Raw genomic sequence first — 71,773 nt, forward strand, 5'->3', positions numbered from 1 at the left:
CCAACTCTAAATTCATCCTCACAGACTCTCGCGGAGCCTGTCGTAACTTTGAGTTCGGTTGGATCACTCCACTCGCTCAAGAAATCTTACACCGCAGTACTCGCGACGGCGATCCAACTCATCGCTCAATCATATGGGTCCCCGGCCACCAATGCATGCCAGGTAACGAAGCTGCCCATGAGGCAGCCCGCGCACTCACTCACCGGGCACCAGGCGTCCCTTGGGAGGAGCTTAACTCAGATCACAGCCCTCTCCTTTCTTTTAAAGAAATTACTGAGCACTATCGTGCCGAACACCGGCGATACCCAGTTCCTATGAATGGACTGGGTAAAGCTGGCGAACGAATTCTCCTCAGGCTCTTTACAAACACCCTGCTGTGCCCGGCGGTTCTCAAGCACTTTCATCCTTCTTTTGACGGCCGCTGCTCATTCTGTGGGGAGGTGGCCGACACCTTCCACATGGTTTGGGCATGCAGAAAAAATCCTTCTCTCCCCCAATCACCCCTTCCCCTACCCGAGAGGACTGGGAGGCGGCCCTGCTCAGCTGCCAGGAACTATCGGCCCAACAGGCCCTGGTTCGGCGGACTTGTGTAGCGGTCTCGACCAACGGGATCCCGGAATGAGGGACTCCGCCTAGTATTGTAAGGGGGAGACCCATTAGGGGCCTCTCCCCGAGCACCTCTCGGTAAATTACTAAATAAATGCTCTTCACCACCACCACCCTTTGAACGCAACGCTTTTTGAGGAAAGGAAATGGCGCAGCAATTCTCTGTCATGTAGGTGGACACCTGAACCACACCGTACATTAAGAGAGGAAGTAGGATTGAAAGAAGGAAGAGAAAGAGGGGCCGTAATGAAGAAAATGAAAATTGTATTTGAGGCAAGGAATTTCCGCAGTAGCTGTCTCGCATGTCTCGGTGGACACGCGACAAAAGCGAGACACCTCTGCTGACAAGCTTCTGTTGACAGCCTTCTGGCGACAACGATGCGGCATTAGTGTTGAATCAGATTAGAGAGCGAAAGCAGTGGTGTATCGGGGAACTAGAAGCGGCTTGGTGTCCGTGACGTTGAGTGCGTTGGGGACACTGGATAGACACACGCCGTAAGGAAGGTAAGAAGGTGGGAGTGAAAGATGAAAGAGAGAAAGAGGTGCCGTAGTAGAGGTCTCCGGAAAAGTCTCGACCACCTGGGCATCTTTAACGTGCACTGACATCGCATAGCACACGGGCGCCTCTCGCGTTTCGCGTGCATTGAAACGCGGCTGGTTAATTGGTTAAATGGTTTTTGAGGAAAGGAAATGGCGCAGTAGCTGTCTCGCATATCTCGGCGGACACCTGAACCGCGCCGTAAGGGAACGGAGGAAGATGGAAGTGAAAGAAGAGAGAGAGAAATAGGTGCCGTAGTGGAGGTCTCCGGAATAATTCCGACCACCTGGGGATCTTTAAGGTGCACTGACATCGCATAGCACACGGGCGACTCTTGTGTGTCGCCTCCATCGAAACGCGGCCGCCGTGGTCGGGTTCGAACCCGGGTATTCCGGCTCGGTAGACGGGCGCCTTACCACTGAGCAACCGCGGCGGGTGAAACGCGGCTGCCACTCATTTTATTTTAGGAAGAGAGACGCGGTTGTCATGATTTCTACTGAAGACTTTGAATGTGACCTTTGTTAGCTAGAAACAAAATTTAGATCGATGATCATTTATTCGAGGCTTTCGACGAATTTCTAGGCATCTGAAAGGAAAGAAAAGAAAAGCAATGATGGGTAAGAAGCAAGCACCTTTTCAGTTCAAATTGCAGTTGTAGCGTCTTGAATTATCTGCAAACGTAGGCACGGAAAACAAATTGACACCTGCGAAATATTCCGCACACTAAAGGGGTGCCAGATTTGTAGCTTGAGCAATGCAGTGACAGTAAAAAACGGCGCGTGATAGCAAAGGCCAACAAATATATAATGAGGTGCATTAGCGCGATAGCGTTGGGGGTCTCTTGCAGCGGAGAAAGCACCATAGTTGCTGACCTTGGCATGTCGAGTAAGTATGTCAAGGCCCGTTGTGCCATCGTGTTCTTTCTCGTCCCGTGTTTCTGCGCTGTTATTTAATTCTTATGTCGAGTAAATGAGTTGATCAAGACGGTGCTGATGCCACAACACGCGATATCGCGCGGTTAATTCAAACGCCCCACAACGATCATAAGGTACAACAGTAATGATGTCACAACATAATTCTTCAGTGTTAAAAAGGGCTTTGCGATCATTCAGCCACCATTACGCAGTGCTCATGAAGAAATAAAATTAATGAAAAGAAAAAGGTGCGCTCAAAAGAAAAAAAAAAGATCTAGCCGGCCCTCGAACTGTAGCCACTTGGGCTGTCAGCCGGGCGCGCCACTACTCGACCTCAGAAACATAACGTCCATTTGGTTAAAGGGAGGTCTTGAGTGTCTTGCGGTTAACGAAAATAAAATGAAATCGAAATATAAAAAACGAAGACAACAAAGATAAAATGTAAAATATTATAAACAATTAAAATGAAACAACATAAAGAGCAGTGTCTGTGTCTGCGAAGGGGTAAGCAAAGTCCCCAGGCCACCTAAGGGCCCATTAACGCCATTGTGTCATCCTTAAGGCGAAGCTTAGGTGTGGCCTGAATATTTTCAAATAAGTCGGCTTGGGTTGCCTTTCTTTACTCCGCGGACTGATAACTCACGTTCACCATATTACGTTTCAATGCCTAGGTGACTCTGGTAACTTACCTCATTGTTCGTCCAAATGTTCGGCTTCAAGCTGCCCAACTCCATGCTCTTCAGGATCTGGTCACCCTGCGACGCGTTTTGGGCGTCATTCCTGTGAGCCCTGAGTACTGAACCAAGAGCACCCACAGATGGAGTGGGAACGTCCTGCAAGCTAAGTCCCGTCGACTTCGTTCTATACTTGGGCAAGCCAGTGGTAGCTCCTGGCCCGCCAAAAGAATCCGCAGATTGTCTCCGACTAGGTTGTACTTTAGCAGCGTACATGTCGTCTTCATCGACGTAAGACGAACTGTCACCACCAGGCTGGCCCGGTGGTTCTCGCACCTGTATCACAGAACCCAGCCTGCCACCGCCACGAGAGCCCTTGAGGTTGCGCCTCATGGTGACCACGTGTTCGGCACCCTGCAAGTGGTCGTGCTTCCGGTCCAGTTCCAAGTAGATGTCGTCCGCTACAAGATGGCCTGAGTTGACGACGGGTTCTTCGGCGCTTTCAGCCTTGTTGGTCTTGTCAGCTATGAGGAACGCAATTGCAGTGATGAGAACCCCAGCCATAAGGAAAGCCACGGCAAGTAGAATGAGATAGCGTAGATCTGCTGGTCTCCAGCGACGCTTGCCGTCAGTCGGGTCTTCCTCTTCCAGCGTGGAGTAGGGAGCCTCCGCGGGGCTGTCCCTTGTTCTTGGAAATCCGTGCATGATGGATGCCTGCTTGTTTCAATGGCACAGAATGGGAAAGCTGTCGCGGTCCGCAAGCCTAGCGGGAGCAAGAACAGCGCGTGGGATCTGCGTGCGAGACAGCGTTGTTGGCTACGGCCAGCCAAATTTGGATTTTTATTTGGAGCCAAGTTCAGCAGTTTGATGACGTTGATGTTCGATTTTCATGACGCAATGGCAGCAGAAGCAAAATAGCGCAAGGGACAAAATTTGGAAGGCCTTGTCGTGGATTTGAGGATGGTGGATTAAGGACGTGGCTAAAAAAAGAAGTTTTATGGCACCCTTTCGGAAAGAGCTGTGGTTTCGTTTTCTTCAACCCATAGAGACGGTGAGGAGAGGACATTTCTAAAAATACTGCATAAAAGAAATTGGTGCTCAAGTAACAGTGCGGCTGATGCATAGGTGCTCACAAGGCTTCACTATATTTCTTATTCAAGCAATATCGATGAGGCTCGTGACGTCGTCATCATCATCTTCAGCCTAACTATGTCCTTGGCAGGACACTGCTTCGGTGCTAGCTCCAGAGATTTTGTATTGCATCAAATTTTGCGAATACCCCCACAATTACATAATAGCTAACGGCAGATTCTCTTGCTAATGGTATCCAAAATTTCCGCCTTTATAAAAAGACCTTTCAGAAATTCTTATGTATTAAATTCTCCAATCTTCTTGCCCGTTTATTTTTATTACTATTATTTTGCAAGTTTTACCTCTATAATTTTTTTGATTTTGTAGCAAAAGCAAAACCATAAGCTTGACACCAATCCACCCTCTTTTGCCTCTCCTCACTGAACCCTCGCCTATCCCTCGTCGTCGGTATGTGCCATGTGACTAAAGCAACAACACCAAGGACAAAGGCTGTTTCCCCTATTCGTCCAAATATCCCTGGCTTCTGCCAGATGCGGCCGTTTTATCCCCGCAAACTGTGTAATCTCACCTGCCACTTCACTCTCAGATGCCCTCTGCCATATTTTCACACTCTTGAAGTGCATTCCGCGATCCTATAGGACCATCGGTTGGTTATCTTGCCTTCGCATTACAAGCCCTACTCATCGCCATTTTCTCTTCTGGATTTCGACTTGAATTGCATTAGCCAGCATTTATTCTTTGATTCGCTCTGCTCTCTCCCTTTCTCTCAGCGTTACACCTGTTATTTTCATTTCTATAACTCGCGTGCTGTCTCGAACTAAATTTGAAGCTCTTTCTTTAGCCTCCACGCTTCGGCCACATTTGTCAATACTGGTACGATACACCTGATATAGGCTTTCCTCTCGATGGATATTGCTAAACCTCTACTGCGGACATTGCTAAAGAGTGCCCGCCAAATGAAATGCATCACATTCTTATTCTCACGGGATTGAGATGCCTCCTGGAGACAGGGCTGCTCGTTGGAATGAGAAGCAAAAGTTGCGGCGTGCTACAGAGACTGATGAAGAGCGTGAAGAACGTCTAGCCAAGCGGCGTGCTCGATATGCAACTCGGCGACAATATGCTTCGCATCTGACTAGGCTTAACCTAAGCTAAGCCTCAGCCATTTTTTTTTGAAAAAAAGAAATGGCACAGTAATTCTTTGCCATCTCGGTGGACACCTGAACCGCACCGTACAGGAAGAGAGGAAGTCGGAGTGAAAGAAGAAAGAGAGCCGTAATGAAGAAAATGAAAATTGTATTTTAGGAAAGGAAATTACGCAGTAACTGTCTCAAACATCTCGGTGGACACCCGTCATCCGTTTGTACAGGAAGGGAGGAAGTGGGAGTGAACGAAGAAAGCGAAAGAGCGGCCGTAATGAAGAAAAAGATAATTGTATTTTAGGAAACGAAATTAGCAGTAACTGTCTCATATATCTCGGTGGACACCCGTCAAAAGCGTGACACATCTGCTAAGCTTGTGCTGGCAGCCTTCTGTCGACAACGATGAGGCATTAAAGGCTTTCGCCTTAAAATTGGCTGTGGTTTACCTCTGGTTAAACCTGGAGGATTGCGAAAGCAACATCTGCGTGTAGCCATATATTGTTGCGGGAGCTACATTGCCTACAGTCTCGCCGTCTCGCGTGCTCTTGCACGACCATACAGCGCATGCGCGAGGAGCAAGTGACGTCATTACGCGCAGCTTTCGTGCCTCACCGGGCGCGCTCGCCTTCCTTTCCTTAAAATGATCGGAGTGTAAAACGCGGTCAACGTCAACGAACACAATGAACGCCGACAGCCAATGGCTTCAGCGCCGCGTTTCTGGCACAACCTTGCCAATGCCTGCAGCCCACATCTCCCTCATCACCCCACGTACCTATGAGCATGATCCAGGCGTTGCGCATTTTGTTTCCTTAAAATGATCGGAGTGTAAAACGTGGTCAACGAACAAAATGAACGCCGACGGCCTATGGCTTCGGCGCAGTGTTGCACAACCTTGTAAATGCCTGCAGCTCGCTTCTCTCATCACCCCACGTACCTATGAGCACGATTCAGGCGCTGCGCATTTCCTTTCTTTAAAATGATCGGAGTGTAGCACGTGGTCAATGAACTTAATGAACGCCGATGGATAGGATAGGATAACTTTATTTAGCTCTATGGAGCTTTTATGCGGTCAGATGATTCCATTCGCAACGGTCGGTTGCCCGTATTCCAGGGCTCCGCTGGATGCTGCCGTCAGCTGAGCTCGCCGTATGAAACCGATCTGGTCATCGCGGCAGTCGCTGGTGGTGGTAATTTCTTTTATTACTCCCAAAACAGGGGACCAGTCTAAGGACCGGTTGCGCTGGCTTAGAGGAGGTCGGCGGGGATCCCTTGGGATGTCGCGGCCTCCACCGCGCACTGGATAAGCCAGCGTTGGTCTGCCGGCTCGGAAGTACGCAGGAGAGACTCCCACGTCTCTGGGGTGTTTGTGTTGTTTGTGTTGTAATGTGTACAAGTCCACACCATGTGTATGAGAGTGGCTGGAGTTGAGCAGTGTTTGCACATGGGGTCTATCTGTTGCGGAAAGATCTTGCTGTATAAGAGGGGCGCTGGAGAGCAGACCCTAACAATGCTCCGCACTTGGGTTTGGTATAATTGGGACTACGTCGACTTTTTGACATGCCCATGTCATGGGATACAGTGTAGGTTTTTCATGGCACCACGGACAGTTGTGTGCGTAAACTGTGGGGTGAATTTTAATTAGTGTGTTTAGATTTGGATATGACACCGTTTGAAGTTGTCTCCATGTGACAGCGTCTTCTTTAAGGATTTGTGCGGTGGTGGGTACCGCTTCCTGCTGCCTTTGTAGTTGTTGAGTATGGCCGAGTATTCCTGAGGTACTGGCAGGGATTCCTCAAGGTCGTTGACGTTGGATACTCGGTAGTTAGTATATCCTCGAGCTATCCTGTCCGCCTCTTGGTTTTCTGCCACCCCCGTGTGCCCCGGTACCAAGATGATCTTATTTTTGATCGGCTTGTGTGGTTTTGCATGTGTTTGTTGCGTCTTGCAGTCTACAGAGCGGAGTATGCGGAGCGCTCTGTGACCGACTCTGCCGCAAAGATAATGGTGGCAGGCTGCTTGTGAATCAGTAAGAATTCTCAGTGACCGCCCAGTCCGATAGCCCTCCGCTGCCGCTAGAGCGACGGCCGCTTCTTCAGCCTCAGCTATCGTGCAGTCTTGCAGTGAGGCGCTGGTAATATCGTGTAATTCCCAGTTGACTACAGGGGCCACTGCGTTGTTGGTGCCTTGTCCCCTTGTCATGGCGTATGTGGCAGCGTCCACATACACTGTGGTATCCTGGGATGCGTGTGTTTTCTGTAAGCGGTCGGCCCCTTCCTCTCTGCGGTCTTCGTGGAGGTTAGGGTCCATCTTTCTTGGTATTGGTGCAACCCTGAACGATGGCCTAAGGCTTCGGCGCCGCGTTTCTGGCACAACCTTGTCAATGCCTGCAGCTCACTTCTCTCATCACCCCACGAACCTATGAGCACGATCCAGGCGTTGCACATTTCCTTTCCTTAAAATGATCGGAGTGTAAAACGTGGTCAACTCCACCGCCAATGAACACAACGAACGTCCACGGCCTCTGGCTTCAGCGCGGCGTTTCTGGCACAACGTTGTCAACGCCAACGCATGGTCGTGTGACACTTTTATTGCGAAAGCAATATTGCTAGCACTTTTCTGTCGTCGGTGGAGGTCGTTCCTCCGCTGTCACGTGGCAGCGTGACGTCACGACCAGAGGAGAGCAGGGGCCCGAACTCGTCTCTTCGGCCGTAGTCGTTCCTTTGCTCGGCGCGGCGGCTACCACATGACGCCCTCCTCGGCGCGCCGCGTGAGGGCGCTCGCTAGGAGAGGATACACGGGGCGCCGCAGGCGCGCTCCGCTTAGTCATGTCTGAGGACTTGTGCAAGGCGTCGCTGCAGCGACGTGCTGCGCGCAAACGCCGGCGCCGTGCCGAGGAGACAGATGGAGAAAGGCAAGAGCGGTTCGCTAAGCAACGCGCCTATGCCGCAGAATGGCGAGCCCGGCGGCGTTCTACAAGTTCTCTTTCTCTCAGTCGCAACAAGGCATCGCGCCGAACGGGTGGTGGCGTTCCTCCCTTCCTTTACGGTGCGGTTAGGGTGTCCACAGAGATGACAGAGAATTACTGCGCCATTTCCTTTCCTCAAAAAGCCGGTAGCCACGCGTGACCTGTAGACGCGGCGCACTGCGTTCCTTCAGTTGGAGGCGCTGCGCGCTTTCGCAACCTACCAGGCTTAACCAAAGCTAAGCATCCGCCAATTTTTTTATTAACAGCCTTTATGTTAGGCGTTCAATAGGTCCTGGGCCAAGGTGACGAGGGCGCGTTGCAGGTTCAGGTCCCGGGAGGCAAGCCAGATGGGCCAGGGTGGGGGTGGCGGGAAAGGATAGGCGGGGGACTGTAAAGGCCGGAATACATGGAGCGTTTTTACCGCGGCGAGTCGTCGATTTTCGCCCGACGGCGCAGATTTGACGCCCGGCGTCGAGAAAAACGCCCGCCGCCGCCGATCAGGACCGGCTTGATTTTGACGCGCGGCGTCCGGTGAGACCGGAAGCGGCGGCTGAAGCGAACCAATAGCAGCGCAGTAGCCCGCTCTTCCGGTCCTCGGCCTGCCGCCGCCAACATGGCCGCCATGGCCGTCGAGCTACGCCGTGTTTTCGGCACGGAAATGTTTTTATCGTGAAAATAAACGCTTCATCAGACTTCAAATGTCGCTTTTTTTGGAGAGCACGGCCGAATCATGGATCGGAATACCTGCGCTCCCTCCCTGAAGCGAATGTGTCGAAGACAACTGCAGCCGCTGGTGTCCGCGGCCGAGCGGGCGACCAAAGGTACTCAAAGGCATGCATCCGAGCACGCAAATCTTTACAGATACTTCAGCGAGCGTGCTGAAATTTGTACTATGGTGTCGAAGTGAAAATTTCCTGATTTTAACAGAATGGCCAGCGTCACTGTTCTCACAGACCTCCTTGCACAGTGGTGTTTGCAATTTGTTGATCACATTGCTTTCGCGTCAAGGGGTACGCGGCGGCGTGCCGCCGCTTCAACGCTCCATGTATCTCCAGCCGGGCGTCGCGCCGCCGCGACGTTTTCTGCCGCGCGAATATCGTCGAAAAAACGTCGCATGTATTTGTGACACTGTGTAAGGCACTGTTCTATGTCTGCATATGTGTGTGGACAGTTTGGGCAGTGAGGTCTGGAAGTGCGCCGGTACAGATAAAGTGTGGCTGGTGTACGTAGAAGATTAAACTGTATTCGACGAAGAATACGAGCTTCACGGATCGATAAGGATGGGTGTGGTGGTGGTAAATCAGCTGTCTAATTTTTGCTGCGTGTAGTATTCGTCGTCAGTGTGTCTGTAAGCCCTGACCGCCTGCTCCGTCAGTGGGCTCATCCATGGGATCCCCGGCGCCTGGTGTACAGTTTCGGAGGCAAGCTGGTGAGCCAACTCATTGGCGGGGATGCCTATGTGACAAGGGATCCACCGAAGGGTCACCGGTGGTGGGCTTCATGCTACGAGGGCGGCATCTAAGGCCAATCGGGTAGGGAAAGGGAGGGCTCTTTCATGGAAGGCACGCAGAGCTGCCTGCGAGTCTGTATAGACAGCCTATTGGGGGGGCGGTGGGTAGGGTGGCAATGTGATGGCATCGGCGATGCCAACCCATGCAGCGCACACTTTTAAACAATTTTCAATTCTAGAGCGCAGCTATTTGGCGCCCGTTTCCGCGTTTCGCGGCATCGCCGTCGCCATTGTCCGTTGTAAACAGCAGTGGACACTTCGCTTTAAGCTGCGACCCAATGGAGCGGGAGCTTGGAAAGCAAAAAAATGCGAATAACTGCCGTCTTGGAACAGTGAACATCTCAGTAGTGCTTTTTTAAGCTACGTGATGGTAGTGACAGATGTGCGCTGCATGCGTTGGCATTGACAACGTTGTGCCACAAACGCGGCGTTAAAGCCATAGGTCGTCGGCGTTCATTGTGTTATTGGCGTTGGCGTTGACAAAGTTTTACACCGCTCATTTTAAGGCGGAAGCCTTTAATGCCTCATCGTTGTAAGCAGGAATTGTCGACAGAAATGTCACGCTTTTCAATTGGTTGAAACCTTCGTTACGTCACAGTGCCCGAATTTCAAGCGGGGCTAATCGCACTTTGGCTGGCAACCATGGCTTGTCTTGAGTACATGAGTATAGGATGTGCGGTGTGTCTGCCTTTTTGTGCCCACATTTGTTCGGTTGGGGCAACCAAAAGGAAATAAAAATAATATGCCCCTGCCTGCACCGCTTGCGCACAACAGGCTTAACCCAATTGGAAAATAAAAGATTAGGCCCGTAGGCAGAATATATTTTCGCCACCCTTGGGTGTGAAAATAAAATAAAAGGGAAAATGCTACTGTAGCGACCCACAACCGGGGCAGCGGGCCCGGGGAGACTCCCCTGATCTCCCCTGGGAAGTAGCGGAAGGGATGGTATAAATGGATGGGAAATTGGAAGTTGGATTGTGTTATGGGAATTAGGTGGGATTGGGGACAGCAGGGATTTTGACCAGATTTGGTTTATTTAATCCTGAGTTCCTTTTCAGGCCTCCTTGAAGGGCGAGCACTCAGTGCACCAATAGTGGGCCCTCGGCGTCAGGCGTACTCCCACACCACAGAGAACGTTTTGCCGGCGATCTCCGACCGTCCGAGACAGGGAAAATCCTACAGGGGCTCGACTAGGATCCCCACCCCCAAGCCAGGTTCCGCCACCCCGACCATCCCACAGTACTAAGAGAGGGATATTTCGCAGCACTCGTTCGGTACTTCGGCTCTTACTCCAGCAGTACTCGCACACGCAACAGCCATCCTTTCACGGTTTTCGCGGCGTTCGTCCGTGCTACGATCGCCCTGGCATGGTATGTGAGACTCCAATCCATACTCTCTCTTTCATGGTTGAAGTCTCGGTTGATGTCCGCAGTTATCATCACGTGCTACCACAAGGTATATCTGCACGGGCCCCGTCTGAGCTTGATGCTCGCTGCGATTTCGCCAGTCTACTAACCGTTATTCAGATAGCCGCCGGGCTTTCCCGCGTTTCAGAGCTTACTGGCCTCGGAGTTTGCTGCTACTTACTCCATCTATTTTCGTGTTTTCAGGCCAAAGGCGACTTCCCCAAAACCTAAGCTTGGATCGCCCAGCCGCATGCCCCCGCGAGGCACCGAGCTCTTCGTGATCGGAAACCAACGCGTCCGCGACTAGGTGGTACACCCTCGTACCAAGAGGGAACCGTGTGACTTTCAATTTTGCGAATTTTGGAACGACCGCGTCTGCCCGGGCGATCTCGTCGCTCGGCAAAACAGCTAAGTTGGAACCGCGTCTACCGAGGCGCCAGCACCAACGGCAAAACGACAAAGTCTCGACCGCGTCTACCGGGGCGACCACGCCAAAAGCAAACAGTCGTTCTAGTCGCCAGTTCTGCTTTTAAGCCGGATTCCACGTGCCGAATCCGTCTCCCTACTCGGACCTGCTCTCCCACCTATAGGCATTGGGCATCGTGGGCCCGACACGCTAACTATGTCGCGGAAAGTCTGCTGCACCTTTCCTGGGGATTCGCAACCCCATCAGTGGATTCCGGCGGATCCAGCCACCGCTGTGCGTTGCACCAAAACAAAGCCTAGCAGCCGAAACCGCACCTGTCCGTATTTGGTGGCGGGGGGGGGGGGCACGGGCAGGGCGCACAGTCGGATTTCCCAGAGAGAACAGACGGGGCTGTACTGCTCCGGGAACCATATGGAGTACATGTACGGATTAAAGAAAGTGTCTGTTTGGAGCTGCCGCCAACTGACTTGTTGTGTTTTACTCAGGGATTTATGTTGTTCTGGGAAGATCTGTCTTTCTTTCTTAAAGTGGGTAGTAATTTCTTTGCAGCTTGTCATTCGCTCCTTGGCCGACCTGAGCTCGGGGTAGCGCACCTCCCGGTTAACCACGAATCCTCGGGCAAAATGGTGCACCGCCTCGTTTCCAGGATGATCCGAATGCGCAGGGACCCAGATCAATGTTATCTGGCGGACCCAATCTCAGTGGGAGGCCGCGCTGCTCAGCTCGGACCCGGAGGTTCAACTTCGAGTCACAGAGCGAACCAAAGAGGTCGCCGAACGACATCGTCGGTCGGCCACCTGGCGTCCGGCCTAGAAGAGGAGCCCACCGCGGAGAGGGGTTGTGGTGGTGGTGAAAACTTTTTTTTTGTGAAAAAGAGTTTCGGAGCCACAGAGTGGCCCCTCTGCATGGTCGGCGTCCCTAGTCCGGGACACCGCATGACGAGGCCCCGTCTCTCGCCCGTTTCACCAGAGCCCTTTGGGACTCAAGCGAGGAGCAGTTGAGGAGGGCAGTCTCCCATGCCTCTCTGGAAGGGGTAGGGGAAGGGGGGAGGTGGGGATTTTGAGCACATGCCCACACCATGTGGAAGATATCACAGGTCTCCCCACAATGTGGGCATCGCCCATCCGTGTTAGGATCGTAATGGTTTATTATTGCAGGACAGAGTAGAGTACCTGTCTGCAGGCGCCTTAAAGTTCGCTCCTCCGTCTTACTCAGCCCTTTTGCGGGGGCCGGGAAAAGGCGGTGGTTGTCGCTATAATGTGTTAATATTTCCCTGAATCGCAGCAGCGGCTGGTTAGTCTCCGAGCCAGAAGAGCTGGGATGAGGAGCCCGGTGAGTAAGCGCTCAAGCAGCCGCGTCAGAGGCCTCATTACCTCTTAAGCCCTGGTGGCCAGGAGCCCAAATGATTCGTTTGGGTGTTGGATCAGTGGCAGTAATACAAGCAGCTAAGAGGGAGATCTGCCCTGCCAAGTAATGTTCACATGCTTTTCGGGAATCCGTGATGATTATTCTCGAATTGGCGTGGGCGGCAGCAAGCGCTATCGCTGCTTCCTCGGCCCGCATTGAATTAGGGGCTCGAAAGGAGAGTCCATCAACGTGCATTTCCTGGTGAACGACAGCGGCCGAGTAAAATCCCGTGGGCGATGGCCCTGCTACGTCTACATAATATGCACCGGGTCGGGAGCCGTGTTGTCTCGCAAGAGCCCGAGCCAGCGCTTGTTGTTTGTTTTCATGCATGTCGGTGTCCATGTTACGGGGGAGCGGGGAGACCCAGAGCATATGGCGCCATAGTACTGGGATATGCTCCGGCTCCTCTGGAGTGCAGTCGTGTTGGATGTGCAAGCGGTTTAGCAGGCGGCGACCAGGAGCCGTCTGCGTGAGCCGCGTGTATTGGTTCACGAGGTGGGCCTCCCGCAGCTCCTGGTAGGAGTTTAGCACCCCCAATGCCTTGAGTTTGGCATTAGAGGTAGCCACCGGGAGATCCAGGGCTCGCTTAGTTGCCTTGCGGATGATGGCGTCTATTCGCGCCTCGTCTTGCTTAGTAGTGCGGAGATATGGCACGGCGTAGTGGATCCGGCTAGTCACGAAGGCATAGACGAGCCGAAGCGCGTCCCTGCCCCGCAGACCACCCCGCTTGTTGGAAAAGCGGCGGATCATGCGCCCTACCTGTTCGCCTACTCTCTTGAGTTTCGCAATAGTGGAGTCCGGTCTTAGTCTCTGGTGAATGAAAAGGCCCAGAATACGGAGCTCCTCCACCTCTCTAATAGGACCTCCTGACAGAGAGATGTGTATTGCTGTCCTATCCTTTGGGTTCGCTCTGACATGCAGAAGCTCTGATTTCGCTGGAGCACGTCGGAGCCCACAGTCATTAGCATACGCATCGACTGTGGAAGCAGCCTGCTGAAGGCGGTCCTCCATGTCCCCAAGGCTCCCCTGAGTGGTCCAAATTTTAATATCATCTGCATATAACGCGTGTTGAATGCCTTCCACCCGGGCCAATTGGCTTGGGAGGCGCATCATAGCAATGTTGAACAGGAGTGGTGATAACACTGCTCCCTGAGGGGTACCCCGTGCTCCCATCATGTAAGGGCCGTACTCCTCGCCCTCAATCCAAAGAAAGGCCTGGCGATTAGACAAGTAATCTCTTAAATACGCGTAGGTCCTAGCTCCACAATCCGTAGAACTCAAGTTGGCCAGGATGCTTCCGTGTTTGACATTGTCAAAAGCCCCTTTCAGATCAAGGGCGAGGATGGCTTTGTCATTGTGTTGCATAGTTGTGGGTCATATTACATCCCTGTGCAGCTGGAGAAGGACACCCTGTGCAGACATGTGAACATCACCCCAATCCGCGCCTAAGACCTCTTCTTTAAAAAAGTTTACCTCCTCCTCCTAGCAACCATGCAACCAACTAAAGGGATCGTATTGTGATGCTCCAAGTAAGTGGGACTGAGTTTAATTAATTGCTTCAATACCCAATTAGCTTAATTAACCTTTCTACTTAGGCCAGATAAATAAAAACGAGTAGGAATTTGGTCGAGTTCGGGAATCGAACCCCGGCCTCCGGAGCGCGAGACGAGTATGCTAACCATTCCGCCATGCCAGCTTTTTTCCGGCCGCGGCGGCCGAATTTCGATGGAGGCGAAATTCTAGAAGCCGGTGTGCTGTGCGATGTCAGTGCACGTTAAAGAACCCCAGGTGGTGGAACTTTCCGTAGCCCATCAGTACGGCGTCTCTCATAGCCTGAGTTGCTTTGGGACGTTGAACCCTAATAAACCAACCAAGCCAAACTAAAACTTGACGAAAATTACTGAACACGTTGGGATACAGAACAGCCACAAAGATGAAGACAACCACGAGGAAGAAATAAATGACAGCCCTAGAGAACTACTTGGCTATACAACGTGCCACCCATACCTATATGTGTGAATCCCTCCGTAATCAAGGGACGAAGAACAGCCAGAGCTGAATGCTACGAGAGAAAGATGCAACCTGAAACCAATACAGGACATCCGCAGCAGTCTGTAATGTGAGAAACGGTAAAATCAGGAATCCGCTAACAATCATTTAAAGCACGACCCAGGAGGGAAAGGAAGTGGAAATCGATTTGATCTGGCAATCAGAGAGAGCCACCAACTCTAAACCATTGCCAATATTTATAGGGATTCTAAAACTGCATGTAGAAGCTATATCAACGGGGGACATCTGCAAACAACGGGTCACAAACGACTGCAGGCAGAAAGCACTATAGAGTGCCGCAGGCGACCAAAAAAAAAATTTACGGGAGTTTAGCTTTGGTTAAGCCTGGTAGGTTGCGAAAGCGCGCAGCGCCTCCAACTGAAGAAACGCAGTGCGCCGCGTCTACAGGTCACGCGTGGCTACCGGCCGGCGCTGCGCGACGACGGAAAGCGTCTTGGAACGCAGTCCGCCGCGTCCACAGGTCACGCGTGGCTACCGGCTTTTTGAGGAAAGGAAATGGCGCAGTAATTCTCTGTCATCTCGGTGGACACCCTAACCGCACCGTAAAGGAAGGGAGGAACGCCACCACCCGTTCGGCGCGATGCGTTGTTGCGACTCAAAGAAAGAAAACTTGTAGAACGCCGCCGGGCTCGCCATTGTGCGGCATAGGCGCGTTGCTTAGCCAACCGCTCTTGCCTTTCTTCATCTGTCTCCTCGGCACGGCGCCGGCGTCCGCGACGCCTTGCACAAGTCCTCAGACATGACTAAGCTGAGCGCGCCTGCGGCGCCCCGCGTATGGATGGATGGATGGATAGGAGCGCCCCCTTTGAAGCGGGGTGGTGGCAATTGCCACCATGCTCAGCTTTTCTTTATTTATTATTTTTTTGTTTACTGTGTTTGCAATTCTCATTAAGATTCTCCATCACCTTTGCCTACGGTTTCCTACAATTCTAACCTTATGCCACATCTCTGCTTTTCAGCCACCAATCCTCCAATCGCTTTCTGCTGACTTCCACTGCAGATTTATTTACATGACCATTGTTATCTTTAAACCCTAGGGCCTCAGAAAGAGTGACTGTGCCTGCATCGACATCCGGATGGATACCATCACATTTGATTATGAGGTGTTCAATTGTTTCCACAGATCTACTACACACTGCACATGTGTCATCTTCTTCGTTAAATTTGTTTTTGTAGCTGCGCGTTCTAAGACGCCCTGATCTAGCTTCAAAACGTAGGGCACTGCCTCTTGAGTTATCATAGAAAAATTCTTTCCTGATCCGCCTTTTCCAGAATCGATATAGTTCTACACTATGTTTCTTTTCCATTGAATTCATCCAATTTTTAACTTCCGCGTTTTTAACCTGTCGTTTAATGCTCTTTCTTTCTCCGTCCTCATGACCGGCATACTTACTGGTTAGTTTTCTAGTTCTTTTCCGCCACTGCGAGTCAACGTTCTTTCTGTATAAATATTTAAATACCTTAGCTGCCCATCTGTTATCGTCCAATTTCCTCAGGCGTTCTTCATATAGTATTTTACTCTTAGCTTCCCGTGCCTCGAACGCCCTAGCGAGCGCCCTCACGCGGTGAGCCGAGGAGGCCGTCACGTGGTAGCCGCCGCGCCGAGCGAAGGTTACCATCGTATCGCGCCAACGCTTCCGCGCGCGCCTGGCGACGACCGCTGTGGTCTTCTCTGGACATGTTGCGGGGAAGGGGTCGGACCCGGAGGGCGCGTCTCCAGGGTTCTGGCACTCTCTCCCTTTCCTCAATATGGTAGTCATGTTTGATGTGTAGCCGGTCCAAGAGGCGGCGACCGGACGTGGTCTGTGCAAGACGCGTGTATTGGTTGACTAAGTGGGCCCCGGATAGGGACTCCACCTAGTATTGTTAGGGGAAAGGGCCAATAGGGTCTAGCCCAATCACCTTTCTGTAAATATTTATTGCATTATAAATGTTTTTCACCACCACCACCGAGCGAAGGAACGACTACGGCCGAAGAGACGACTTGGGGCCCCTGCTCTCCTCAGGGGGGTAAAGCTGAGGCAGCAAAGCGGTCCACGCATGTAAGTCGCCATCTTGGACGCCATCTTACAGCACATTAATGTGGCCAGCACAGTTTTTTCTCGCGAAGTCAAGGATGGGCGAAGTTTGAACTTGAATTCGGAAAACTGCGATAGAGAAAATAATTTTATGTCACTCATACGCGTATTTTCAATGTTTTAAATACGTTTTGTAATCTTTAGCATACTGATTGTGGTCATTTCTTTTAATATCGGACGATTGTGAACATGTTCACGAGTAAACTGTGAAAACGCTCTGGGAGTTTCGGTTTTAAACTTCTGCTTTCGAATCTGATTTCAAGTTGCTTAAGCTATGGGATCAAGGCACTTAATGCAAGGAGCTGCATACTACAAGGAGTCACTCGCGCTTTCGTGCACCGCGATGCCACCTTCGTGCGTTGATGCATGTGAAAAGCTCCAAAACAATCGGACATTTCGCATCATTTTGTGAGTAAACGTGGGAAGTGGTACATATGCACAGTTCGCGACAACTGTGTACTGAAAAGGGTGTGAACGAAAATCTCCCGTTCTCGGAATTTTTCTTTAAAGGCCGATGACACCAAGCGAATCAACCTTGCTGCCGTTTACTTTCTCACGGTATTCGGCTTTCTTAACGCCATTGCCTCAATCTGCTTGACAGAGTACACATTGGTGCTACTTATAAAGGATGTAGGTGTTCTTGCTTAAATGCATTTTTATTACGTTTTTCAGCACTAATGCATGCGGTAATTAAAGGTAACACTGTTGAAATGAACAGCCCTGCAACGACAACGGCACAAGAAGGACAACACATACGCACTCTAGCAACTGTTTATTAGACGGAAAAGAGGCACACTAATGATCCTCAGCTCAAGCATGTGACACAGCTCATTATCGCTCCGAACAGAGCCAGTGACAGGAAATCGGCATGAAAACAAGACAGCATACATGTAATCGCAGGACACTTTTGTATCCCGTGCGTATAAAGCACTAGCGGCACTAGCTTCTCATAAATAGGTTTTTAAACCAAACAGAGGAATAAAAAAAAATCTCAGCAAAAAAGTAGTGTCATACATTAGAAGCAAAAGCACAAAACACAAAAGCACCACAACAACCAACCAAGCACCCACAATTTAGTGTGCACAATGCTACACATCGAACGAAAGTTTCTCGAGCGCGCGCTACATGCTGTCTCTCGTCTGGAGCGGCGCTCAAGCTGACGCAGAAGATTTTCATTGCGGAGCGGCGAACGCAGCGCCAACCACCGGTAAGGCTGCTGCTACCCGCCAAGCTGGCCGCAAACCCGTGACCAAATGGAGGCCCAAGCCTCTACCAAAATTCAGCCAAGACGACTTTGTCATCGTCATCAAGCCCGGGAAATCATTGGCCATCCGGGACGCCTTTCAATACGGCGAACTCGGTGCAGGCTTCAGCGCTTTCCTCGGGGCGCCTAACGCGGCCGAGTTGAGTCTCCTCCTATGCAAGGAGCAAAATTTGATCCTAGCTACCACCCGGAATGCCCACGTCGCAGACCGTCTGCTAGGCGAGTTTTCCATCAAATCGACCAAAGGAGATGTGCCTCTCGCCGGCCATCTGAAAGAACATGAAGAGGACGTCTGCTATGGGGTCATTACGGTGGCCAACCAAGAGACGTCTGAGTCTCTCCAACCTTGCGTACAGTGGAGGAGCGGCACTTTACTGGATATCCGCAAGTTCGGCTCGTCAAATAAGGCCAGGCTCACCTTTGCCGGCACGGTGAGGCCTCGATACGTGCACTACAACTCCGAGATTGTCACAGTGCAGCCATATTTGCGCACTATTCCGGCCTGCAGCTTGTGTGGAACTGTCAGCCATCGGGTGGACTCTTGCCCCAACCCAACCCAAGACAAGTGTGGCCTGTGTGGACAGCAGGCACCCATAAAAGGGGGGGTGCGGACTCCTCACGAGTGTCAGCCAAAATGTGCGGTTTGTGGTGGTGGCCATGCCACGAACTTGCGGGACTGCACTGCAAAATATCGCTATACCAAGCCAGTCGTCCCTAAGGGCGGGAAATCCAGCGGGACGGGCAGGCAGCCACGTCACCCAAGCAGCATCGGCAGCGATGCTTCAAAACGGCAGACGCCTACTCGCCCACACAGATCTGCACAGGATGTTCTGCTACAACTAAATCGGGATGTCCTCGACCCCGTCGAATGCCCTCACAATGACAAGGTCGTACTCGCCTTAGATTTGAAGGGTGCATTCGACAACGTTACCCACGAGATCATTCTCACCCACCTCTCTCAAACTAACTGCGGCAGAAACGCCTTTCAATACATTCGGCAATTTTTAACCGACAGACAATATTACATTCGAATCCAGGATAAAGAACATGGCCCTTTTCATTTAGGAACCAGGGGTACACCCCAGGGCGCGGTGCTCTCTCCCCTATTGTTCAATTTAGCTATGATGCGCCTACCGGCCCAGCTGGGCGCTGTCGCCGGTGTGCAGCATGCGCTGTACGCCGATGACATCACCCTGTGGGCCACACAGGGTTCCCTTGGAGATATTGAGGCCAACCTGCAGGAGGCGGCGACCATAGTGGACCGTTATGCTCGCCGCTGCGGCCTCCAATGCTCCACCCAAAAGTCCGAATTTGTGCACATACGCCCCTCACCAAAGTGCACAGCCAAAATTTCATTGTCTCTCGAGACAGGTCCAATTCCTGAAAATATCGAAGTCCGGGTATTGGGGCTCTTCATACATCAAAACAGACGGTCAGAATCAACATTGGCCAAACTTCGTCAGGTGGGGGACCAGGTAGGCCGCTTGGTCCGCCGGGTTTCTAACAAGCGTGGGGGGTTACGATGTAAGGACGCCTTGCGGCTGGCGCATGCATTTGTAACCAGTCGAATTCTATATTCGACTCCATACCTCCACCTGCGGAAGCAAGACGAGGATTCACTCGAAGTCATCCTCCGCAAAATTATTAAACAGGCTCTGGGCCTCCCCGTGAACACCTCCAACAAGCGCCTCCTGGGGCTGGGCATGGTGAACACATTTCGGGAGCTTCGGGAAGCCCACTTGACCAACCAATACACACGTCTCTCAAAGACATCGTCGGGTCGCCGCCTCCTTGCCCGACTGCACATCCAACATACCACTCTTATGGAAGAGCGCGTACGTATTCCATCCCAGTGGAGATGCGCCCTCCATGTGCGCCCTCTTCCCGCGAACATGAACTGTGAAGACCATAATGGCCGGCGCCTGGCGCGGGCGGAAGCCCTGGCCCGCCACTATGGATCGAAACCCGGCGTATTCTACGTGGATGCCTCCGGCCCCCACCATGGGGGATGGTACACGGCCGCAGTCATCCACCAATCCAAAACAGTGAACGGCCTTACTTTCCGAGCCCGTGACATAACACACGCGGAGGAAGTCGCCATTGCGTTGGCTGCATCTGATTCTAATTCAAAAACAATTATTTCCGACTCGCGAGGGGCATGTCGGAACGTCGAGCAGGGCTGGGTACCATACCTAGCCTACCGCATTCTCCAAAACAGCGTCTACACCGGGGACCCCGCTCACCGGCGTATCGTTTGGGCTCCTGCTCACATGGGCCTTGAGGGAAATGAGGCAGTTGACGCCGCCGCCCGCGCGCTCTCTCACCGGACATTCCCCTCCGACCCCGACGATCAGGACCTCGAATTCACTCCCGCTTACTCCTTTAAAGACATTGTTTTACTATATCAATCTGGCCACGGTCTTTATCCCCGCCCGTGTAAAGGTCTCTCAAAGGCGGAGGAGTGGCTTCTGCTTCGCCTGTATACCAATACTTTGCTGTGCCCGGCAGCTCTCACACATTTCGACCCTTCTTTCTCGGGCAGCTGTCTGCACTGTGCGGAGAAGTCTTTGGACATTTACCACATGGTGTGGGCCTGCCCCTCCAACCCTGCTATCCCCCCTCACCCCAACCCAACCCGGGAGGACTGGGAGGCGACCCTGCTCGGCTGCTCTGACCTGCAGGCCCAACGGGCCTTGGTCGCGCGAGCCCGGGCGGCGGCCGACGCCACTGGGGTCCCGAACTAGGGACCTCCACCTAGTACTTGTAAGGGCTGGCCCCCTCTGGGTCAGCTGATGCAATACCTCCAGTAGTGCATGTGTAAATAAATGTTTTCCACCACCACTACATGCTGTTTCATATATTTCTGCCTCCACCTTGTTTCAGTCGTTCGTGATGAAGCTCTGGGCGTTGCTGCGTGCGAAAAAAAACCATTATGAGCTCGTCCCGCGCGAGTAAAGACACGGCGCAGTCTTGCTCGGCGAAGGCGAAGGATAAAAAAAAATGCGAGAGGCTGCGGTAGTTTAACAAACCTTCGACATTTAATATAACAAAACGCTGAACATTCAAAAGAAACCAGGCAGAGCAGTTGCTCCATTTACCTTGGGCATACGTTTCCTTTGCGAATTGTGTTGGTCCTTTTGGGGCCAAAGCAAATTTCCGACGTGTATTTGCACTCGGCAACAGAGGACATGCAAAATTCCGCGCGCTCTACGGACGAAATTCACTCCAAGCGCGTCACAATCGCGGTACTTGCCTTCAAATAACAGTTCAGTACACACAAGCCACCTACATGAAACTGCAGTCGGTATGCGACACTGCATACAATTGGAAAAGGTCTAAACGCGGCGATTTTCCCGTTGTTTACAGCAGTTTAGCGTAGTCGATAGCTACTCTGCATACCGCCATCTTCCCACGATCTACGTTTCCAGGTTCCAACTCCGTTCTTTGTCCAGATTTAGAGAGTGTCTAAACAGCTGGCAACATACACAAACCGCTGGAACATGGCGGCGTTCATGCGTTGCCCACTGGTATGCATGGGCTGAATGGCCAGCTTTCCCTCTAGAGTTGGTTATATTAACTCTATGGCTCTCCTCTGGTCGTGACGTCATGCTGTCACGCGGTCGTGCCACGTGACAGCGAAGGAACGACCCCCACCGACAGCAGAAAAGTGCTAGCAATATTGCTTTCGCATTAATAATATGGATACCCGGACTTGAAGGGATCACGGGCAGCCTGCACGCGCACCAGGTCGCCGGAGCATTTTCCTTCATGTGGGGAAGACCTGCCCCCTCCTCCGCTTACAGGACTTACTCTTAAATAACAAGTAAATACAGATTAGACAGGGGAAACCCCCCCCCCCCCCCCCCCCCAGAAGCCTGGCCCTCACCACCTCAACCACATGGAGAAGGTTACAAGCACGTACCCAACCTGCACATGCTGAAAAGATGCACCCGTGCAATTTCAAACAAACATGTCCGTGGCGCGGTGTTAAACCCACATATAAAATGGAGGTGCGACAAACAAGCCATACTACTAGACGCCGCACCCAAACCGACATGGAAGGACATGAAGGCCAGCGAAATCCCTGCGGCCCAGGTCTACCTAGCGGACAGGGCAGAGCGGCTGGCAGTCTCCAGTGCAGCCTTGGAAGGGGGGGCCACCCACAGAGGGTTTATACATCCCCAGTAAAAAAAAAACATTTTCTTTTGTTTCTATCCAACACGGTTGTTCGCGAAAAGGGCGTGCCTTAGGATGCTGGTAGAGTGCAATGCCGGATGAAGTGGTTATTATCCATTCAGACTGGAATGTGGAAAGCGTGTTGATATCTGAACTGAACGTGTATTTCACCATAAGCGGTGGTGCTGCCTCACAAAGCGGCGAAGCCCAATGGCCAAAAGATTTCGAAACAAAGAGGCTTGACCAAATACTACCTAAACGTGCTCGAAGCAAACAGTCCAATATGAAGTAGCTAAACCTGCTCGAAAAAAGACGCGAAGCCAAGTAACTAGACATACTAATAGAAAAGCACAGCGAAGTAGCTGTTTGTGTGTCAGTTGTCGAGTGCATAAAATGTCTGTAAATATGCTTGTAACAACGCTACCGTCCTCGTTACATGCATGCACCAGATGCGGGCTCAACACCCCCCCCCCTCGTTTTCCCCTCCCCGGAAACTCCTCTAATTCCAATCAGCTTCCTCTGGTTAATGCGCTAAGCCGGTAAGCATAGCTATATTACTTTTTCGTTTCTTGTTTTGTCCCGAAAATAAACTTCCGGAGAAGGATCGTCTCAAGAATCTTGTTCATCTCTGTAGCGACTTGAAGGAAAGATAACGAAGTGAGGTGGAGCATGAGGACACTAGGATAGCGAGCAAATCCCTTCAATTTTTTTTTTACTCCACATATTACAGAAGTACGTTTTCACTGGATGTCTGAACACTATGGCATTGTTTCTAATGAGAGGGCTGATTTTTTAGCAAAGTCCGCCCTTGATGTTCCTAATGTTCTGTTCGTCCCAGATACTGCCTACTTGACTATAGCACGCTTTCAGCGATTGCGGCGTCTCCACTCATTGAGCCATGAGCCTCTCCGTGCTGCAGCGGATTTTCAACACCTGGCATTTCCTTGGAGTGTTCGGATGTGCAGTCCGAGCCAACGTGAGGTGTCCATGACCGCCTTGCGCTGCAGGATACCGCAGCAAAATTTTTATTGATGTCGATTGGGGTTATCTATAACAAACCTTGTGAGTCAAAATGATGATGATGATGTCTTCAGTCTTAATGGCACAGCCCCGCCGTGGTGGCTCAGTGGTTACGGCGCTCGGCTGCTGGCCCGAAAGACGCGGGTTCGATCCCGGCCGCGGCGGTCGAATTTCGATGGAGGCGAAATTCTAGAGGCCCGTGTACTGTGCGATGTCAGTGCACGTTAAAGAACCCCAGGTGGTCGTAATTTCCGGAGAACTTCACTACGGCGTCCCTCATACCCTGAGTAGCTTCGGGACTTTAACCCAAATAAACCAAACCATAATGGTAGCGAAATTGAGTCCATAGATCACTTCTTCCTCTTCTGCCGGCGATTCGCTGCTCTCCGCAGATATGCCCTGAAACCAGTGTCCGATTATGTTCACGATTATGTAATTTCATCTGGTAGATTCTTCTGCTAGAATGGGAACTCACTACTTTTTCTTTTCCGTATTTTTTATATTGTAAAAAATCTAGCTTTAAATCCCAAAATTGACCAAATACTGCACTCCCTGCACATAAGTGCGTTTGTATACGCTATGCACCCTGACGAATTCCCCGCCATTGGTATCTGCCGTGGTGATGACATCATCATCAGCCGAAACAGACGTGTGTCCGAGGTCATTCGGGAAGGAGCTAGGAGCACAGGTGTCTAGGCCTTTAATCGAAATGCTTAAGGTGAGGTTAGAGGCTCCAGGAAGGCACCGGCGACACTCCGTGATCATTTACTGGTTGCCCAGGACTAAAATCAAGTGTCATCTCTCACAGCGGCGGCGGACAGCACGGCGAAAGGACACGTCATCACACGGTGAGCACATCGCTACAATTGCGAACCGATAATCTCCTCCGGTTGACTACAACCAGAAGCGATAAGAGCAGCGCTGCCTCGGGAATTTGCGCCTAGTGATGAGGTTTTTTATGATGTACGGGAATGTATCGGTTTAGTAACTAATGGGTTAGCAGCGCGTTCATAGCATTGTTAACGAAGCAACACTGTGGCGTCTGAAACGCGTATACTTTATTTGTGGCGACGAAACCATATGCAGCCAAGATCCGCAATCTATTACTCTAGTTCCTCTTCGATTTAATTTGATCTGATTTGATTTATTGAGGTTTAACGTCCCAAAGCGACTTAGGCTATGAGGGACGCCGTAGTGAAGGGCTCTGGAAAGTTCGACCACCTGGGGTTCTTTAACGTGCACTGACATCACACAGTACGCGGGCCCCTAGAATTTTGCCTCCATCGAAATTCGACCACCGCGGCCGAGATCGAACCCGCGTCTTTCGGGTCAGCAGCCGAGCGCCGTAACCAGTGTGCCACCGCGGCGGGTGCTTCAGTTTCGGGCTGTTTAAGATGCGAGGAGTATTAACATTGTTGAATTACTTTCCGCACCTGCTGGGTTCTGTCGACTGCATATTATTTTTTTTCCATTTCTCTTCGTTAGCTGGCTGATAACTGGAGGGTGCCCGCAAGCTAGTACATGCGTTCGGATGGGTGCCAGAATTGTGCGGTCGCGAGACGCTATTTCTGAGTGACTTCGTAGACGCGTAATTTACCGACATAAGGCATCTAAATTCCTAACTGAAGCTAGAGCTATATGCCTCATACACGGGCGAATCCTGGCAACTCTTGGGGCTGACCTAAGGTGTACACCGATATATGTCAGACGCGTACACCCAACCGAATCCTACTGTGCAGCGTGTGTGCTGTTCCTCTCATTTGTGCATGTTTCCTTTCCTCAAAAACCAATTTACCAATTTATTTACTTCAACTACAGCTCCTCTTCCTTTTACGAGACAGCGTATGAAGCTCGTTGGTCACAAAGCCGTCGGCGTCGTAGTAGTTGTGCGCACGACGCGTGAGAAAAAAAATCGTACCATACAAACCATTTTCTGCAGAATGTGTTCCGAATGGTGTCATAAGATTGAGCGTTTTCTGCAGCATAAGCGTACTAGTTAAGTTAGAGCCTAGGTCGTTGCAGGGATTCGAAGCTGTGACCTATAATAGGGGGGGGGGGAGGCTGCGTATTACTATGCCTGGTTCGGGTGTCCACCAATGCAGGAGTCTGTTACTGCATCATTTCCTTTCCTTAAAAAATTTTTTTTTTTCGATTTGTTCAGTGGGCAAGGGGTCGCGCCGAACGGGCGATGGCGTTCCGTGGACTTTGCCAGCGCTGGAAGATGCCGTAGCGTTCCATTCTTAAAGGCGAAGTTTAAGCGTCCTCCAATTTTTTCTTCTTCTTTCACTCCCTCTTTTATAACCCTTCCTAACGGCGTGATTCGGCCGTCCACCGCGATACGTGAGACAGTTATCGCCTCATTTCCTTTCCTCAAAACTATTTTTCAGATTTGTGGATATGTGGAACAGGAAGTTTCCTCTGCCTGCTTGAGGTGTCCTGCGGCCTCGAGGACCTCCGGGGCGTCCTTTTCAGCTGCGGCTGGCGGGCCCGGATGTTCCAGCGGCCACCGCTGGCGGTTCCTGCGGCCGGTCGGCGGTTTTTGGACCATTTCTTCAGCTTGGAATTGTCCACCCACTGCCCTGCTGTGGTTGGCCGCGGCGCCTGCTCTCACCGGGAAAACACTCGGTATGTCCAGCCTGCGGCGCTCGGAGACTCCCGCGCGCGGTCACTGTCCTCGCCGGCTCCCTTTTCTGGGGCGCTGGCCTTTTTTGGCTGCGTTTATCGCCACGCTGGGTCTCTCGGCCTCGCGCTGACGCTTAGCCCTAACAAGGCGTAAGGCCGCCCCCGCCCCCCTCACTTGGGTCCCCGGCGTTCGCAATTCTCCACCGGGTTTTTTAGAAAGAGGACACTCCGTGCCGATGGAACTGTACGAACAGGCTTGGGGTGCGGCCTGATCTCGGTGGCCAGAGCCGACAGCGCATTTCCTCACCAGAGCCGGATTTGGCCAACCTGATGTAGTAAGTACTTGGCTGCAACCTTGTATGAACAACCAATTAAACCCCGGCCCCCAGTCCCCAGCGGCTGCGGAGCAACTGACCAAGGCGGTGGTCAGACCTGTGACGCAGCAGAGGGTGCTAAGAATCTCTTGCTCCGGACAGGCCGCCATTGAAAACTGAACCTATAACTTCGTCTCACAAGATGTTTGCAGCACTACGGAAGGTAGAGCTCTCTCGTCCAATCAGGGCTGCAGAAACGCAGAAAATAGTCCCTCGAATATTTGAGGAGTGTATGACTATTAATCAAAACAATAAGCATTGCAACTAAAAACATGATTTGGACAGGTATATTTAAATGGTAGGGAGTGTTTCAATCACTGGTGAAATTACCAGACAAAGCCCGTACGGACACAGCTCTGCGGAGGCCTGCTGCGAGGTAGTGATGCGTCGCCACTTTCCAACATGGCGTCGGTCGAGTCTGTTGTGTCTCCTGTGTGCTCTACACCGACAGTGCGCTGTTTCCCCAAGCAGGCGAAGCAGGTGGCTTTAAATGTTCTTGAAGCGCTTCGCGTCGAGTGCGGGGGCAGTTGGAGTACAAATGCGCTCATCAAGAGGACGGCAAAACTCACGCAGGTGAGCGAGCGTACGCTTTACAAGTGGACAACGGAGACGTTGAACGCGGGCCGAGTGTTGTTGAACGCGGGCCGTTTAACGTGCGTTGCCTCTCGCGCAGCACATGGGCTTGTTTTGCATTTCGCCACCATCGACACTCGGCTGCCTCGGCACGCTGGAGTAAATAAATTTATATGCACATGACACGATTACTGAAATTTACTGCGACGCGACAACAGAGGAACCGATGAGAACAGGTTGAGACAAAAAAAAAAGTGGGGCTAGTCCCTTTGGAACGGGCGTCCGCCTGTCCAAAAACAAACTAAAAAAGAATAAAAAGACATCAAGCGCCACCTGCTATAGGTAGAAAGAAGCCACCTGGACATCAGGTGGATCGAACCACAGGCGCGTAGGAACACACTAATGTAGTGCGCGCCATCCTGATTGGACGAGAGAGCTGTACCTTTCGTAGTGCTGCAAACAGCTTGTGAGACGGAGTTATAGCAACGTTTAACGCAAGAACCTTATCCAGGGACGGTAGTTTAGAAGTGCTGTTGAAGGCATTAGCGGGTATTAGGCAAGATAACCACTGGTCCTTAAGGGTAATGAAGTGGATTCAAAGAGAAGGCAAGCGTAGCAAGGGGCGGCAGAAAGTTAGGTGGGAAGATGAGATTAAGAAAACTGCGGAAATACGGTGGCCGCAACTGGCGAAGGACAGGGTTAATTAGACAGGGGCGGCAGAAAGTTAGGTGGGAGGATGAGATTAAGAAAATTGCGGGAATACGGTTGCCGCAACTGGCGAATGAGAGGGTTAATTGGACAGCCATAGGAGAGGTGTTCGCCCTGCAGTGGGCGTAGTCAGGCTGATGATGATGAAGAATTTTGGTAACTACGCACAATGTTTACTACATTCGAATCATTGCGAAAGCATAGATTAGTGGTACGTAGAAGACGATGAGCAAGTGTGCCGCCGTACGGAGCAGATGGGAGAAGACGCTCTGCAATGCACACTGAGAGTGTGTGGTGCAATTTATTACGAAAATTACCTGAAAACCAATGTTAAATGGGAAGTGAAACACCCACACAACTAAGACAAGGTGGGAACCTGCCGCGGTGGCCGAGTGTTAGCCGGAGTTCTCGGTTCGAAACGCAGGCGAAACGCAAAAGGCGCCCGTGTACTGTGGGATGCGGGTGCACGTTGAAGATCTCCAGGGGTGGTATTCTCCCGGTGTCGCCTTTTGCGACATGTCGCATTCGCTCTTCGCTGATTGGCTCGAGCCGCGGTGACGGTGGCGTGACGACATGGATCCGCCTTCCTGCTACGTCATCGTGACGTCGCCCTAATTTACTACGCTTAGTTGAACAACGGAATGCGCTGAAGCGATTCGCGCGGGCGACGGGCTACGAAATTGATACTAGACGCCATGGATCCCACTCTCCTTGCCTGGTTTTTGAGTTGCGAAGAAGAGTGGGGTGTCCGCGGACATCGCGACCAGTTTGCCTTGGTTGACGAATCTTGTCGGCGGCATTACCAGCTGTCGAAGAGCACAGCACTGTGGCTACCGTCTGCTGAGCCGGACTGCCTCTCGCCATGCGAACTTACTTTGCACCGTCGTAAACAGACGACGAAGCAGACGTTGCCCGCTGCGACGAGATGTCCTTGGCAGCGCTTGCGCTCGCATCTACATGACCCTTCAAGGCATTTTAATGCACGTTAGTGCAACTGAACAGTGTCTGCACGAGCCAAAGAGGATTTAAAGCAATGTGACAACTTTTACAAACCTACAACTGAACATTAGAGAGCTTTGGCATTGCGGGCTTTGTGTAATTGCGTGCATAGCGGAATAGCGGGTCCACAGTGAGCATGCGCAGAGCGCTAATGGGGAAATAGCGTTAGCGTAAGAACGCAATCGACAGTTGCGGCTTTTGCGCCCTTAGCGTGAAAATATGGCGACGTCCTTCCAAGCGAGAGCCGCCCGCTTCAGCCAATTCAGCAGGACTTGCGATTCCAGTCGGCATGTTTACCACCAACTACTGGTGTTGTTGCTTTTCGCTATGACTTACCTTGCTTCGAAAATAAAGTTTAAGCTGCAATTCAGCGTAGTTTTTGAGATACGCTCTCGATTCTGGAGCGCGCAAGCCTAATGGGACCTCCAGCTACACTACTACCGTCTGCAACTTCCCGAAACGCAGCCGACCCCTAGTACAACCGTCCGGAAGGAAACAAAAATAGATTTGAAGCTTTTTCTCGGTGTTTTACAGACTTAAATGAAGTAAAGCGATTTTATATTAAATTTGCAAATGCTTTTTGAACATTAGACGTCATGTGATGGCAAATATTCTTGCTATCAAAGATACGAAACTACTGCTGCTAGTGAATCAGCAGTGGTAAATTGTCGCTTCTCGGAGTGAATGAAAGCACCGCCGACGAAAGTGCCGGCGGCGTTTTGCGTTTCTTCGAGCAACTGTACGCACTTTTTTAGGCCCCGCCCTAATGAGACATGTCGCAAAAGGCGACACCGGGAGAATACCACCCCAGGTGGTCGAAATTATTCAAATTCTGGAGCCCTTCACTACGACCCCTCTTTCTTTTAGAGCGCTGCTCTTAGGCGCCCATTTCTGCGTTTCGCGGCGTCGCCGTTGTCCCTTGTAACCAGCAGTGGACACCTTAGTCACGCTTTAAGCTGCAGAACCGATGAAGCGGGAGCTTGGAAAGCAAAGGAAAGGCGCATAACTGGTCTCTTGGAACAGTGGACACCTCAATCGTGCTTTAAGCTACGTGGCGGTAGTGACAGGTGTGTGCTGCATGCGTTAGCATTGACAACGTTGTGCCATTTTAATGAAAGGAAGTGTGCATAAGTGGCTCCCTGGACCAGTGGACGCTTGAATCGCGCTTATAGGTACTTAGGGTGATTAGAGAGTGATGTGGGCTGCAGGCATTGAGAACATTGTCCCAGAAACGCGGCGCTGAAGCCATATGCTGTCGGCGTTCATTATATTCATTGACGTTGGCGCTGACAACCTTTTACACTCCGATCATTCTAAGGAAAGGAAATTTGCATAACTGGCTCCCTGTGACAGTGGACGCCTGAATCGGGCGTATAGGTGCGCGGAGTGATGCGAGAGATATGTGGGCTGCAGGCATTGGCAACGTTGTGCCAGAAACGCGGCGCTGAAGCCATAAGCCGTTGGCGTTCATTGTGTTCGTTGGGGTCGAGAACGTTTTACACTCCGATAATTTTAAGAAAAGAATTTGTGCATAACTGGCTCCCTGGGTCAGTGGACGCCTGAATCGCGCTTATAGGTACGTTGAGTTTTGAGACAGATGTGGGCTAGCCGTATGCGTTAGCGCTGACAACGGTGAGCGAACTCTCGCGATCAGCCATTAACTGCCACCTGCCAGGGTGGCAGGGTGCGTGGGGACTTTAATGTAGACATAATAACTACCTAACAAATTCCTTACCACTCATGGGGGAGAACATCCCATTCCTCTCGCTCGTAACGCCTCCCGCGACTGTGACACCCTCGTGAGGGCTTAATGGCCCAAAGTGACTGAGCCTAGGACGGACGCCGTAGCGAAGGTCTCCGGAAATTTCGACAACCTATGGTTCTTTAACGTGCGCTGACATCACATGGTACACTGTCCCCCATCATTTCACCTCCATCGAAATGCGACCGCCGTGGCCGGGATCGAACTCTGCCCTTTGTGGTCAGCCGCTGAGCGCCATTACCAGTGAGACACCGCGGCGGCTTGATGGAGCGAGACGTGTTGACCTGGGAGTAAAGCAGTAGAACGCCGAGGCAATACTTGTTCTGCCACTGGAAGGGTCCTTCCTGCTCTCTGGATCAATTATAACATGTGACTATGCTCTCTTGCCATCTTTCTCTCCGTATGTGTTAGTCTGTCGCTGTTAACCTTATTTTTTGGATGCGCTGTTCGTGGAACCTGCCAAGCATGCCATGATCTCAGTGAAGCGAAAGCCTGTACAAATGATTGCAGGGACCTTTGTGTTGGTTGCGACTCCGTACCTAACTAAGCATGTCGTGCTGCTGCTGTATTTCATAGTGTCGTCGGACTGCTTAATTGCTTGCGGGAAGCTGGTTATTGTCGGCGTTTCCAAAACGAGCGTATCAATTTGGTTTGAAAAAAAAAATCACTAAAGTATGGGGGACGATAAAAAAATTTTTCATTTGCTTCTTTTGTGGGCAACCTCGAAATGTTATCTTTTTCGCAGGGATGGTGCTCCCTCGGATGTAGTACCTCGCTACCGGCACGGATTTCAATACTTCTGATCTGAAATTCTTGGGTGAGTTTAGCGTTATATTTTTATCGATAACTTGGCTAGGCTAATTCACTTCGCTTCGAGTGCCTGCCATAATTTTTTCCATCTGGGGGACTACCTCAGCCCACAAATTTGCTGAAGATTGCGTGGCTTCGCTCGGGGGACGATGACTGTTAAAGGATGAAAAAAAGCCGCATTTGTCACCAGAAGCTCGTTTCTTTCAGCGCGCTGAATTACTGTTCAAACGAATCAATGTTTGAGCTAGTCGGTATTAAAATACAGGATCATAAAAGTGATCGGAAGACACAGAGGGCGCTTACTTCCAACAGATTTATTCTTGCGAGAAAGTGGTACTTACGCGCCTGGCGTTGGCTTGCAAATGATTGTTGCGCTTTTACTCTGAACAGTGAGAGACGACTTTTATGTTCGAGTGCCCTATGATCTCAATTTTACGTGAATTTTTCTGTGTCGTCAACGTTTGAGCGCCCGCTTTTATGATCCTACATTGAGCGAGATCAAGATCCTAACCTTTTTTTGTCAGAAGCAAGTTAATGGAATTCAAGCCCTTCCAGTGATCGATTGATCTTATGGCAAGCTTTTTGTTTGAGTAACTATGAAAGATTTAATGTTGGACAGTTTCGTTGTCGCTAAGAAACAGTGTGTGCCAGTCATGAATATAGGCTTAGCTTGTCTTTTTGTTTGAGGTCTATCCGACGAGAACCAACCACTGCCTTTTCTGTCTTTGAACGGCCGATTTAACTTACGCTTTCTGCGAACAAACCTTCCCCACTCGATTGGTCCCTTAGAAGTGGACCTCTGTATGCGTGGTCCGCGTGACCTAGCACGCTACGGTTTCGGGTGTTGGCTATTTCGCAGATATATATATATATATATATATATATATATATATTTCTCTCCGCGTCGAAATGATGCGCAACGCAGGAGGCTGTGTCCTTTATAGCGGTTTTGTGATTGCAATTGCGCCAACGAAGCTAGGTGAGATGCAATGCGAGAGTGAACATCGGTGTCAGGTAACTGCTCCATGCAGTTACATACAACCAAACAAGGTGCAACGTCTACTAAGCATTTCATTAGGCTGGACCGCGAGCCACGTCGGCTAAGTATACCAGAGTGTGCTGTATACCAGAGCTCAAAGATCATGAAGGGTAGTTCACCAATATTCCTGAACAGAAAATTATACAACAGCTGTATCGTATCGGGACTCAGCTACGGGGCAGGAACGTGGAGGCTAACAAAGAGGGTTCAGCTTAAGTTGAGGCTAACGCAACCAGCTCTGGAAAGAAAAATGGCGGGTGCAACGTTGAGAGACCGGAAGCAGGCAGAGTGGGTGAAGGAACAAGCGCTTGGGCAGGCAAGGCATCTAATGCGAAGGCAAGATAAGTGCTCTTTGGGAAAGGTAATGGTGTGAATTCCAAGAGAAGGCAAGCTAGCAGGGTGTTGCAGAAAGTTAGGTGGGTGGATGAGATTAAGAAATCTGCGGGAATACAGTGGCCGCAGCTGTCAAAGGACAGGGTTAATGGAGAGATATGAGAGAGGCTTTTGTGTTGCCGTGGGCGTAGTCAGGCTGATGATGATGGTAGCGAATAAACCAAAAAAAGATTTCACGCACATCATATAATGAAAGTGTAGCGCCACCACATGAACTGGCGCTTTGGAAAGGAAGATGAGGTGCCACGCACGCGCCGGACGAAACATTGAAGGCAGTGGGGCAGAGCGGACGTGTTGTTTGTTGGACGTCGCCGCTCATGGGGTCTGAAGCGGCCTGCAATAAATGTGGGGCCGCGTCTAGACACCACAAAATCAACAAAAAGGTTACATGGGAATGTCGATTCTCGGATATGAGCGTGTCGTGACCAAGAATCCATAGTTGAGGATAACTTATGCTGCCTTCGCATCGGACACACGGGTCTTACGTATAACTTCGCACATGCAAAACAAGGAAAGCCGCTTTGTGTGCTGCGGGGCGAAGTGGTCAGAGTAAGCTGTATTTTATTGCCAAGACGCTGGTTCGATCCCGGCCGCGGTGGTCGAATATCGGTGGAGGTGAAATTCTAGAGGCGCGCGTACTGCGCGATATCAGGGCACGTTAAAGAACTCACCCCAGGTGGTTGAAATTTCCGGAGCCCTTCAATACGGCCTCTCGCATGGCAGTTGAGTCAGTTTGGACCGTAAGACCACCATAAACCAATGAAAAAAACTCTTAAAACACGAAAAATTTACACGAAACAACAAGCAAAATATTTAAAAATTGGCGGGGCTTAGCTTCGGTTAAGCCTGGTAGGTAGCGAAAGCGAGCGCAGCGCCTCTAACGGAAGGAACGCGGCGCGCCGTGTTTAAAGATCACGCGTGGCTACCGGCCGCCGCTGCGCGACTAGACATTGTAGACCATCTCGCACCCTTGTATGACATCACGCAATGACGTCACTAGGCATGACATGACGTCATAGGTGATTCGAAATGTCACACGTGGCTACCGGCCACTGCTGCGCGACGACTCGACTTGGTAGCCCATCTTTCACCCTGGTATGACGTCAGAGGTCATTCTAAAGGTCAAACGTGGCTACCGGGCGCCGCTACGCGAAAGGCCATTCATGAGCGTAGTATTGCTTTCGCAATAAAAGTAGCAATCCATGAGCTCAGCTTTGATTTCCAATCATGAGTTTGACTCGTGGTATCCTTGGTTGCTTTTGTAGCTTGGAACCCAACACACGCACGTATGCAAAGAACCCCAGGTGGTCCGAATTTCCGGAGCCGTTCCCTACGGCGTCCCCACAGCCTGAGTCGTTTTGGGACGTTAAACTCCAGTAAACCAAACCAAACCAGCATGCGCGCACAGAATTTGCTGCTTATGCACCATGACACGCAGCAAAGCGCGAAGAGACGCTGGAATAGTTTTTTTTTCTTTTCAGCGATGCGTTCAAAATCTGGATCTGCTGTGTGCGCCTGGACTATGGGCAGATCCTGGCGCCGCGTGGTGATGGCCATCGAGTAAGAACCTTTTCCTTTTTTTGGAACTCAGAATTTTAGAGCGTTAGCTTTAATAGTCCTATTACTCAAGGTAGCGTTAGTATGAAACATATGGTCATTCAAGTGGGACCAGTGGGTGGTACCATCGATACACAGATTGTGGACGACCTAACTGGCGTAGAATGTTCGGAGTAGTATCAAAATATTCAACTCATTACGGAGCATAAGACTGCTAGTCGAATCACAGTGTAGCTTATCACAGGGAGTCGCAGCGATGACTTTTGGTTCCCCAAACCAATTTTCTGAAACGTCAAACGTCCCTTACGGCCAAACTAATGGGCGTAGAACATTCGAAGTGGTGTGAAACAATTCGTGTTTACTTTGGCATTAAAGAGTAGATATGCGGTTGTAACGAAAAATTTGTACCGGTTATAACGAAGGTGGCTAATGACTCTCTATTCGTTCGATATTGCGAATGCTCGATGCTCATACGCTGCCCCAGAGTTTTGCTTTTTTAAGCATGAAATGCTTTTAGCCCCCGTTGTCGGCAGTGTGGTGACGTCACGCCGAGACCGAGAGCCATCATCCTGGCACTGAAATCCAGTCATCCGGGCACTGAAATCCAGATATCCGGGCACTGAAATCCAGTCATCCGGGCACTGAAATCCAGTCATCCGGGCACTGAATTCCAGTCATCCGGGCACTGAAATCCAGTCATCCGGGCACTGAAATCCAGTCATCCGGGCACTGAAATCCACTCATCCGGGCACTGAAACGAGAACATCCGGGCACCGTACGAGACTTAGCGAGATTTAACGAGACTCCGTAAGCCCTCCTACGCGACCGGCATGCAAGCGCTGGTTGGTCTCCAAACGAGACAAAAAATAACTGCTGCCAGTGCCTTCTCAATGTTTATCAAGATATCAGTGGAGCTGTGGGTTTGATAACGCACGGAATTATAATTTCCGATTTCTAATAACGGTGCAAAAACAACATAAATTGCATGTTGCACTTCGTTGTCGTACGTGATCCGGGGGAGAAGCGCTGCGTTCAAAGGGCAAGGCATCGTGCCGAACGGGTGGTGGCGTTCCTCCCTTCCTTTACGGTGCGGTTCGGGTGTCCACCGAGATGGCAGAGAATTACTGCGCCATTTCCTTTCCTCAAAAAACCTTGCGTTCAAATGGCAAGGCATCGCGCTGAACGGGTGGTGGCGTTCCTCCCTTCCTGTACGGTGCGGTTCGGGTGTCCACCGAGATGACATTAGGCCCGTAAACATTTCATGCTTACTCTACTCTCGGTTACGGGAGAGGCAGAGATTTTTTTTTAGGAACCGGTACTGTCGTGTTACCCGTACACAACAGTTTGTACATTCCCGGCTTATTGTCTGTCCTAACGTCACAGGCAGCAACGGCTGAAACTGAATACTGACAAGGTTAAAAAATAAAGAAATAACAAAGAAATAAAGATATACCGTCTTAGGTGGCAAAAAATTTCTGGGGGCACTTGTTTAATGTGCATAGAGGCGAAAACGTTTTCCGCACCACTTAGAGTACGTGGCACTGGTGACGTCACGACTTTATGACGTCACACATAACTCATGGCAAATCGCTAATTAATGACTAATTACTGATTAATACTAACTAATGGCGAATTAATGGCGTTTAAGCTTCGCCTTTAGAAGTGGAACGGGACAGCGTGTTGAAGCTCTGCCAGGGAGTCCACGGAACACCACCACCCGTTCTGCGCGGTGCCTTGCCCTTTGAATGCAGCGCTTTTTGAGGAAAGGAAATGGCATTCTCTGTCATCTCGGTGGACACCTGAACCACACCATATAGGAAGTGAGGCAGTGGGAGTAAAAGAAGAAAGAGAACGATGGGCCGTAATGAAGAAACCGAAAATTGCATTCGAGGAAAGGAAAATACGCAGTAACTATCTCACATATCTCGGTGGACGCCCGTCAAAACACGCACACATCTGCCGACACAGCTGCTGACCCGGCAGCTAACGACAGTATGAGGCATTAAAATCTTTCGCCTTAATAACGCAAAAGAGTAGAGGTAGTCTCGTTAGTCCAGCATCCTGAAGCACTTGGAAATCCTATTCACTGGCGGAGCGCACTCTTCGACTGTCGCGATTGTAAAAGAAAAAAAATGCATTTCGGTCGGTACTTAGCGCTTGATGGTTACTCAACTAACGTGCACTCACTGAAGTCTCCGGCTAGCAAACGGTGAATATTATGCTGAAATATTTGGTGTAGTTTTTCAACTGAGATTATTTGTCTCTTAACTGCCTACATTTTATTACATTATTATGATGGTGATGCAGTACAGGCTGACGCAAAAGGTCAGTAAAGTGGCCTAAGGTTAAATGCGTGCAAAAATTCATTGTGCTTAGCTAAAGCTAGTATGATCGATACCCTGAACCGCTGCTGACAACGAGTCGTGGCATCTGGAGCCAGTGGTCGGTTAGTTGCGTAGCGTTAATGTTTGTCGGCGCGCTTTTGTAGGGTCGAGGTGTTTTTTCTTTGCCTGCAGTACAGAGAGCACTTCGTTTTTTTTATCCTGTGGGTATTTGAAGGCTTTTGATTACATGTAGTGATGCCATCATGACCACTTTGCACGAGCAGGTTAATGAGTTATGCGCAAGCAGTTTAGAGTGGAGTCTGCAAAGGTTTGAAGCTTGTGGCATTCGCTTTGGTTCAACGGGAATGAAAGTTATCGCTTTGACGGCACTTCAGTGATCCGAGGAGCTACCAAAGTTCATGTATTAAGGCGAAAGCCTTTAATGGCTTAATGTCCTGTCCGTCCGGTGTTACATACATCATCTGGAAGACGGGTGTCCTCCGCGATATGTGATTTCCTTTCCTTAAATACAATTTTAATTTTCTTCATTAGGGCCCCTCTTTCTTCTTTCACTCCCGACTTCCTCCCTTCCTGTTCGGTGCGGTTCGGGTGTCCACCGAGATGACCGAGTATTACAGCGCCATTTCCTTTCTTCAAAAAGCGTTGCGTTCAAAGGGCAAGGCATCGCGCCGAACGGAAGGTGGCGTTCGGTGGGCCCTCTGGCAACGCGACACCTTACTCCTAAAAACGAAGCTTAAGCGTGATTATTTATTTAGCAGTCACTTAGTACTTACACATTAATCCGAAATCAGTGATTGATTAGTAATTTGTCACAACTTAGTAATTAGTACTTAATCATGTGTGACGATATCCGGTAGTGACGTCACCAGTGCCACAGAAGCAGCGAAAGTTGTGCAGAAAGCGCTTTCGCCTCTACGCACTTTAGACAGTCAAAGTACATACAAAAATTATTTGGTTTCGCCTTCTTGGAAGAATAAATCGGGCACTTTATTTGAAGGAGGTTATTGTTTAAACGGCGCGTTTTTAAATCGCCTTACGCTGCGTTCATGCGGTGCGTGTCTTGATGGTGGATCCCTAATTATTACCTTGCACAGACCACACTGCGTTGCTACAACGCTGGCCGTGGTCAACGCTCAGAGCCCGACGTGCACGTCTGGAGTGCATTCGTCGTGTGGGTATCCCGCCTCCTTGGAGACAGCCGGGCCACCAGCCCATGGTGAGCAAACAGGTGATGTTTAACTCTTTCGTCACGTGGTTAGGTGGCCAATGCTTAGGTGGTAATGCTTGCGTCGTTGTTTTTCGAAGACATTCCAGCCGTCCTTTCATTAGACCTAGCACCGTTCAATGTAATTAAACACTTACGAAACATCCCACTCGTCATATAAGTAAGTCGGGTTTTTGCCGAAGCGGGCCATATAAATATATATGCATATATCCTTCCTTCCCCCAGCCGCCGCGGTGGCTCAGCGGTTATGGTGCTCGGCTGCTGACACGAAAGATGTGGGTTGGATCCCGGCAGAGGCGGTTGAATTTCTTTGGAGGAGAAATTCTAGAGGTCCGTGTATTGTGCGATGTCAGTGCACGTTAAAGAACCCCAGGTGGTCGAAATTTCCGGAGCCCTCGACTACGGCGTCTCTGATAGCCTGAGTCGTTTTGGGACGTTAAACCCCATAAACCAAACCAACCCCCCCCCCCCGCTAAAAAAAAAAAAAGCTGAGAAAAGAGAGCTTCAAAGAATTTCAAGACTGAAAAATTCTTTTCCACCCTGGCATGTTTCGTGGCAAAATGTTCTTCGAGATGAGCAAAATAAAGTGAAAATGCTCTATTGCTTCTATGTCCGGCGAGTGGTAACCCTAGTTGCTTATGCAGTTAGTTGCACAATTGCTTATGGAAAACTGAACGTAACACACCACTCTTTATAAGAGTATCGAGTTTAGATGTATAATATCTATACTAGTATAGGAGTGGGATTGCCTGCATTGACATATCAGGTGATTTTCGGTGATGTGGCTTCTTTCCACCTGCTCTGTCGCCGACATCCGTTCGTCACCATTGAAGCTTTGACTTGTGCCGTATGTTCTATTCCTCCTACCGTGAAGTAACTCAGTGCGAAGAAAATAACAAAAAAAATCAGCATCACACGAGAATGGTCCTCTTTCCTCTATTAGTTATTTCGCACATATACTGAAGTTTGAGCGGTGGTCAAAATAATTTTTCAGCGCTTCTTTTAGGATGTCATCTTGAATCTGTCTTTTCACTTCAGCAGGGATGGCGCTTCTTGAGAAGTGGTACTTCGCCACCAGCCCCGCGACGCCCTGGTTTCCAACGTCTGAATTTTGAATTTCATGGGTGAGTACATGGCTGTGTTGCGGGGTGTCTTGGTCGAATGCGGAGAAATTTCAAATTTTCAGTTCTGCTACTCATGGCTTCGATTGTGCACATCCTTGTACGCACAAAGGTGCGTACAAAATAGCCACCTTTGTCTAAGGGGCCTACATTGAACAGCGCTTCTAGTTCCTCTTTCGCCGACCCGATGAAGACGATAGATCAAACCGCTGAAGCCCAATTCTTGCGCAAAATTTTTTGAAGCCGATTCCTCTATACTGTTGATAAATACTATAAATAAATATTAAATACTAATAAATAATAATAGTAATAATAATAATAATATAATAAATACTCTATACTGGTGGAAAAGAAAGTATACGGAGGATACATGCCCCCGGTGGGTAGGAAATAGGAAAGTGGGGCCGTCTGGATGAATAGAATAGTATCCTCGTCTCTCCAGTACAGCTCATGGGCGGTTGGTTCGCAACCACTTTTAATATTCACTGTCAACATGCACGCAAGCTGGAGTGGCTAAAGGTACACCAATTAACGAGAGTTCATTAGGACACAGACGGTGAAACTTAAAGGGCCGGGTCACACTAACTCTGTGCAAAAGCAGCTTTTAAGTACCGCACACTGTCTGTTTTTAAAAGATCCTCAAACTCCCTTTTTAATATCCTGTGTATGCATGAAAATTGTGCCGACCCTTGGCACGGCGACTCTAGTGGAAGACTAACAAACAGGCCAGAAAGGCTACTTATCTGAAAATCATTCAATCAGCGTAGAAATGGGTTGCAAAGCTAATCTCAGGCGCGGCTACGCAGTGCTATATGTCTGCCAAGGGAGTGCTCAGTGAGTCACAGCTGGAATCCCCGTTTCCAGTAACCCTGCTATGCTAAGGCTGTGATTAAATGGGAGAACATACCACACAAATTTGAGAGGTGATCAATGCAATTTATCTGCGCTTTCTTTACTACATCTTTTCGAATCCTTCTTGTCGTTTCTGCAGGGATGGCTTTTCTAGAGATGTGGTACCTCGCCATCAGCCCCTCTGGCGTCCCGGTTTTCAACAGCGCCGCCCGAATTTATTTCAAGGGTGAGTTTTTGGTTATACTGCTTGGTGACAGGGCCGAATGCATAGAAATTTCAGATTTTTAATTCTGCGCCGCACAGCTTCGATTGCACAAATCTGAGGAATAATTGACGCGGTTTGTTCCCTTGTTTACACGAAGCTGCACTGTACCGTCTCGGACCGCAGGCGTCTTGAACAAAAAAGCTTAAGAAAATAGGCGACATCGTATGCTTTCCTCGGTGCTTTGCGTTAGGATACTACTGAGCGCAACATTAATGGTCACCAGAGGGAATCGCGAATCTGTGATCAACACTTCCCATTCTGATTGTTTTGCGTTGCGTAAAAGTATGGGATTGCAATCGAACACGTGGAACAAGTCGGTTATCAGTACTGGGCGACCTTCCCTACTCGCTTGCACTGATGTTTTCCAGCTGTGCACCTTTTGATACAAGTGCGTGCACAGTTCTGGCGATGGTGAGTTCTTCGCGGAATTCTTTATCCTTATCATCCCGTCGTGGTCTAAATGTGCACCCAGAATGCGAGAGTTATCCTCTCTTTTCTTCCCTCACTCTTCCGCCATTCAAGTGTTCTTCGTCAGCTGAAACCACGTGTGAGTTATGTGTCCGCTAAGCCACAACAAATTGATTACGGAACCATATTTTGAACAGTTGAAGAGGCGGCCTAGGTGTTATTTTTTCCAAAGCTGTACAAAATAGGTAAAGTTCGAATTAAGGAAACATCCGCGCTATAAAATTAATTTCAGGCCTTTCGCGTATTTAAGGCTGCTTGCACGAGGCTAAACGTCATCACTAGAGACCGGATTTTAGGCAAATGCCTATTTTTTTCAACGCTTCGTAGGTGCGCCATTTTTACATATGAGCACGAATTAGGTGTTGACGATATGTTTAATACTCTTTTTATAGTGCCTATAAATGCCTATTTTGGGTGTCAGTGCCTATAAATGCCTATTTCCGACGTCGGTGCCTAAAAATGCCCTATTTTACAGAAAAGGGGCATGAAATACGATGTGGTTTGCATTAAGATTCTGTTTTCTTTCGAATCCATTTCGGTTTTGAGTAGAACACACGTGGCAACAGTAGATGACCTCGTCAGTTGGCTGTGGTGAACACTGCACCTACGCCGGCTTCGTCAGCCGAAAATATCGAAGCAACCTTTTTTCTATTTTCTGCCATTTTATCGAGGCAGCTTGTGCGCTAAATTCACTTTTCTTGCGAGCACTATAAAAAAAAACGGAATGTGGGGGTATAATGCTCACTACCAACATTGGACTAATTGAGAATGTACAGCAACGAATCGCTGCTCTTCCTCATGGAGAAGTTGCCGAGAAAATCCGAGCAAAGTTGTAGTCCGTCTTGAAGAAAAACGAGGGGTTTTGAGTCCTCAAGCGAATTTCAGGAGTATTTACCGGTGAACATTCTATGATACCGAACAGTGTAAAGCCATCAAATGTTCCTAAGCACAAGCACGCTCCTGTAACGTTGATGTTGAGCGTTCCTTTTCAGCATACAAGCTTGTTCTTACTGATAAGACGCATAAACATAAATTTGAGTCCATCAACCTGGAGATGGTGCTTGTCTGCTACTGGTTCCATAGGTTTACCAGTGATTTCTAGATGGATGATGTTTATTTAACCATGGATCCTCGTGGATGTACGTAGGCCCGTGCAGAACTATGATTCCTTTCGGCATATTCCGCATCAAGCAGCACTCTGCGTAACATTTTCTAGCATCTCGTATTTATGGTGTCCAGACCCTTCTAATGGCAAGCACCATTTGATAGTCGCCTGGCTCCAGACACGTGAAGCCACAAACTTTAAAACACTGTTTACACAAGTGACAACGTATTTATTAATGTTGAAGCATCGTGTATGCCTGCAATAAGTAAGTTCAATCCTGTGTGAGCGAAGACTGAACTCATTTGTCAGATGCTTTGAATTGACAATGTTTCTATCAATTTGTAAATGCATGGCCTCCTGTTAAGGTGTTCATTGTTTCCACTTTTGTACACGACAAGCGAATTGTTTGTTTCGAGGCATACCAAAGTGTTTTAAAAGGGTTGGTAACCGCCCCTTTTGCTGTGGTGAAGCATGTGTACTGTACGAAAAGTTGCGCGACAGCCTTAAAAAACGGCTTCTAATGTTCGCACCCTGCTTAAGGTCGCCAATCATTCCTTCTGTGTTTTTGTTTTATTTTACGGCAGGCATTGCGCGCTGAAGTTCGGAACTGTGCGCACTTTTGATAAAGTTTATAGTGCCTATTTTTCTCCGTTAGGTGCCTAAAATGCAATTTTAGCCGCCTATTTATGGCGCCTAAAACGCGCTTTTTAGTGCCTAAAAATCCGGCCTCTAGTCATCACTTAGCGATGGACAGCTTAGAAGACTCTCTGCAACATTACTTCAAGAAAGTCGACTACTGGCTAAGCATGTCAGTCAACTCTGTTAGAGTGAAACGATTCAATGAGACAACAAAGAAACACGGCGGGTCATAAAAGAACTGCAGCGTGCTTTCGGCAGAACCTTTTAACATGTTTAATTTTTTCGTTAGATAGCGACAAACTTGGCCGAAGGCTGTTGTTTTGTTTTCTATTAACAAACTTCGATGAGGAGGAACGGAATTCCAGCCCACCAGAGTACATGTTCTGGCTCATCGGTGTTCAATAGTTCTAGGCTGTAGTCAAAAAGAGACATCGGACGGACGAATAAGCGCGACAAATGAAAGGCTCTTGTGCTACAACCGTGCGCACAGCACTGCTGCTATCGCCTTTCTTGCGTCTATCTCGTCTGTCCAACGCGTCTCGCGTCTCATTTGCGCACTTTACACCTGTTCGTAACATGCTTCACATTATGCGGCGCCCCACAGGGAGACACCGGTTCTTCGTTGTCATGGTGACAACAGACCCTGGACAGGATGTCTTGGCTGCACTGCTGTGTCCTGCAGTTCCGGACTCGCTAGGACGAACCTTAGCGCTGAGGGCGCGTGGGGTCCTAGCGGTCTGTGCCCAGCTGTACTATTTGTGTGGAGCTCTGCAAGCTACAGAAACAGCCTTCGGTAAGTACGTCGATCACTGTAGACAATCATATCTGAATGCCTATGCATTCAAATTTGACTGTCATACTGATGCATGTCCATGGAAGATTTTAAGGTTTATGGGGTTTTAACGTCCCAAAGCGGCTGAAGCTATGGGGACGCCGTAGTGAAGGGATCCGGATAATTTTTACCACTTGGGGTTCTTTAACGTGCACTGGCATCGCACAGTACAAGGGCCTCTAGGAATTTCGCCTCCATCGAAACTCAGCCGCCGCGGCCGTGGTTGAACCCACGTCTCTCCGGCCAGCAGCCACTGAACCACCCCGGCGGCATAATCCACGTAACAGGTTCAGTGTTTATAGTGACAACGCTTCGTGACAAACTGAAAACGAGAAAAGAGGAGATGAGGAAAGTCTTAGCGATTCTGTGAAAGCTTGCGTAGCGGTGGCACGATATTGCATGAAAAAAGGAACCATTACTGGGCACAGCAGTCAGCGGATATCAGCCACTGCGGCGGTGGGTCAGTATTTATGACGCTAGGCTGCTGTCCCAAAAGACGCGGGTTCAATCAAGGCATTGGTGAGTGGGGTATTTAGAGTCCCGTACATTGTGCATGTTAGGGCACGTTGAAATTATCCTGAGCCATCCACTATGGCGTCCCTCATCTCTCGAGTCACCTTGGGATGTTAAACTTAAACAGCCAGATCCCTCTCACCAGCGATGCTTCACACGCTGCCGCCAGGTGACACTTTTCGTAATAGGGATTTGAATTGGAACGCCGAAAAAATTTGAAAAACTTTACGGGACGGTTACAAGTTAACAAAGCCAACGGACCAGCGCTAGCTGCCCTCTGATTGCGAAGGAACGGAGACATATTAGAGTAAACTATTTGATTGGATGTTTTAATCAAACATCGTAGTGGTGGCCTGGTAGAGCGCGCATCCGCGTCGTGCTCGCGAGATGCCGGAAGTTGCTGTAGTAGTAGTAGTAGTAGTGATAGTAGGAGCAGTAGAAGTAGTAGTAGTAGAACTCTTTGTCCAGGAGCAACAATTATGCGCCTGAAACGTTAGTTGCCTGCTGCACGATCAGGTGCTGTTCTTCACGTTCAGCTCCAAGCCAGTCCATCAAGGTCTCGAAGGTGGAGGGTGGACAAGATTACAGAAGGACCGGGAAGGAGAATAAACAGTGGGAGAGGTTGGCATAAGAGAAAAGGCAGTTGGGGCATGAAGGATCGCGACGGAATAAGTAGAGATAAAGCCGTCGAAGTATGTGAGCATCCTGCACAGAAACACTAGGATGACGGTCGGAACAGAGCTGGTGATTAAGGCGGGAAGGATTGTAACACTCTTTGATAATAGCGCGAAGGGACCGTATCGACCCGCCCTCCGATGGCCTTGGCCAGGGGATCAACAGTGCCCGCATATAAGTTTTAGAGGCGAGCTGGATTAGCCAAAGCATTGCCGTAAATCGGCGAGTGTCCAGGAATCTATGGGAAGAAGTCGGGGCAAGGCTGTAGCGACGCAAGTGTGGCCCCGAGTTGCGTGAAGAGATCTGGTCGGAGTGTTTTTGAGTGAATGGCTCGAATGGCTGCTTGGGAGTCAGTGTAGATGGTATTTAAGGCAGAAATCTGGGCTAGTTGATGTTCGGATTGAGAGGACGTAGCGGTAGCGCTAAAAAAATAGGGACGAGGGCAGACGTAGACAACACAGGCGTCCGTCGTTCCAGTTTTTTTAGCGGTACCACTATGTCCTCTCAAGAAGATGGTATAACCAGGCACAGCTGGGAGCGAATGAAAATGTTGATTGGCGTGAATTATTGAAAGTACCTAGAGTGAGAGAATGAATATAAGGGGCATGTAGGAGCTAGCCGCTAATCTGAGTGATAGGTGTAGACAGAAGAGGATAAAGGAGGACTTGGTTACCGGAGCTGGGAGCAGCCACGTGAGAGGCATTCGTGTATGCCACCCCATGAGTATTAAACGGGAGACTATGTTGGGAGGCAACAGCATGCCGGTGGCCAGCAGGCAGGACTGGTGACATATTGCAGGAAAGAGGAATTATTCGGAGGTTAGATGCCCCCGCAGGAGAACGGATAAGAAAAGGAGTAGTCCGGATGGCGGGGAATAGTAGCCATGCCTCTCTTGTGCAACACATGAGCGCTTGCTTCTCAACCACATTTAATATTCGATGTCAACACGCACGCCTGCTGCAGCAGCTAAAATGCACTACTTAACATTAGTTCAGCACAAGGCTGTGAAACCTATTCTGTTGGCTTGGTCCTGTGCAAAGCTGCTTTTAAGTACCGCGCATTGTGTTAAAAAAAAATCGTGAGAGCTGAATTTTTGACATCCTGTAGGGGCATGAACATTGTGCCAACCCTTGGCATGGCGACTCAAGAGAACCACTAAGATGCCAAGAAGGCTTACTTATCTGTAAACCATTCAATTGGTGTAGAATTGCATTGGATAACTTATCTCGGAAGCGGCTACGCATATCTACATGCGCGCTGAGGCAGTGCTCAGGGGGCCATTGCTGGGACCACCGTTTCTAGTAATCATGGTTTGTTTAGGCTGTTGGCAAAACAAAAAAAAACATTCCACTGAAATTTGAGTGGTGATCAATGCAATTAATCTGCACTTTATTTACTATATTATCTCGAATCGTTCTTTTCCTTTCTGCAGGGATTGCGTTTCTTCAGATGTGGTACCTCGCCGTCAGCCCCTTGGCGTCCTGGTTTTGAACGCCCCCACCCGAATTTCTTTCAAGGGTAAGTTGGTGATTTTGTAGCCCGGCGACATGATCGAATGCATGGAAATTTCGGGTTCTCAGATCTGCGCCGCACAGCTTCAAATGTGCACGTCTGAAAAAAAAAACGCCGTGGCTTGCTTCCCGTGTTTACACGAAACTGCACTCTGCTGTCTTTGAACGGTGATATCGCGAACAAATCAGCTTAAGAAATTATGCGCCATCGTATGCTTTCCTCGCTGTATTGACTTGAGATTCCATTGAGTGCAATATTAATTGGTCGTTAAACCGGATGCTTGGGCTAGTTGGTACGATATTTTCCTTAATAACAGCGCTAACTTGGACGAAGACTGAAGGAAGACACACGGACGGGCGCTGACTTGCAACTCAAGGAAGCCTCGAATCTATGATCGTCATGAGCGTCATGAGAACCACTACCACCACTGCAGGTCAAAGGCCTCTCCCATGTCTCTCCAATTAACCCTGTCCTTTGCCAGCTTTGTCCACCGTGTCCATGAAAACTTCTTAATCTCATCCGCCCACCTAATCTTCAGCTGTCCCCTGACACGCTTGCCTTCTCTTGGAATCGAACACGTGTAGCTAGTATGTTACTGATGCTGGGCGACCTTGCTTTCTGGCGTTTGCCAGCTGTGTACATTTTTCATACAAGTGCGTGCACTGTGGCGGTAATGAGGTAACTACAGTAGTCCGCGTAATTACGCTGAAATAATGCAGGCAGTGAGTTATGGATGGAAAGTGCCTGCATCGTTTTGCTCGGACTTATCACGCCGTTTTTCATCCCTGCCGTTAAGTCATGGTTCAGATGTGCACCCTAATGCACATTCAAGTGTTCTTAGTCGGCTGGAACAGCGTGCGGGTTGTGTGTCCGCTAAGCCACAAGAAACTAATGTTGGAGCGATGTCTTGTACACTGCAGAGGGCGGCCTGGGCGCCATTTTTTCGAATGCAGTATCCAATAGGTAGAGTTCTAATTAGAGGAGCATCCACGCTAAGAAATTGATTTTCGCCCTTTCTCGTGTTTCTGGTTTCTCCCACGGGCCTAAACGTTGTCTCTAAGCCACGTACCCTTTGAACCTTGTCTGCAACATTATCTCAAGGAAGTGCACTACCGTCTAAGCATGTCAGCCAACGCTGTTAGTCAAACGCTTGTACCTTTTCCCTGTGGCGATGCAGTACAGGCCAGCTTTTTCAGACTTCACTGTATTAGGATACAGCTCAAACTAAATGGCAAGTGCCCCTCACAGTAAGCTCGGTCACCAACGGCGTGTGCATGTTGTCATGATGTCTTGGTTCACCGCTTTGCACCTGCTTGTGTGGCATCGAAGGTGAATTGCCACCTGCGAAGTGATTAACGGCAATGTCACGACAAAATTTTGAGGCTGCCTTCAGAGTTTCGTATGGAGAACCCCTGGAGAACCCCTGGCTGTCGGGTTTGCAGCCGACTTTTCCGTCCTGAACCTCGGGAGCTACCCCGTGCACAGTGGAGGTAGTGACCGAGCAACGCTGTGAGCGGCGTTTTCCAATACACCCTAGTTTATTAAGGCGAAAGCCTTTAATGCCTCATAATGTCGTTAGCAGACGCGTCGGCAGGAGTGTCGACAGACGCGTCGGCAGGAATGTCGACAGACGCGTCGGGAGGAATGCCGACAGACGCGTCGGTAGGATTGTCGACAGAGCCGTTTCGACAGACGCGTCGGCAGGAATGTCGACAGACGCGTCGGCAGCCGTGTCGACAGACGCGTCGGCAGATTTGTCCGCCTTTCGGCGTCAGTGCTTAAAAAGGAACTGCGCCGAGGGTGGGAAGCGAACCAGGACCTTTGGCCGTTTTACGACATGTTGCTCAGCATGTCGGTCTCGGCTATTCGAAATGTGTTTGCAAGCTAGGTCCCACAGTATGCGCACCCATGTATAGAATTATATTGCATTGAACTGTAAATGTTGTGTAAAACCTTTATTCTGTTGTGCGGAAATACTACTTGTCCATGCAAAATAAAAAGTTTCCTTTCATGCATGCATTTTAAAAAAAAGTTTCTTTTTATGCACGTATTTAAAAAAGTTTCCTTTTATGCATATATTTACATGCCTTGTCTTTCCGTGTACTTTGCGTTGTTACCAGTGTATGAAGTAACCACCATAGTCGCTATCAAACTGCCTCTTTGTAGGGGTGGCGAGGCTTGTCAAGCGGTCGTAATGACTGCTTTTTTCTTGCCGCCCTCAGTTTTTGTAAAAAAAAGCTGAAATAAAGTGATTGATTGATTGAAGAGGAGACGCTACCACTCCTCCACGAAGGCTCAAAGTTACAGCATGAATAAAGGCGCACCTAGTGAATGCATAGGTTTCATAAATAAAATAAAAGGAATAAAGTATGGGAAAGGAAAATAAAAATAAGAAAATAAACAAAAATACAGAAAAAATAAAATAGGATATGAAAATAGAAAAACAAAAACAAGAAAAGGAGCAAAAATAAAAAATATGCAAAATATAAAAGTAAATAAAAACAAACAGTGCGCCAGGAAACGCTTTCGCCTTGCCGCACTTTAGAGAGCCAAAGTGCTCCCTCAATTTTTTTATTGATAAACGTGTATAAAAGACACTGGCGGTTGGATGCTTGTGGGTGGCCCTCAGTCCTGGTCTATGGAGGCTTCTTTCAACTTTCTGGCGATGACAAGAAGCGCTGCTTGGTCATAGAGGCGTGCGCTGCTTTAGTTCTTTGATCCGAAGGCTGTTAGTGCAGCTGTGCTCTGTTCTACATTTGAAATGAGGCACTGACATTTGCAGTCACAAGAGAGATTACACTGTACGATGGCAGTGCCCGTCAAGGGTATTGATGTTGACCGTCCTGCCTGCCTTAGAACCTCTTTTTTTGGGGGGGAGGGGTGGTGGCATTTTAAACCTCCTCCCTCCAAAGGGGGGGGGGGGGTCTCAGGTCTCCAGGGAGAGCGCAAGAATACGCATATTAGAACGTTGAGCTGCAGCCAAGGAAATAAGGGCCATCTTAAAGCAGCGCGACACACAGGACGAGAGAAAGAAACAAGAGACGGCACGAGCGCAATCTAACAACTGAATTTTATTTCTAGAAGGATTAGTTATATACGCACCAAACAACAACGATAAAAACACAGATACATCACGATAGCCCTCACAAACCCGTACGCGCATATAGCGGACTGCAAAAACCGCCTCATCCCAACAAAGCCATTCAGCATCTTAGCACATGACAAGACCCTGCAATCATCCTGTCGCCACACAATCCCCTGGAGCGCGAATCTCTTTATCTACGAGATTAATGGAAGGCGAGGCGACACATGTTTCAGTCTCCTGGCTTATCAAAAACGCCTCAACTAACTCCCTGCAGGTCCTATCTGGGTAACAGAACAAGATGTTAGTCCTGTCCAAATGGGGGAAGCAGTCTTTACATTTTCGGCAGTGCAATGCCAGGTTCGAGGACACTGCCCCTTTTACTGATCTGCGGTGCTCAAACAGCCGCTCATTAATACAGTGGCCTGTCTGGCCGATGTACGTCTTGCCGCAGGAGAGCGGTATCGAATAAACGACTCCAGTGTTACATACGACCAGTGGTTTTTTTGTGGGAAACTGTGCATTCATTCCTTGCTTGGTCGTCCCGGCACTCGATCTTCCTCCTTACCGCACTGCACACTCTGCACACTCTGTTTGATAAGCCAGGAGACTGAAACATGTGTCGCCTCGCCTTCCATTAATCTCGTAGATAGAGATTCGCGCTCTAGGGGATTGTGTGGCGACAGGATGATTGCAGGGTCTTGTCATGTGCTAAGATGCTGAATGGCTTTGTTGGGATGAGGCGGTTTTTGCAGTCCGCTATATGCGCGTACGGGTTTGTGAGGGCTATCGCGATGTGTCTGTGTTTTTGTCGTTGTTGTTTGGTGCGTATATAACTAATCCTTCTAGAAATAAAATTCAGTTGTTAGATTGCGCTCGTGTCGTCTCTTGTTTCTTTCTCTCGTCCTGTGTTTCGCGCTGCTTTAAGATGAATCCGTTCCAACTTGCCCAGTTTTCTGTTCTAAATAAGGGCCCAACGCACGACACAATAGAGAAACACAGCGGCTCATAATTAAAACGGCAGCGTTCTTCCGGCAGAACCTTTTGCGAATCTCAATTGTTTATTTAGTGAGCGACAAACTTGTCAGAAGGATGTTGTTTTGTTTTCTACTACAAAGCTAAGCGTGGAGGAACGGATTTCGAGCCCACGAGAATACACGTTCTGGCTCATCGATGTTCAACAGTCCTAGAGGCTGTAGATAAAGAGACCTTAAAGACAAATAAGGACGACAAATGAAAGGCTCCAGTGCTGCAGCCGTGCGCACACCACTGCTGCTAGTGACTTGCGTTTATCTCATCTGTGCGACGCGTCTTATTTGCGGACTTTCAGCCTGCATTATAACACGTTCCATAATATGCAGCGCACCACAGGGAGACGCGGGTCCTTCGTTGTCATGGTGGCATACCATTGCTGCCCAGCTATTTCGTGCTGTGCCAGTCACGCTAGGACGCACCCTGGCGCCGAGCGAACGTGTGGTCCTAGCGATGACATCTTGAGGAGCCCAGTTCGAACAACATGTCCAGCTGGACTATTTGGGCGGAGCTACGCCAGCTGCGGAAACTACGTTCGGTAAGTACGTGGATCAGAGTAGACCATCATATTGAATGCGTATGCAGAATCGCAGAATCCTTCATAACCCCAGGTGGCCGTAATTTCCGGAGTCCTTCACTACGGCGTCCCTCATAGCTTTAGTCGCTTTGGGACTTTAAATCCACCTAAGCCATACCTAAACGATAAACCTTCAGTCCACTCAATAGGATTAGTGTTTATAGTGAATATGCTTCACCATAAACTGTAAAACGAATAAAGAGATGAGGAAAAAGTCCTAGCAATTCAGCGCAAGGTTACGTAGCTGTGGCATGAGCTATATCACATGAAAAAGGGAACCGTTACTGCCGACAGAAGTGAGCGACTAACAGCCACTGCGGTAGTTCAGTAGTTACGATGCTTGGCTGCTGTGCTATAAGGCGCGGGTTCGATCCAAGCTCTGGCGGTCGCATTTCGATGAAAGTGAAATGCTGGAGGCCCGTGTACTGTGCGATGCCAGTGCCCGTTAATGGACCCCAGGTGACTGGAATTACGTATCACGAGCCCTCCACTAAGGCGTCCCTCATCTTCCGAGTCGCCTTAGGACGTTAAACTCTATAAAATAGACCAGATCCTTTTCTTCCGTGAGGATCAACAAGCTGTCGCTAGGTAACACTTTCTGCTGCTAGGGGTTTAATGGTAATGCCAAAAATTTGAAAAAAAAAAAAATTTCCAAAATCACGGTACGGTTACGAGTTGACAAGGCGAATAGATCAGCTTCGGAGTCTTATTAAACTATTCGATCGTCTGCTTTAATCAAAATTAATAGTGGTGGCCTGGTAGAGCGTGCATCCGCGTCGTACTCGGTAGATGCCGGACATTGCTGGAGGGGTTGGACACTTGTGAATCGCGGTTCGATTTCGATCCAAACGAACTGCAAAGCAAACAAACATGACGGACACTTAAGTTCACCTTAGGAGTACGACGCGATAGCGTTAAAAGGGTATCTACAGTATTTCCGGAGCCCTCCACTACGGCCTCCCTCATAGCCTGAGTCGCTTCGGGACGCTAAACCCCCATAAAAACAAAACCAGCCATTCATGACTGCTCATGTGGCTAGATTGCAATTTAGCGGCTGAGCTATCCCTGCGTTCAAAACCAAAATGCTGATCGAAGTTTTTAAATAAAAGATTAATCTTAATACTTTTTTGAACCTATATTTATCTTATGTAGGTTTTGCCTACCTGTTTCTTTTTTATCTTTTGAGCATTATAATAACTGGCTATATTCAAAGAAGTGAATAGTTTCACTTTCGGTTCTGCCAGTTGATTCTACTCCACAATGTTTAGTTCAGGTGCTGTTGTTGAACATTTCTGCAAGCTTCAGCACGCACAAGGGTGCGAACAAGGGTGCGCTGAGTGTCCGACCCGCTTTCTTCTCCCTGCAGCACATTCTGCCGGCAGAAGAGGACACCCTCCACACGTGGTGGCTCTGCAAATTCAACTTAGATCTTCCCACACATTCATTAGCCCACCAGATCTACAAACATGACTTTCGCGGCGAGCCCCTGAGCACCAAAGTGGCATGTCTCATCTGCTACCGGAAGTGCCGTAACGAGATCATTATGGCCCTGCACTTGAAAAAAACGTTTCGAGAATCGGTGCTTCAAGTGTGGCGCTGTGTTCGCCAACGCCACCTCTGCCATAGCCCACAAGCGCCTCCACCGCACGGTCGGTCATTTCCAGTGCGGCTCTTGCAGGAAGCTCTTCGTACACAAGAGCACCCGAGATCATCACTGCCTGCAGGAACACCTCTGCCGGCCTTAGCGTCCGCGCTCTGCGAGCAGCCTGTAGGCCAGCGAGGGTAGGACCGACACCCTCGACGCTTGGGGCTTGAAGCGAATAGTGCAAGACTTAATATCATTGGTCTCTCTTTACATCAGGCTATGCTATGAGTGTATCATCCTACCTGTCATGGAAGTTGAATTAAGGGATCTGGAAGTTGCCATTTCATAAGCAAGAACACAAATGTTTCTTCCTGTTTATTATAAAGTGGCGACTTAAAAACCCTACAGTTATTTCACTGATCAGTTTGCTGCAAGCTGCCGCGGTGTCTCAGTGGTTATGGTGCTCGACTCTTGACCCGAAAGACATAGGTTTGATTCAGGCCGCGGCGGTCGCATTTCGAAGGAGGCAAAATGATGCAGTTGCTTGCAGTATGCAATATCACCGCATGTTAAAGAGCCTCGGGTGGTCGAAATTATCCGGACTCCTGCATTATGACCGCCGCCACTGTGGCTGAGTGGTTATGGCGCTCAGCTGCTGACCCAAAAGACCCGGGTCCGATCCCGAACGCGGCGGTCGAATTTCGATAGAGTCAAAATTCTAGAGGACCGTGTACTGCGCGATGTCCTTGCACGTTAAGAACTTCAGGTGGTCGGAGTACCGGAGCCCTTCTGTACGGCGTCCCTTATATCCTGAGTCACTTTGGGGCGTTAAACCCCGATAAACCCGGAGTCCTTTATTTTTTGGCATCTGTCACAGCGTGAGCCGCTTTGGGACGATAAACCCCTTAAATCATAATCCTACGAGTTAATTGGTTTCGTTTATGGTTTATGGGGTTTAACGTCCCAAAGCGACTCAGGTTATGAGAGCGCCGTAGTGAAGGGCTCCGGAAATATCGACCGCCTGGGGTTCTTTAACGTGCACTGGCATCGCACAGTGCACAGGCCTTTGGAATTTCGCTTCCATAGGAATTCAACGAGATCGAACCGCGTCTTTCGGGTCAGCAGCCGAGCACCATAACAACCAAGGTACCGCGGCGGCCCAACGAGTTAATTGATCGATACATTTCCACCGGTTGCTTACCTGCCATGCCTCAATTCTTTCGGACCCGCCGGGTGGCTCCTGAATGTGGCTCAGTCATTAGGGCCAGAGTAGCCGAGGTCAGTGCCAGCCGCGGCGCCCGCGTTTCAAAAATTGCCGTGAATTAAATTGTCGTGATCTAAATCGCGGTGTTTAACGCTTGGTAGTCACACCTAACTTATGAGGGAAGCCGTGGGGGACAGCTCGGCATCAAACTAAAATACGTGCGTTTCCTCAACGGCCACGTTAGAGAATCCCAGGTGTTCTAAATAAATCCGGTGCCCTCCACTACTACGCCGCCCAAAGCCATGTGACGTTCTCTAAGTTAAACCACAATATTTCCTATTTTAGCGGACATGAAATACCCAGGCACATTCATGTCCCGGCATTCCATATCAGTGAGCGACTAATGCTTAATGAAGTCACAAATAATCGAAACAGCTGGTCGATGAAAGCTCTTCATTGCTGATCGACACGCTGGCGCTGAGATGAAAGTGTATCTGAATTTAGCGCAGAGGAAGTGTGTGCTGCTAGCTGGTGACATCTGACGCTGTAGCCCCTGACGGACTCTGAGTCAGTCGCGATCCCAGATGCAGACAGGTACAAATACTTGTGAAATTAAGAACGGCTGAGGAAGTTAATGTGTCGTGGTGAATGAAGGGTGTCGCTTTTTTACCGAAGCTCAGATTAGCACAGTAAGTACCTTACCTTAAGTACCTTGAGCTGCGTAGACCTAGATGCAGACTTGAGATTTCAGGTTTGCTACAGTGTACCAGAGGAACTAACTACCTTTACACATAGGGCCCGCGGAACCAGTAAAATCTAGGCGTGCGCTCGCGACTAACCAGTATGAACCACGCTTCGACGCTCAGTTTTTTAACGCATTACTTGTCACCTAACGAAAAGCAGTGCGAGTTTGAGGCATCTGCTAGAAAGAGTTTTGCACCAGCACGTGAAGGCAATAAACGCTCTTATTTCCGTTATGCCGGGGTCCATATTATGTCCATGACTGCAGAGGTAGCTACCGTCAGCAAATTAATTTTGAAAATAGGGTTAACGCTACGCATTTTTTTGGTAGTTTTCGCAGAGCACTGAATCGGATCATGTGAGGACCATTATTCCGGTCAATTCTGTCCTTTCCTTCATCCGGTGTATGGAAGGAGGACACTGAATCGTTTGAATACTTGGTTGGCATTTTGGTAAAGAGCCGATGGGGTGTTTGGCTATTCCTTCTGTCACTGTCGTACGTGCAGAGGTTGCGTCAGTGCATCGAAGCGAGCAACAGAACAAGGCCAGATTTGAAGAGTACTTCAGGCGCGATGTACCTGTATGGTACGAATGAACGAGTGTGCTGCTGTGTTTGATATGCTAGTTTGCGGACATGATTCGTGGGATTTCATTTAAAGGGCCACTGACACCAAATGCTTGCTTGTTTTCTTCGTTGAAACGATGTGTTATACATTGATATTGTGACGAAGACGAAGCTGGCAGTGGCGCTGGACGGAGCGCCCGCGCTAGGCCAGCGGCCATTAAATCATCTCATAGCCATCGTTCACCACGCCTCATTCTTCGGCTGGCCGCCGCGTTACAATATACACGGAGAATCCCGTAGTATTCACCTACTACCGATAATGATAATTTTGGATTTCGTCTTGGCGATGTTTTGATTTCTGTTTCACAAACCGAACGATAACTGTGACGTGTGGTTAAACTTTAGGTCATGCCACTTGTAATTCTAGCTGTTGCAGAAGGCTGGTTAAGTGTTATAGGAGGTTAAATCCACGTATAAACGTTTATATTGCAATTTTTCTGTGCCTCACGTGACAGAGTTCAACTGTTGTTACAAGCATCGTTTGGTTGATAGAACCGAAACTGAAACAGCATGAGAGAAGAAATTCAATTACAAATTATTTCGAGGTCGTAAGCGAATACCACGATGTGATCCATGTATTGGAATGAGTAACGCCTCATTTGCTAGAAAAAAATGCGCAAGAAAATTACATGCCTATGAAATTTTAAATATTGCATCGTTATTCATGGTTCAACGCAAATGGCTCATAGTTGGTGTTGAAAGGCAGTTGAAATTACAGGGTTACGTTTGTGCGTGAACATGACTGACCTGCCCTTCAGTTAGCTGAGTCATTAACAACGAACAGCATAGAGAAACGTTTATACGTCACATCAAGGTCACTATTGAATTCAAGGTTGTGATCATTGTTACGGATTGCATCGGAACTTTTCCAGTTTATAAGGATCTTTGATACAATCCTATATGGCGCATTAGTAACTCAAGTTTAAGCTTTAGAGCCGAAGAAAACTCCCTTACACCAGACGACTCACCTTTGGTAGAGGAACAAAAATATCTGCGATTATAATTTTTGGCAGAGTGTTAAGAAATATCTTGTTTTCGAAACCAGTATTGCAATCACGCATCTCACCATCTCCTCTAAGTTGTGGGCGCCTAGTCGTTTTTAGAAGTGCCATTAGAGAGCACGGGAAAAAGCTATAGCCAATTTGGAAAGGTACAACGTTTCATGCAGTATTCATTTTCTTTAACATGTCAGTGATTTTTTAATGCAAGTTGCTGCGTATCACGCAAGAAAAAAATTTAACCGCCGAGGTGGCTCAGTGGTTATGGCGTCCGGCTGCTGTCCGGAAAGACGTAGGTTCGATCCCGGCCGCTGCAGTCAAATGTCAAAGCAGGTGAAATTCTGGAGGCAAATGTACTGTGCGGTGTCAGTGCAAGAACCCCAGGGGGTCGAAATTTCTGGAGCCCTTCTCTACGGCGTCCCCATAGCCCGAATCGTTTTGAGACGTTAAACCACTGTAAACCGTCTTTAGATAAACAAGAGTTTGAATTAAGGTGACTCTCCCCGACGGCTTGAGGCTTAAGCACTGACGTTCGTTCCTGAGGATGCTACCATGCTTCTGGCTAACTAGGATGTGTCCCATGGCGCTACGATTGTTATAGAAAACTGGACATGTGTTTGTAGCGCGGTGCGCCAGAAGGTATACGGTTTCGCGCTTTGCCTTCGCAGGCAGCCGCCGGTGCTTTGGATGTGGAATGTGCAGCTTCCTTGCATCGTCAACATCTCCGTCCTGAACTTCTGGAGTCGGTGCGCGACGTGTGCTGGTTGCGTTGTGGTAAGTGTGGATCGCGCATGGTGAACTGAAGTCGGCCTATTTCTGATTCAGGTTCCTGCGGTAGTGAACAGCCACTCAGGCTATGAAGGACGCCATAGTGAAGGGATCCGCAATTTCGACCACCTCGAGGGTAACGGAGTGGATTCCAAGAGAAGGCAAGCGTAGCAGGGGGCGGCAGAAAGTTGGGTGGGCGGACGAGATTAAGAAATTTGCGGGAATACGGTGGCCCCAACTGGCGAAGGGACAGGGTTACTAGAGAGACATGGGAGAAGCCTTTGCTCTGCAGTGGGCGCAGTCAGATGATGATAGTGATGATGATGATGATGGGGTTCTTTAACGTGCAGTGACGTCGCACAGTAATGGTCTATTGGTATCGATCAGCAGAGCGCAATAGTTTCGGAAGGAGAGCGAGAAGCAACGTCAGTGATTACAATGAAGTCGACACGGACCAGGACCTCATTATAATCATAACGGTATAACGGTATAATCTTAACAGAAACGGAACTACCAGAGGTTTTCAGCGGACCTCGCTTCTAGTGCTCTGCTGAAATTTCTTCAATCATGTGAAAATTAAACCCAAGCAGCACAGGAAATCAGACCAATATTGGAAATTTCTGGTTTTACTCTGGTGGTTTGTAGGACCGGCGTTTCCAGTGTTGGCACAATTAGCTGAGCTGCTGGTGAAGCCAGCACGAATCATATCGCAAGATAGAAATACCGACTCCCTTGATTGTTTGCTCCCTGAGCACCGGTGTTTGTAAACATGTTAGTCTATACTGTAACGACTCGCAAGAACCCTCCTGCCGCAGTTGTGAAATGTGATGACTCATTCCTCGCAGGTGTAGCAAGACGAAGCGAAAGCCGCGAGGACGACGTAGTGTCAGCTGCGCCAGTGCAATGTCTCTTGCCAAGCCATGTGGGCGCGCCCAGCATCTGCAGGGAAGGACTAACTCGCAGCACTGTGCGCCGCACCGCTGCCACGAATCGATCATGCAAGATCATTCATCTCCTGTCCACATGGAATGAGGTTCTCTACTAGGTCCAGATGGAAGTGAGGGAAATACCTCTAAGACCCGAGCAGTTCACCTTAGCAAGCAGACATTCTCCCTGCCTTATAGGCCACAGCCTGGAAACATTGCAAAGAGTGGCCAAGCACCTATACTTCATCAATGAGCGTCATCATATCACAAACATGGACGTTATCAACGGCATACTGAACTCCTGCCACGGCATCCTGTCCGATGCTCTCAATGGCAATTAGCGCATCCAGAGTCTCCGATTTAATATCTGGCACCAGATTGAACCTCACAGCTTTTTATCCGCAATTCCATCCATGAAGGACTTGAGTTACACGAATGCTCGACTGCTGAGTTCAAAAAGCCTCTTCTCTGCGGACGTCAAAGACGCTCGAGGCCTTCCATGTTACCAAACTCCGGACGCCGAACATGGACTCAACAGAACTCTTCAATGTGCTAACCGAGTGTCCTTCGTTGAGAAACCTTTCTTTGAACTTCAGCGTTCTGCAAAGCACTTCGCTTGAGTGCTGCCATGAATAGACTGCGTATCATCCATTCCTCACACCATAATAGACTGGAATAACCTGACATCACACATATGTACTGAGACTAATTTACAATCGTTTCAGCATTCGTTAAGCAAACCATGCAGTAACAGATTTTGTATTTTTGTTGTATTATGTGCATTTACTGAGTATTTTATTCTCATGTGAGTTAGTTCCATTAGTTGCTACTGTAGCGCCCGGCGACGCTATAAAGCGCCGGCGCTGAGATCGGCGTTACAGCGCGCGCTAGAGGAAAATAAAGACGGACAGCGCGTGCTCGTGGCGCACGCCCGGCACGGGCAGTCCGGAACTAGAAGCCTGCCACGCTGGTCGTCTCTGTCTGGTGCTCCGCTGCGACCCCGCACAAATCCTCAACACTACAAACTGCTGACGGTCTGTTAAAAAGCACTCTAGCCATTTTAGTACGTCAGTATCGAGCCCTATCATGCGCAGTTTTAGCAGCAAAAGCCGGTGACAAACTTTATCAAAAGCCTTGTCGAAATCTAAGAATATGCCATCTGCAGTGGAACGATGATCAAGAATTGCATGTAATTTATGAGTAAAGAGAACAAGTTGCGTTTCACATGAATATGACTTACGAAAACCGTGTTGCGCATGATGAAAAAACGAGTTTGACTCTAAGAAATTTGCTATATGTGAAAAAAGAACGTGTTCTAGGATCTTACAGGGGATGCTGGTGATTGAAATATGCCGGTAGTTGTAAGGTGAGTGCTTGTTTCCAGATTTATGTACTGGAATCACCTTCCCTATCTTCCACTCTGCCGGCATCGCGCTATTTTCTAGAGACTGCTGAAATAATTTAGAAAGAATAATGGAGGAATATATTGTCACGACCAGAGGAGCCGTGAAGGTAGACGTCGGGGAGAACCCAAGACCGGGAGCCTTCTTTTTAATTATCGAGCCAGCTTCCATGACACAGAACAGAACAGCGCGCCACGAGAGCCCACCGCCGCTTCGTCGTCGTCTTCGACGCAGCGCGGAGGCCGCGCGGCGCGTTAGGCGCGTGGCATTATTCCCCCCCGCGAAAGCAAACATCGTCTCGATGTGGAATGGGATATGTACAGTGAGGGGAGGACTGGGGGTGAGGTGAACTATACAGTGCGCGCTAGATGACATGCAGGGGAGTCAAGTTCACACGTGGGGTAAGGGGAAAAGGTACAAAACAGCGTGAACACAGCGCTCAGTCACGCGAAAAGTACGGCTTTAAGCGCACTACATGCACGATTTCAGGCCGTTGACGCTGAGGGCCGACGACCACAGTTCCATGGGGGACAACTTCGTAGTTGACGCTGTTCAGGCGGCGCAGGACCTTGTACGGGCCAAAATACCTGTTTAAAAGCTTTTCGCACAATCCCTTGCGGCGCACTGGTGTCCACACCCACACGTGGTCGCCCGGCTCGTAGTGCACGTCCCTGTGCCGAAGGTTATAGTGTCGGGCATCGGCGCATTGCTGGTCCTTGATGTGCAAGCGGGCCAGCTGACGGGCCTGCTCTGCTTGCTCCACGAAGTGGCCAGCTTCAGGGGGAAGCTCTGCGTCGCCGTACGGCAGCATGGCGTCTAGCATCATGCGGACCTCTCTGCCATACACGAGACGGAACGGGGTGAACTGGGTGGTTTCCTGCGTCGCGGTATTATATGCGAAGGTGACGTACGGCAAGACCTCATCCCAGGTTTTGTGTTCAACGTCGACGTACATCGAGATCATGTCCGCCAATGTTTTGTTGAGCCGTTCCGTTAGACCATTTGTTTGGGGATGATACGCTGTTGTTGGTCGATGAGCAGTATGGCTAAGCGCTAAGATGTCACGTAGGACTCGGGCTGTAAACGCCTTGCCTCGGTCAGTAATGATGGCCGATGGGGCGCCGTGTCTAAGGGGAACGCTGATGGCGCGCGAAGGGAGAAGACGGGCGCACATCGGCTCCGATTCTGATCGCTCCTTATTGCGGTCTGTCAACCCGGACCCCACGAATCTTGGCACCATCGTCTCCGCGAAGATCAGCGGCACAAGTGGGCCCCACTTCCATCAAGGTGGGCCCATTTTTGACGAAATTCTGAGATTTTGAAGCTTTCGCCCACCGCCGCGGCGCTAAGCCTAACGGCGGCGGGGCGTTCGCCGGCGTTCGCCAGCCCCGGCTGGGGATTCCCCGGCGATGGCGGCTCCAAATACGATTACCGGTTATGATCCGCTGTCCATGCAAGTCGTACGCATGGAAACCGTTCAACCCGAGGACCTTGCAACATCGGAAGATGACTATTTGGCAGATATGGTCAAAATCTGGAGACGCCGGCAGAAGACGAACGCTCCCAAGCCAACTGGAGCCGCCGCCCAGCACCAGGCGGCAGTTCGGTCCGCGCACGCTTCGCAAGGAAGTGTCGGTGGCGCGGCCTTGAAGGACGCAACTTGCAAACCCCAGTGGCGGCCGCAGCAGACGCCGCGCATTGGACGCGACGACCTCATCGTGGTGCTCAAGCCACGCATGACGCTGGATCTGAAGGCCACCTTCGCTCCAGGTGAAGCCGGAGTTGCCGTGCGCAACATCATACGGGACTGTGGAGAGGTGCAACTCTCTGTATGGCCCGTGTGGGACCAAAATGTGCTGGTGTGTGGCGTGAACTCTGTGCCAGCCGCTGAGAAGCTCCTCGGCGATGTCACGCTGACGGTCGGCGACCGCCAGCTTCTGTTTCGCGGGCACGCCAAGGCTTCTGGTGAGGTCTGCAAGGGAGTGATCAACGTTCACCCCGGCGAAACGTCGGCCTCCCTCAAGCAGAAGCTGGAGTGGAGACACGGAGAAATCCTTTCTGTGCGCAAGCTGGGCGGCACCGCCATCGCAGTGGTCACCTTTCAAGGGAAGAAGGTACCCCGCCAAATCTTCTGCAGCGACCAGGGCATCCCTGTGAGACTGTACAAGAAAACGATCCCCGCCTGTCATCGATGCGGCACGGTGGGGCACCGGGCTGACATCTGCCCGCGGCCGCAGTCTGGACGCTGCGGCCTCTGCGGCTCTCAGGTGGCCACCACACCCGAGGGCATAGCACAACATGAGTGCACCCCCCGATGTCTGCTGTGCGCGGGTGCCCACTTCACCGGTGCTGCCGGCTGCGTCGGTAAGTACCGGAAACCAATCAAGCCGGGACCATCACGGAATCAAAGCAAGCGGAAGTCGGCTCAGAAGCAAGCTCCACCCACCAATGCAAAGGACAGCAAGTCCACTTCTGCGCCAGGCAAGTCCGGTCATGTCAAGACGGCTGTGAAGTCCGGGACCCAGGCGAGGCCGCCGAACTTCAGCGCTGGGGATTTCCCGCCTCTAGCAACCGCCCAAAACAAGGTGAGCGATTGGGCTAGGGCTGCCTCGCGGCCTCTTTCTCCCTCCCTCTCTCCTACGGAAGCCGCCCTACAGAGGCAAAATGCTGAACTTAGGCGCCAAACAGAATTCCTAGTGCGGAAAATTCAGGAGCTGGAGGCTAAGTTAGAGGGACGTAAAGAACCTCAAGCTGGTCCTTCCGAGCCTGTAGAACTAGCCGAGCCGGAGGACCGAGATGAGAGTGCCTCGGTCGCATCTGGGCTGACAAGCGTGTCGCAGCAGTCGGCCAGCACAGTGGTTGGTAGGCTGCCAATGGTGGAGAGCCGCCTGTACAACTTGGAGAGCGAAATTGATGCTCTGCCAGGTAAAATCATGGAAGCGGTCCGGGGCTCCATTCAGCAACTTCTTCAGGCCGAATTGGCAAAAATCATGCCTGCTATAGGGGCACAGGTTGCTGAGACAGCTCTCTCTGTCGTTCAGGACCAAATTGGAGCTCAACTCAGTCAAAGCCGCTCCCGCTCGCGGTCTCCGCGACCAGACCTCCGCAGGCGGAAGGTGGTCCTTCGCCAGACCACAGGCTCACTAGAAAACATTCCGGCCGCTCTCTCTCCGGACGTGCTGGTGCCTCTGCCTGAGGCCCCATCACCTTCGGGGGTGGGACCTGGCCCCCAAAATTAAATAATCACGTTCACGATGGCTAGCCGACCCCAGCGGAAAGCCAACAACAATTCGGAGCAATTCGAGATCATACAGTGGAACTGCAGGGGTCTACGGAGCTGGAAGAAACGGTCACACCTCCAGCTCTACCTGCAGTCTCTTGGTACCGCACCGGCGCTCCTAGCTCTTCAGGAACCCGGCGCAGATGCTAAATTCACAGGGTATAGCTCGTTTCAAGGGGGTCCTACAACGTGCACCGCAGTCCCAGTAGACCTCGAACTGGAGACTGAACAGGAATACAGTATGGTCAAGGTCCTGCCGCTCAAGCGCCGCGACCCATCAATACATGTCCTTAACATTTACTGCCCCCCGCATAAGCCGCGCGTGACCTTCAACGAAATCTTCTACCGCGCGCTCAAATCGGCTGACAAGGAACCTCTAGTGATCATTGGGGACTTCAATGCTCCCAGCCTACATTGGGGCTACCACTTTGAGAAGGCCAGAGGACGCAAGCTGGCGGAGCTCATCTCCACACTTCGTCTTACACTCCTCACGGATCCGTGTTGTCCCACACGTGTGGGAAACTCGGTTACGCGAGACACATGCCCTGACCTGACTCTCGTTACGAACACCAGAGACGCTACTTGGGAGAACCTGGGAGAGACTCTTGGTAGCGATCACTGCCTTCTCCGGGTTACTCTTCTGGCGAAGGCGGCTCGCAAAAAGTGGGGCCACACTAAATTGACCGATTGGCATAAGTTTCGAACAAAAGAGATACCTCCCGTGCTCTTTTCCGGCGGATATGCGGAGTGGGCAAAGCAATTAGACACAATACAAAGACAACACGTCACGACACTTCAGACCACTGAAGAGATCCCTGCAGTGGACAATCACCTCCTGCACTTGTGGGAGGCTCGCCGGAGTCTTACCAAACGGTGGAAGAAGCAAAAGCTGAATCGCAAACTTAAGGCTCGCATTGTCGACCTCACGGAGCAGGCTGCGGCGTATGCTGCCCAGCTCACCGATTCAAACTGGATAGAGAAGTGTAATTCGGCAGCGCGTCAGATGAGCTCGAGAGGAACATGGCGCTTCTTTCGCAGTCTCATCGACCCCACTCAAACGAGAGGGGAGACGCAAAGACAGCTCCGGCGGGCTTTGCACGGGTACCAAGGTACGACGGCTCAACTCGCGGACACCCTGTGCGACAGATATCTCTGCCGCATAGAGGACCCAGTTGGGCCCGAGTACGAGTACGCGGGAAAGCCGAATCCCGACATTGATGCCCCTTTTGAGTTACACGACCTTAAGGCGGCTTTAGCTAAAATGCGGCGAGGTACGGCTCCAGGTCGGGATCGCATAACAGTCAATCTGTTGGCCAACCTCCCAGATTCGGCCTACCTCCACCTGCTAGGGTACATTAACCAGGTTTGGGACGGGCGTCCACTCCCTCCCGAATGGAAGACCTCCTTGGTCACTTTCATCCCTAAGCCAGGCAAGCCAGTGAATACCGACAAACTGAGGCCCATCTCACTAACCTCTTGTGTGGGCAAGCTTATGGAGACGATGGTTAGGGATCGCCTCTCTCCACACATAGAGACCAAGGGCCTCTTTGCAGACACTATGTTCGGGTTCCGGCCGCATATGTCTGCGCAGGACGTCCTCCTCCAGTTACACCGCTACATAATACGACCCACTGCCATGCGCCACAGCGAGAAGGCCATCCTTGCCCTTGATCTTAAGGGGGCCTTTGACAACGTTCGTCATAGCAGCATCTTGGCTAACTTGAGTACCACTGATTGTGGGCGCAAGGCATTCACATATTCAAGAGACTTTCTCTCGAAGCGTCAGGCCTTCCTCAAGATTGAGGATTACGAATACGGACCATACACGATGGGTACACGGGGTACACCCCAAGGGGCGGTCATGTCGCCACTTCTTTTCAACATTGCCATGATGCAGCTTCCCCACCAATTGGTCCGGGTGGAAGGCATTCATCACGCACTATACGCGGACGACATAACAATTTGGACTACCGAAGGGAGCCTTGGGGAAATGGAGGACCGCCTTCAGCGGGCCGCCACCATAACCGATAGCTACGCTATCGGCTGTGGTCTCCAATCTGCTCCCGCAAAATCGGAACTTCTGCACATCAGATCCGATCCTAAGGACAACACGAGTTTGCAAATCTCTCTGACGGGAGGCCCCATCAAAGAGGTCGGGGAGCTCCGCATACTAGGTCTGTTCATCCATAACAGGCTCAGCCCGGAATCCACTATTGCCAAACTCAAGCGCGTAGGCGAACAGGTCGGACGCATGATCCATCGCGTTTCTAACAAGCGCGGCGGGTTGCGAGGCAGGGACGCGCTTCGGCTCGCCCATGCCTTCGTGACCAGCAGGATCCTCTACTCCGCTCCCTACCTTCGCACTACGAAACAACAAGAAATAAGAATCGACACCATCGTTAGAAAGGCTACAAAGCGAGCACTGGGCCTCCCAGTGGCCCCCTCCAATGCTAAGTTGTCGGCGTTGGGGGTGATCAACTCCTACCAGGAGTTACGAGAGGCCCACCTCGTGAACCAATATACGCGACTCTCGCAGACGGCATCCGGGCGCCGCCTGCTAGACCGCTTGCACATCCAACACGAGTGCACTCCAGAGGAGACGTGTCGGATTCCGGAGCTATGGCGTCACAAGCTCTGGGTCCCTCCACTCCCGCGCAACATGGACACACGTACACACGAAGGTAGACGAGAGGCGCGCGCTCGGCCCTCGAACACCAACACTGATCGAAACAGGGTGTATACTACGTTGACGTGGCAGGGCCGTCGCCCAATGGATTCTACACGGCCGCAGTAGTTCACCAGGATCAATGCGTTAACGGGCTCTCCTTTCAAGCTCGAAATTCAGCACAGGCTGAGGAAGTAGCCATTGCGCTTGCCGCCTCGGACTTGAATTCGAAGGTAATCGTGACAGATTCGCGTCGAGCCTGTCAACACTACCTGGCTGGCGAGATTTCACCTTTAGCCTGGAGTATATTAAAGCGCGCAGTGAGGGAATCGGACCCTTCGCCCAAACGCATAGCTTGGACTCCAGGCCATCAGGGCGTTAGAGGTAATGAGGCTGCGGACGCGGCTGCCCGAGCGCTTACCTACCGGGCACCTCACCCAGGCTCTTCCGGCTCGGAGATTGTGCAACCGCTTCTGCGGTTCAGAGAAATTCTGGACGACTATTGCGAACGCCATCGTCTTTTCCCGGTCCCTGCTAAGGGCCTGAGTAAAGCTGATGAGCGAACTCTGAGGCGCTTGCAGACCAACACTCTGTTGTGTCCTGCAATAGTGAAACATTTCGACCCCAAAATTGATGGGCGCTGCCTTCCCTGTGGGGAAGTTTCCGATACCTTCCACATGGTTTGGGCCTGTCAAAAGAATCCTTCCCTTCCCCCCAATCCTTCCCCTTCCCGAGAGGCATGGGAGGCAGCCCTGCTCAACTGCTCGGGGCTGGAGTCTCAAAGGGCTCTAGTCCAACGGGCGCGAGTAGCGGCCTCGTCCAGCGGGGTCCCGGACTAAGGACTCCACCTATGTAAAGGGCCACTTTTGGTCTGCAAACTCTCCTGTTGTTTATTAAAAAGTTTTCACCACCACCTACTCTGATCCGTCAAATTACACGTGACCAAAAACCAATTCTTCCAAACAGACCGTCCCTCCAACGAATTACTCCGCTTTCTTGTGATCCATGCTATGACGCTATGGACAAGTTTTCACATCCTGAAGATGGCTGTTGCTAGAAGTCACTCAGGGAATTTAGTGGGCGGATACTGCCAGAAAGGTGGGCGACGGACTATCCCTAGGTTTATGATTTACAGGGGTTTAACGTCCCAAAGCGACTCAGACTATGCGGAACACCGTGGTGAAGGGCTCCCGAAACTACGACCAATTAGGGTGATTTAACGTGCACTGATATCACCCAGTATACGGACCTCTAGAAACGGACTCTCCCTAGACATGCACGGAATTGGCAACAGAATGCATTCAGAATGCATTTCAATGCTCCCAGACATATGCACTGAAGGAAAACGACGCACCCAGTAGTGATCGAGAGGTACAGCGTGGCTACGAGCATTGTTGACAGAACTTTGCTATCCTAACCACACCGGAGTGGTCTAAGTGAAGAAGCCCAAATGGGCCTGTTTTCATGTGTATGCTCTAAACAGCGATATCAAAATTATGTGGGGCCCTGGCTCATACTCGAAAATTGGCGCGTGTACTAGATAAGAACAACTTTCACTGTAGGGCAGACTGGAATGGGATCATGGGAAGTAGCGGGGCCAGTTGGTTCATTTTTCTGCTTAAAACAGTGCGTAGGGACAGGACACAGTCGAGAAATACACAGACACATCACTGACTGTCAGAAAGCATAAAATTGACATGGTTTGGTTTTTGGTTTATGGAAGTTTAACGACCCAAAGCGACACTCCCTGTGAGGGACGCCGTAGTGAAAGGCTCCAGAAATTTCGACCACTTGGGGATTTCTAACTTGCACTGGCATCGCACAGTACACGGGCCTCTAGCATTTCTCCTCCATCGAAATGCGACCACCGCAGCCAGAATTGAACCCGCTTGTAAGAGTTTGCTGAAAGAAAATAAGAGGTAATACAAGTTAACGGTTAAGAAATTTACTATTGAATATTAGTTAATCACCTGTCGTAGCAGTATTCTCATTCACTACACCGCTGACAATGCTACGCCGAAAAAAAAAGTTCTTACACACTGCATATGCTTCACACATAAGAGCAACTCAGACTGCGAGGCAAGTTTGTGGTTATCCTGCCGGAGGTTTCACATGGAGGCCTGTTTGTGATGATGCAGAACAAGGCCCCTGGAAGAAAACCGACTTTGAATCTGTGCAGTTTCATAGCTAATTGGGGATCAAGACCGCACCGTAAACGCGGTCAAAGGCAAGGTAACATTAGTTCCTGGGCCCCGCTACATTCCGGATAACACTCAGCTGTTGTGCAAAAATCAGTCACCTGTCCTTTACTGGGAAAAAAAAAATTGACCGACAGTTTAGCATTGCTGAGCACGAAATATTATGCGAAAGCACTACATTTTGCAGGTCAACGCCCCCGCCACGTACCTGAAAGCGCGATTGAGGTGTCCACCGACCCAGGCCGCCAGTTATGCACCTGGCTTTATGCAGTACGCGATGCAGGTGTTCCAACCGATGCAGTAGGCACCGACATCAACCAGACTGCACAAAGAGAATCGTACTTGAGCCTGATCACTGCACTGCAAGGAAGTTGCAAGGAATAACACAAACATTGAAGCAGCTCATGGACCAGTTACAAGCCAGTTACAAGTCGAGTCAACTCAGACTGCCAAGTTCTTCTCACTGCATTCTTTAAGGATTGGGAAAGAATGCAGTTTTTGCGATACCTTTTAATTCCTGCTGCAATAAATGCTCTGGTTTCGAACAGTCGGTTGGTTTGGTTGGTTTATGCGGTTTAACGTCCCAAAGCGACTAAGGCTATGAGAGACGCCGTAGTGGAGGGCTCCGGAAATTTCGACCACCTGGGGTTCTTTAACGTGCACTGACATCGCACAGTACACGGGCCTCTAGAATTTCTCCTCCAAAGAAATTCCAGCCGCCGCGGCCGGGATCGAACCCGCGTCTTTTGGGTCAGCAGCCGAGCACCATAGCCACTGAGCCACCGCGGCGGCTTTCGAACAGTCAATAAAAATATTTTTATCAATGATGGGAACTACTTGCACTAGTTAGTAACATGGATTTAGTACCCGGTGTAGAAAATTGGCAATGTACAAGAGTTAATTAAACAACACATCAGAAAGGTAGACGAGGGGCGAAGTAATGAAAGGTGGCGGCACTATTAATAGATATGCTAGCGATAGGCAGCTGCAGAGGAACAAAACAATACGTTCGACTCAGATGCAGAGCCGTAGAGGGGAGATTCCTCTATAATTCGAGATTTCTGGCGGTTAGCGAAGTACCCCGTGTAGTGCCTCTAATTGCACATTGCTCCCGATGACCACACAGAGAGTGTGGGGTGTTCGGATTCGCGGCTAACTCTGAAGGCAAGATAGAGCCCAGGGGGGGGAGGGGGGAGAGGTTGGTGTCACCTCCCGCCGTGGGCCTCGAATCCGATTGGCGTTTATTGTCTTGCAAGGACATTGCATCGAGTGTCGGAAATCAAGGATACCATGAGTCGCGGGTCCAAAAAACTCGCCTACTTCCCTGCCCGTATTCCGAACCTTCATAGTGCAGAGCCCGTGCAGGCCAACAAACAATCGACCCCTCAGGTGACAGCACTGCGGGTGACGACAAAGTTAAGATTGCCTGCCAAAAAGATCATCAATCCTCAATTGCAGCATGACGGTTGAGAGCAACGAACAATGTATATAGGAGCAGCTGCCTTGAAGACCGTGCCTTATACGACAACGGAGGCTTGAGTGCAAGTATTTTTTTAAGTTAACCACATGTGAGATCATCTTTCGTTTATCCTGTTCACAATCCAGCGGTTCATGGAGCAGTCTTGCAAACACGTTCAACACATCAGAGGCCTTGGACTCGCTTTCGGTGTGTTCCTTAGCTATAATGGTTGCTTATTGAGTGTGTAAATGCAGCCTTTAATCAAGCGCCAATCCTGCACTTACCACGAAATAATATTATCGTCGAGTATGGAAAGTTCTTTGTGACAAATATATTAATTTAGCTATGTAAGGTGAGAAAATGGAGCATAAATACCTCTGCACATGATTAAAAGCTCTTTGTTTGCAAAGAACAATTGCTTGCTTTTACGTGCACAGATGTCAATGATTATGCGGTGTTCGACAGCAGTTGAAATAGTTGGAAACACTGAAGAAAAGAAAGTTTGTGTAAACTGATAAAGCTTGTCTGCCATGCACTGGAGCAATGCCTTTCACTATAGTTTTGAACATATCACGAACGTCAGCCTTCCACGGAGAATACATTTGCTATTCCAGAGGTGCCTGTCGGCGGGTCAGTGTCGGTTAACCAGCAGTTGCATGCCAAGCAAAACGTTTGTTCCAACTGTGTCCTGTTGATCTGTTGGGTAGGATAGAGGAAATTACTGCCTACTGCAGATGACGATATACGGCTGAAGTATGTAGAGGTGTGATGGCAAATATTTTTGAAGCGAAAAGCTTCACTAGGCTAGTCAACACCGAGGCTAGCGTGGGCCCCGTTGTCAGAAAAAGCCACAGGTGCGCATGCGGGAACTGCGTGACATCACGGTGGACACCCGAACTGCGCTGTAAGGGAAGGAAAATGAAAAGAAAATTGGTTTTAAGGGAAGGAAACGACGCCTGTCTCATAACTCGGTGGATACCTTGACGCGTAAGGAAAATGGAATGAAATGAAAATTGGTTTTAAGGAAAGGACATGTCTGCAGAAATAAAAAAATAAAGAAAAGACAAGCAGTGTGGGAGGAACCTCACATATCTCGGCGGACACCCGAACCGCACTGTACGGAAAGGAAAATGAAAAGAGAATCTGTTTTAAGGAAAGGAAACGACTCCTGCCTCTCTCATGTCCCGAACTGCTGCCTCTCTCATATCCCGAACTGCTCCCGAACTGCCCGAACTGCACCGTAGGGGCCTTAAGGAAAATGAAATGAAATGGAAATTGCCTTTAAGGAAAGCAAATGCCTGTCTCTCATATCTTGGTGCACATCCGAGAGGAATGCACGCCACAGTACTTGTCTCTAAAAGAACCTTCTAAGACAGCACTGTATTCAATACACGCGGGGCTGCTCCTCCGCCTTGCCGCAGCTTTTCACTTCGAGATGTCCAGGTTTAACCTTAGCTAAGCAACATCCAATTTTTTTTCTACAAAACACACGTTGTTACCAGAAGCTCACCGTTTAAACATTATCGTGAACGATGTGGCAGCAAGGTAGGTCTGGTCCTGGAACTTGCTGCACGTCATTGCATCTGGTTGCCGCGGAGTCGGAATCCGTCGCCTGCACAGTTGTGTGATAAATGTAATTTTTTTCTTCCGAGAGAAAGGCTCAAAGGTAGTCGCACAGTCGTCAGGAATCACGGTTGAAAAAGATAAGACGGTTTATGGGGTTTAACATCCCGAAGTGAATCGAGCTATGTGGAACGCCGTAGTCAAGAGCTCAAAAGTAAGAGGGCGCACTCAGTCAATGTTGGCACACACGAAACGGGGGCAGGGCGGGGGTGTTGTTTATGATACAAGGCGGAAAGCTGAATGCCAGCCGTGATTATATGCACAGAGACCAGGGTTTGGGGTAGTAAAAGGCTTGGAAAGGTGACGGTGTGAACAGATTATAGGCGCAGATATATAACAAAGCATTAGGAACGGCTAGAACACTGCCACTGAATGGAGACGATGAGGAGTGCGCAAAATGCCGGAATGCTCGTACTTCCGTAAGGGCGGTCCGAACTTGAAGTTGGGTTTAACAACATCCAAAGACGACTCAGGCTATGAGGGACGCTGTAGTGAGGGCTCCAGAAATTTCGACACAGACCTACAATGTTCTCATGCCCATAGAGGCCAAGGAATAGGAAGAACTCACTTCTTTCCGCGCAAATATGACGCATACTTTGGTAGTATATTCGACTTTTGCATGTATAAGCCAATTGTAAAATTTCACTTCACAAAGAATTTTGAATTGATGATGATGGTGGGTTTTAATGGTGCAAGACACTGTGAAGTCGGTTTAATAGTAGTCAAGTGTGTAAAAACCGGTCCCATAACGCGTAATGTAAGAATAAATGTATGGGGCTTTGTCAGAATTTCAACAACCCGGGGTTGCAGTGTGCACTGATATGGCATAGTATACGGGCCTCAAGAATTTCGCCTCGACTGAGATGTGACCGATACGGCCGGGATCGAAATCATGTTTTTAGGGTCAAGAGCCGAGCACCATAACCAATGAGCCAGAGTGGCTGGGGTTTTCAAAGGTTTTGTGGAATAGAAAGCCTACAAATGTAAAACTTGAATCGCCACCAACCGCTGTTTTCACCAACAAACTCTGCTCTGAAGATCCTGCCAACTATCGCTGTGGCTGTACCAAACTCTCATCAGACCTGTACATGTTACAAAAGAAAGTAATCGATTGCAATTACAATTACTTCATCTGAAATGTAACTGAATTCAGTCGTCAATTACTGTCTATGAATAGTAACTGAAGAATTACAGAGAAGTAATCAGTTGCTAATACGTTGCATCTTTTCTTAGCAAAAAAAATGTCCGTGCATGAGTACATTCCAGAACATACGTTGATTGCATTCCTTGCTATTTGTATTTTATAGTATATATTCTAGTATACATTGTTTATATTTTAGTCTAAGATTAAGAGCTTTTCATGCTGACTGCTTGACACAGCGTCATTTTTTGGGGGGGAGAGGAGGGAGGTTATTTCGAGCAGTACGTTTTCTGACGTGGTATGGAGTGTTATGTGGGTGCTCCAAAGCAGCTCGTATGGCATAATGGACAAAGCAGTGGAGGCCTCCAGTCTATTGCTTATTAACATTACATTAGCGCACAAGGGCTGTCCCATTTTGTCTCCGTTGAAACTGCACATTCTTGGTAATTTTCTGCTCGAGAAGCATCCAAAGTTTTCACCTGTGCAGTACTACAAGGTTGATCCCAACCGCTCAACAACAATCACTCACAGGACAATGGTACTGGAGCCTTAGCTGTCAGGAACTGGTCGTGGCGTCGACTCCAGAGACACGCAGCGGGTACTCCGGGTCTAATTGTCGTTTCTACCTCTGGCACGGCTGCGAATGGAGAATCTTATGTGAGCACAATACACCGCAATGTAAGAAAAACTAGGTTTCAAGAAGCAGACCGAATTAATTATTGTCTGCGCAATACCAGAGAAATTATCCGTCACCGCAGAATGCCACAAAAATGAAATAAAACAAATTG

General features: G+C 49.7%; 1 protein-coding gene across 8 annotated transcripts; it reads left to right on the top strand.

Annotated features, from left to right (window-relative positions):
- Nucleotides 1-23,929: 23,929 nt before the first annotated feature.
- On the top strand, nt 23,930-52,070 carry LOC149347681 (uncharacterized). Of its 8 annotated transcripts, none has more exons than XM_089587286.1 (10): nt 23,930-24,137; nt 25,677-25,914; nt 31,073-31,144; nt 34,051-34,129; nt 37,566-37,699; nt 38,738-38,820; nt 39,809-39,895; nt 42,751-42,939; nt 45,599-45,684; nt 51,736-52,070. In XM_089587286.1, the coding sequence occupies exons 6-9, from the start codon at nt 38,817-38,819 to the stop codon at nt 45,655-45,657; spliced, it is 339 nt and encodes a 112-aa protein (XP_089443412.1). In that variant the 5' UTR covers nt 23,930-24,137; nt 25,677-25,914; nt 31,073-31,144; nt 34,051-34,129; nt 37,566-37,699; nt 38,738-38,816; the 3' UTR covers nt 45,658-45,684; nt 51,736-52,070. The 8 variants fall into 8 exon arrangements, 7 of the variants coding, with proteins under 7 accessions (XP_089443412.1, XP_089443410.1, XP_089443411.1 ...); XM_089587284.1 differs by lacking the exon at nt 51,736-52,070 and adding an exon at nt 50,132-50,397; XM_089587285.1 differs by lacking the exon at nt 51,736-52,070 and adding an exon at nt 50,132-50,397 and having other exon boundaries at nt 37,566-37,687; nt 38,735-38,820.
- The last annotated feature ends 19,703 nt before the right edge of the window (nt 52,071-71,773 follow it).

This window comes from Amblyomma mixtum, chromosome 4 (genome assembly GCF_055824585.1).
Source record: "Amblyomma mixtum isolate Tamu chromosome 4, ASM5582458v1, whole genome shotgun sequence".
Lineage (NCBI taxonomy): Eukaryota > Metazoa > Arthropoda > Arachnida > Ixodida > Ixodidae > Amblyomma > Amblyomma mixtum.

Coding starts and splice junctions, on each gene's coding strand:
- LOC149347681 (XM_089587286.1), top strand. Junction 39,896..42,750: donor CGCCCGAATTTATTTCAAGG/GTGAGTTTTTGG, acceptor GGCGCCCCACAG/GGAGACACCGGTTCTTCGTT. Junction 42,940..45,598: donor AGCTACAGAAACAGCCTTCG/GTAAGTACGTCG, acceptor TCCTTTCTGCAG/GGATTGCGTTTCTTCAGATG.